This window comes from Capsicum annuum, chromosome 2, assembly GCF_002878395.1.
Source record: "Capsicum annuum cultivar UCD-10X-F1 chromosome 2, UCD10Xv1.1, whole genome shotgun sequence".
NCBI classification, from domain to species: domain Eukaryota; kingdom Viridiplantae; phylum Streptophyta; class Magnoliopsida; order Solanales; family Solanaceae; genus Capsicum; species Capsicum annuum.
In genome coordinates, this window is record NC_061112.1 from 107,640,883 (window position 1) to 107,712,971 (window position 72,089).

General features: G+C 33.8%; 2 protein-coding genes across 3 annotated transcripts; both read left to right on the forward strand.

Annotated features, from left to right (window-relative positions):
• The first annotated feature begins 39,549 nt into the window (after positions 1-39,549).
• LOC124896333 lies at positions 39,550-44,169 on the forward strand. Its single transcript, XM_047407886.1, has 3 exons — positions 39,550-39,743; positions 39,907-40,024; positions 43,794-44,169. Exons 1-3 carry the CDS (start codon positions 39,614-39,616, stop codon positions 43,984-43,986), a joined length of 441 nt encoding a protein of 146 aa, XP_047263842.1. The 5' UTR covers positions 39,550-39,613; the 3' UTR covers positions 43,987-44,169.
• A 4,823-nt stretch (positions 44,170-48,992) lies between these two features.
• LOC107857972 lies at positions 48,993-51,325 on the forward strand. Of its 2 annotated transcripts, XM_047407888.1 has the most exons (4): positions 48,993-49,610; positions 49,920-50,094; positions 50,188-50,375; positions 51,062-51,325. In XM_047407888.1, exons 1-4 carry the CDS (start codon positions 49,524-49,526, stop codon positions 51,140-51,142), a joined length of 531 nt encoding a protein of 176 aa, XP_047263844.1. In that variant the 5' UTR covers positions 48,993-49,523; the 3' UTR covers positions 51,143-51,325. The 2 variants fall into 2 exon arrangements, with proteins under 2 accessions (XP_047263844.1, XP_047263843.1); XM_047407887.1 differs by having other exon boundaries at positions 49,920-50,375.
• The last annotated feature ends 20,764 nt before the right edge of the window (positions 51,326-72,089 follow it).

Genomic DNA, 72,089 nt, shown 5'->3' on the forward strand with positions numbered 1-72,089 from the left:
GCATAACACGATTTTGGAAAATGAGTTATCTGAACTCGTGCCTTGTTTGGGTAACGATATAACTCTCTTTAATACCATTTTTAGTTCTTTAAAACCATGTTTCAGGCTTATAAACATTCAATGCTTATTTTGTTAAGGGAATATCATCATCGGGTATCGTCATACCAGAGCTTGGAAGTCATTCATATCATACCATCTTGTATCCATCCTTCTCATTCAAAAACATGCATATGACCGCCCAAGAGATTTTATCAAATAACACGAGAGTTTTTATTTTCAAAATCATATGTAAACTTATGAAACATACTCTCTTTACAAATATTTAACACATGTTGCCAATTTATTTATTCAATGCATGAATTACATTACGTTAAGACACAAAACACTTAAGCATAAAAAATACCCCTTTTGAAAGCATACAAACAATAATGCATAGTGGTTAAAGAGGCATATAAACTCAGGAGTTTTCATCATTCATAAACCAGTCCTAACATTGGTTATACATAACTCTCATGATCAAAAGGTGTCTTTTAAATCGTGCTCTCAGAATAATCCACAATTCCTGCTATGCAAAGACCATAAATTTCATCATGGGGAAGGAAATTTCATAAGTCACATTCATAAATCACTTTTTGAACTCCAATCACATATGTACCAGATTATAAATCAATCTTATGGAAAAACCCCACAACAATACATACTTTCATCGAATTGGGTCCATGATGTATGCCCTTAAAATAGTTTCACAAAACTCATTACATATATGTACATATATAACTTTAAAGCTTTTTAAAATTGGAAAAACTATACCCATGAGATTTAAGATAGCCCCATGTAACTTTAATTGATGAAAACGTAGATGAAGTTTGACCCTTTAGGCTTAATCTCTTCAACCCTAGCTACTTTTCCCCCTTTTCTGATCAGGGAAGATGAATTAGGGATTTGGTGAATGATAAAGCATGTTTAAGGACTTTAAAATCATCTATATTGATTTAGAAATGGATATAGGAGGACGAAAAGACCTTATTGCCCTCAAATAATGCAAAATAGAGCACTTTATGCCGCTATGTCTTTTCCATGCGGGGTACGAAAATGGCATAGTCCAAGTTGTGTGACACACAGCCAACTGCATAGCTCTCAAATGGGCGATGTATGCCCCATAGCCTAACCCCTTAGTGGGCTATTCATGCCAATCACCTAGCCATTCTAGTGTTTGTTGGCGATGGCCATGCAATGCACGGATATGGCATGGAGTCTACCTTTTGATACATACTAAGTTTGAAGGTCCTAAAATACCCCAAACACCTACCAAAATATATAAACATGAACTACTATCGATACAAGGGTTCTAAGGGTCATTTTATAGAGCATTTTATGAAATTTAAGACACGGGGTGTCAAAGTTTTAACTAAACTCCCAAGCTTTTGTTCCTCCCCTACACCCCACAATCCCACCCCACCCTACACCCTACTCAAGAAAAGAAAGACAATGGATACAACATTTTAAGGGACTAAATAAAACCTTCAAAAACATTGTATTCCAAGGATACAATTTACTCAATCTATAATAACACTCCAAATATCCTGATAGTCAGTCAAAGAAGAAGCCTTCACAAAATAAAATATTAATGGCATTGTTCTGTATGATGTCTAGTTTCCTTAGCAAGAGCTGTTCCTTAAAGTTGTTGTCACAACCAAAAAAGGTGTTTATGATGTCTTTTCAGAATTCATAGTAATTTTTTTTGAAATTTGGGATATATATATAGGTAATGCCCTGTATTTTTTAGCTAGAAATTGGACCGTCGTTCCTATGTGTGTAAAATCTAATAATATGACTCATAATTTAATTAATATGTCATGATCTTTATCATCGTGTTTGAAGTGCTTTAGAGATGAAAAATGTTCATGAAAATCATTTAGAGCAAAGTTGAACTAAGAGCCTTTGAATCGTCCAAAGTTTGGTATTCAATACTACAAGGGTCAACTTTGAATATGTATAACTTTTGATATATGTGGAATTTTTCAGTTCAATACCCACCAAATTGTAGATGATTGAATTAGCTTTGCAACGATATCAATTTTGACTTAATCACCTTAAGCCAATGCGATTGGGATGCAATGCAATGATCCTTGATGTGATGAGTGATTCGATGTGACGTGATGGACCATACGATACAGAGTTGTTTCACATGTTATTTTAGTTTCAAAAGGGTCTAGGGGTACTTTGGTCACTTTTCCTCACCTAAATCCGCCCATAACACTTAGTTTCATCCCCCAAAAGCATATACACACTATTCATACTTTCTCTCAAAGAAAAACCCTAGCTACCTCCCAAGAACAAGATTCAATTATTCTTCTCAAAGATCAAGAATTCAAGTCTTTCAATTCAAGATTTTGAAGATAGGTTTCTAGATTAAGGTTCTATTTTTTAAATTAAACAACCTAAGGTATGTTGTACTACTCTAAACACCATGGCCATAATTTTTACTATTTTTATCTATATTAAAGATCCCAAACATATATTTAAGGAAGAGTTTCATTATTGTTGCAAAAAGTAAGTGGCATGGAATTATTTTGATAATGCATATGGTTGTTTTGAACTATTTCTCATGAAACATAAATGTAACTATGTGCATATGTTTTTGTTAGTAATGAAGAGTTTGATTGAGAAATGCTTGATAAAAATCTCTCTCCTTTATGATATCTTTGATTTCAAGTATTGTAGATTGTTTAAATGCGTCAATTTTCTTAAAGAAAACTAGTGAGTGAATCCTTTACTAATGACCATGGAATGATATGATTTGTCACATGTTGAGAGGCAGTTTTTAAATGAAAATCATTTATCATGTCAAAATTAATGATTTCTATGGGTTTTGAACAATGTAAACATAAAATGATCACATTATGATTGTTTTATTGAAAGAAAAGTGTTTTTTATGTGAATTCAAATGAAAACCTACTGCATGACTCTCCCTCACTTTATATTTAAAAGTATGGGTGATCATTAATAAGATAATAAGTGAAAAATACTGTTGATATGATGTGATGTGATTTGATTTACTTGCAAGTCAGGGTATGACGATACCCGGTGATTATATGCCCTTAATAAGATATGTGTTGAATGTTTTGATAGTATGAAGCATGTTTGTTTTAAAGAACTAAAAAATGAGTGTAAAGGCTCATCGATGGAAACCGCAGTTGCCGATGTGGGACTTATGATATTGTATACTACATGGGAAGATAATAAAATAATTAGGACATCTCACATGGGGGGATTCCTTCGGTGTTCTCCCAAGGGGGGTATCACCATCTCCAATCCTGGCAGCTACTTAGATTGGGGACTTAGCCGCCGAGTCAAGGGCAGACTCCATATATCCTGATGAATTATAAAACTATAGTTTGTACTGATTAGCTTAGAAGAATACAAAGAGTGAGTCAAGTTTGGTAAGAATTGATTTAAAGTTTATCAAATATGCACATGTGTTGTTGTTTATATTATGTTCACTGTTATTATGAAATACTCTCACCTATTTTGTATAAAACATGCTATTTTGGGTTGTTTCATATACCAGTACAATTGTATTGACCCTCTTATATTTTAGGATCTAAGGTACAATCTCGTGGTTCCATTAAGAAGTAGAGTTATTCCGTCAAAAGTTGAAGTTAGTGAGCCTCCCTTATTTTGAAAGGCCTAGTTATGAGTTTTTGTTTTAAATTTTGATTCATGGCCTTACTGGGTGCCTTGTCCCAATTTTATTATATATGTTGGTTCTTATATTGTTAGAGATTTCACAAACTAGTGTTATGTGTTTTAAATGTTAACAAATCCATTTTGAATTGTTCAGTTGAACTAGTGATTAACTATTTTTACGTCTTATTTTATTTTTCACATTTCTTTATAGTATATGAATGGTGTGCATGATTGCCAGATAGAAAGAGGAACCCATACCTTAATGGTTTGGGACCCGTCGCATCCAGCGCCTCAACTCGAGTAGTGATAAATTTTGTATTAGAACATGGTTCATAGTCCTAGGGTGTCCATGAAATCATGTCTAGTAGAGTCTTGCTTATAGGGTGTTGTGCACCACACTTATAATCAAGAGGCTACCAGGCATGTAAGAGTTGTTTCTTATTCTTTCATTCTCTAGTTCGTGCTATAGCATTGTCCATAATAAAGTTATCCAAATTCCTTCCTTGTTCAAAGTTCATGGGCCATGCCTCATTATTGAGGCAATAAAAGTCTAAGAGTCTAGCTCCCCCAATGGTTTTCTTTAATTGAGTTATCTATAAAGTTATGATATAGCACAAGGACTTGAGAAGAGTCTATTAGTGATTAAAGGTGTATTCCGTTAGTGGTTCAAGCTATATTTATTCGAGTGCACATTTGTATCCTTATGAAATCGTGCTTTTCAGCTTGAGGTCTGAATTATATTCAGGTCCATTTCAAAAATTTGTGTTATAGTTGTCATGCATAAGGGTAATGATGTGTAGTAGAATGTTGGAGTTGTATTTCCACCCGAGTAGTAGTATATGTTAAAGTGTCATGACCCACTGATAGTGAGATGGTCAAGAAGTTGGTGACTTGAAGTCACAAGGTTAGCAGTCAAAGTAAGGGTGACTTTTACATAAATAAGTAGTTTTAGCAGTATAACTGTTTCATTGATAGGTGGTTTTTCCTTTTATGTTGGTTGGCTAATATTATAGCATGATTTATAGATTATTATGGTATTTTGAAGGAAGTGTTTGGCTAGGATTATTATCTATTCAAAATAGGGAAGGATCCTAGAGTGGATAGTGATGATGGTTATAGAAATCTCTTATAGACTACGAATGGAAATGGTTGGATTAGCCAATTAGTTATAATTATAGACTTATTGTTGTATATGGAATTTTGAAAGTAGTTGTGATGTATGCGTAGGTAAGTAACTATGATATGAGAAAGCAGAATATGTTGATAATATTGTAATAGGTTATATTATAAGATTAAGATCGACTATCTTTATTAGGTGACTTTACCTTTCCTTAATTGTCTTTTCTCTAGTAGGTGTAAGCTAGTATTTCACATAAGAAGGTGTGTGGTAAATTCTAAGGTGTGGTCGTAATATTGTGGAGAGAATAAACTTGTGGGTAGTAATTAAGTTAAATGGTGTAGTTCGGTTGATTCCCTAATTTAAGGGAATAGTATGGTATGTGACCTACTTCATAGGTGGTACATGATTGATTGTAGACTATAGTCTTGAAATAGAGATGTGGGTAGCGGTAAAAAGGATATAGCTTAAGATTAGTGATGCATGTTTTGTAGGAGTAAGTAGTTGGCTTGATGTGAGGTGTGAAATAGCTTAGCTTGGGAACTTGGGGAAAAAAGAATGGATAATTGTGATAATTATGTACATCAGGACTAGTGTTAAAATGCTGAATTGTGGTTGACTCATTAAGTGTATAAGAGCGTGAGTACATAAAATTAAGTTGAATCCGGAGTAGCATGTTGTTAGAAAAAGTGTGATGTGTACGAGTGTCACGTGTACCTATATTTTGTTCTCGAATCTCATGGTATGGAGAAGGCTAAGGAGTTGTTGCGTGATGTTCTTTAGAGATGAATGGAGGAAATATAAGTAGGTAGTATGTGCCTTTGGTATAGTCTTAAAATTTTTATTATGATGTAAGTTATGTGACTAACGGTCTAGTATTAGAATGTTAAGTAGTGGAGAGTGGATTTTGATTATATGATAAGGAGTGAGAATGGGTATGCTCATGAGACTGCAAGTTGTAGGTTGATTTCCATAGGGGATAGTGAAAATAAAGAGCAACATTTTTGGAAAGAAATGCCTTTACAGTATAGTTAAAAAGGGGAAGTTTAGCATTTATGTGTATAGTGATACCCAATTGTGTTAAGTGTTGTGCTTGTAAGAATTAACAATAATATATTCCCTAAAGTTTATGATTCTGACTTTGATCTAAGGGTTAGATGATGATACAATACAACAATAGAAGATACAAAATCAGCCTCAAACAATCCAGAAAATGGCTAAAACCAAGAGCCCTTTTGAGGCCTAGTCTCGGCCAACCACAACACACAAGAATGGCACAATAACAACACTATATTGAGATGGATTGACACCTATTTTTCAGCGAACAACAAACTAACAAGAATATTACAAGATGGAAACAACAATAAGTTGAACAACAACAACAAAAATACCCACTCAGCTTACACTAAAACAAAAGGAACAAAATAAGAATACAATAAAGTAAAGGGATAGATAGATAGACCACATAAGGGTATAATCTTAAAAACCCAAGAATGGATACTCTTGGAACCTGAACACTAAATACAATAATAAACCTATCTCTTACGTGACACAAGATCGGATTGCACCTCTCTAGCATCAACGTTTCCAAGCAAGCAACAATAAAAGAAAATTCACCCTATTGTTGTATCCTAGTTTCTTTTTTGGTGACTCAAGGAGAGAGGACTTGTGTTTTTTGGTCTTTCAAGACTCACAAATATCATTAAAAACTAATCAAAGAAACCCTACATGGTTCTATCTGTATCCTATTACAAATAAAAGACAAAAAAGACCAAAAGGCCCCTTAAAGACTTAGGTGCCCATGAAGTGTATTATGTTGGCTGATTTTAGTGCATTTAGGTCCTCTTTTGCACTTCAATTGCACACCCTAAGTCTCGGACCCAACACGAACTCCCATAAGTCCATATCGATGATTATTTCCATATCAAGTGATTCAATATTTAAAGTATTCAAGCTCTATGTTATGATGTTCAGAATCCATAAATCTGTGTCCCAAATCATGCTTGGTTATAAGGAACTTTATTCTCACATATTACTGATTCATTTTTATGACGGGATTAGCCAAAGTGATAAAGTTTATGAAAATAAAATAGGCAAAATGGTATGGTGGACCCCAGTACTATTTTGATTTTGTAAGTTGGACACTTCTACTTACATGAGAAAATTAAAGGAAAGTTTTCTTTTAAGTCTTGAATAAAGGATTGGTGACATTGACCAACTTAAAGGGTATAACTTCATTAGAAACTTGATTAAGTTAATTGTAGGCTTGATTAATATTTTTAAAACTTTCTAATCTTTTCAAAAATACAAATCAACCCACACCCCTCTTCAATACAAATCAACTAGTCTCTCTCCTCTTTCTCTCGACATCTTCTCTCAACTCTCTCCCAACCAACAGTTCTGCAAAATTCTCCCTTCAATCCCTGGGGACTTCAACCTCCGGTGAAAAATTGTCGGTCGAGTTCCCTTTCAACTTTCAACCGTCAATCGACCTGAAGACTTCTCTGGTGACAATAACTTTAAGTTCTTCGTCGTCCCATTTTCTTTTACACAGGTAAAAAATTAAGAAGAAACAGAGAAACTTAAGCCAACTACTTTTCTAGTATTAAAATAGGGAATGAATAAAATCCTAATTTCTGGCATTTGTTTTTGTTATTGTCGTAATGTCGATTCGAATTTGTTGGTGACTTTTGTTCACAGTTGATGTTCTTAGTATATATGTGTATATATGTATGATGTGTTGGTGTTGCAGGGTTGATTTGTTATTTCTCTTGGTAAAAATGGTGTTGTAACAGATGAAACATATGATGCAACAGATGAAAACATCTCATGCAGAAGAAGAAAATATCTGAGGCAACAGATTAAAATCTAATACAACTATGAAAATCTGATGCAATAGATGAACAATCTAACAGTTCATTTATCTGATGACTCTTCTATTTGAATGAAATTTAAACACTATTGATCTAATAGATAACTCAAGTTGCAACAGATAAGTGATATGTTTCAATAGTTCAGTGATCTATTTTATTGTCTTCAAAGATTTACTCATCCGTTGTAATAGGTTGGTTGTATGTTGAAATAGATAACATACCTGGTGTAAAAATTCAGTGATCTATTTTATTATCTCTAATAGATTACTCATCTGTTGCAATAGGTCGGTTATATGTTGTAACAGATAAGCTACTTGGTGCAATATATATGTGATTTATTTTTACTATTTCCAATAGATTACTCATCTGTTTCAATAGGCCAGTTATATATTGCAATAGATAAACTAACTGGTGCAACAGATATGTGATATGTTCTTACTATTTCCAATGGATTACTCATCTGTTTCAACAAGTTGGTTATATGTTGCAACAGATAAACTACCTGGTGAAATAGATTAGAGATCTGTTTTTATTGTTTCCAATGGTTTACTCATCCATTGCAACAAGTCTGTTATATATTGCAACAGACAACATACCTGGTGCAACAGATTGAAGATCTATTTTTATTATTTCCAACGGTTTACTCATCCTTTGCAACAGGTCGGTTATATGTTGCAACAAATAACATACTTGGTGCAATAGATGTGTGGTCTGTTGGAACTGTTATTTCACCATTGTGCATGTTAGATTTACTGTTATCCCTTTTTAATGATTCATTAAACAATTATAATCTATTTTATATTCCTGTTAATTTAAGATAATATGGCTCCCAAAAGAAAAGAAACTGAATCAACTCCAAGTAAAGGAACAAGTGCAATAGCTCAACTACATCCACAACTCTATGATCTTGCTTTACAAGTGTTATTTCAATCAGGAACAGAAGATAATAAACACGTGGAGGAGGAATGTCTCAAAAGAGATGATCCAAATGCTAATAGCCCTTCCGCCAAAGAGTTGATCAAAACCTTCAGCATTGATCGTTATCCTATGAGAATGTAGTGCGATGGTACCATAGATTTAATAGGTGATTTCGTGGTTATTTCAACCTTAGGAAAATCTTTTGACGCATTCAGAAAAATAATTTGAGAACAAAAATTAGATGCTTATTTTGTGGAAAGATTCTTTGGGGAATATATTGATTTGCCGAAGGACAACAATGATCATTTTCAAATGAAAATGGTATACGATCTTCTTAAGCGTAGGTTTATGTATGAAAACAAAGACAAGATGGATGAGGTGTGGATAAATTACTGTGGCATGCCTGTTTGTTTTGGTTGGAAGGAGTTTTCCATACTTACCGGACTAAAATGTTATCCTCCTTGTCCTTCTCAAGTTATGCCTACTCTGACCCAAAAAAAAGCACCCCACACGTCTAAAAAAGGCAAAGGTAAGTCGAGTGATTGTGATGAGCTAGTGTCGTTTGTTGGTCCAAGATTTAACAGAAAAAATTTGATAAAAACGTTGGAAGGTAAAGGACTCTCAAAGAAGCACAAGCAATTATTATGGTTGGTTTGGTTTGTGCATAATATTCTTTGGGCGAGAGACAACAAAAACATAAGTGTTGGTTTAATCAAGATCTCCGAGGATCTTGTGGCATTTAACAGTTATCCTTGGGGTTAGGAAAGCTTCAAAATGACTATCCAAAATTTGTTAACTCTATTAATGCCAAAGAGAGTCACCTTATATGGCTTTCTATGGGCCTTCACAGTAAATATTTGTTTTATCATGATATGATTCATCTATTTTTTAATCAGTAATGCGTTTTATTTATTGGCGTTATGTTATAGGCTTGGGCATTTGAAGCCATTCCTTATTTGAGACAACAAGTGAACTACTAGGTAGAAGTTTCTTGTCCAAGAATCCTAAGATGGTTGTCGGCCAAAACTGATAGAAATGCAAAATTTCTTGATCTTTTCAAACCCCCCAAGGAATTAGTAAGCCCAATTATAATCAATCTTTTATTTTAATTAATGATTATTTTAAATGATTTCATCATCATTCTATAAATGTACCAATTTATTTTAGATTGTCCATCCGTGGCTTGTTCTGACCAATCAAGAGTTGAAGATTCCATTTTGTCATACTTAACAGTCTGTAAAAAATTTACCGGACCCTAAGGTCGTTGATGGACTAAAAATTTAATTGTTTGGAGCAAAAACTATCACAAGAAAAATAATTTTGGAGGGTGGGCTTATTGCTGTTTATGATGTTAGTCGTAGTGGTAGTGGTAGTGGTAGTGGTGCTGCTGTTGAGGATAATAATACTCTTCTTACCATTTTTGAAACAAGTCATTATGATTATGATGATACTGGCTTTATAGATTTTTCTCCAAATTTTTCCATATCTTGCGAATGTTCTGCATGCAAATGTCATGACTGCAAGGCGAAACACGTTGTAGTGATTAACGCTACTAATGCACTAACTGCTTTTGTAAAGGAAATGGTATCTAATAGGGGTGTCAATCCATCAAAGAGGATTTCATATCCACACACTGTACTAGAGATTAAGGAGGATAAGAGAAGAGGGAAAGATACTTCCAAGGCATCATCAAGCATCAAAAAAAGCAAAATTGCAACGCCTTTGTCTTTGTCTTGTGTCGATGTTCAATGTGCATGGGCCACAGGAGAGCACAATGAGCAAAATAAGTTGAATGTACATCACCTGTTCTGACAGATGATACATCTGCTGAAAATTGTCATATATATATATACATCTGTTGCAAGTGTTGTCTAACCTTTTGCATCAGATTCGTTATCTGTTGCAATAGATGAGTCTTATGTTACAATAGATGGGTCATGTGTTCGAAATTATTGTACTGCTCTGATTTTCCTATTTGAATTCTTCCCAATAGATAATCCATTTGTTGCAACATAAAGCTCATCTATTAAAAAAGATGGACAATCTGTTGTATATTTGTAATTAGAATTGACAATTCTGGCTTTCCAGCTGGATGTCACATTAGAAACCACTGCTAAAGAGCATAGTATTATAGTTGATAATCTATCAACTGCTTCCAAAGAAGAAGAAAAAGTGAAGCTTATTAGTTCGGGAGAATGGAAGAATTTCCCATTTGAAAGGTTCAACATCTCGAACGAGGCTCCAATAACACTAACATAGTTGATCAATAACTATTCAGAATGGATTTCCAATGGGCTGTTAAAGCATCATGCCGACAGGTACATAAATCAATTTTTAAAGATATTGGTTTATAATATTCTTGTTGTAAGAATGTGAAATTAACACATATAAATCATCATGTAGAAAACAAAATGATGAATGCTACAAAGTGAACGAATCGAGCCTTAGTTCTTATATGTTCGACTTTGCTGTTGCACATCCCGAAGAATTAGTTCTATTTGATGTCACATCCCCAAACTTGGTAGAATGATGAGGTTTAAATGCCATACATATTACTATTAATTAATACTTTATTTAATTGCATCTGTGTATTATTTTTTCATCACGTAATCCAAAATATTTGATAATATGTGCAGCACATCAATGCCATTTTTTACTACCTACGAAAGAAGGCCTAGTTGTAAACACAAAAATAATACAGATACACAATAGCCAATTATTTGTACAAAGTTTACATCAATAATTCCTATGATAGGTATTGTCAACAACATCCGGAAGTTTTCCGAAAAGAGGAATTATTCTACACCACATTACACTAAAAAATACGCCACGAAAAATCCATCAGTTGGAATAGATGGGCAATCTATTTGATCTCCCAAAAGATATGCCACCTGTTTTAATAGAGCAATAAATTTCAATAAATTATTCTACGCCACATTACAAAAAACTCACTCAAATGGATAACCCATCCGTTAGAACAGATAGTAAATCTGTTTGAAGACCTATTTAATATCTCCCAACAGATCTTCCACCCATTGCAATAGATGGACCACCACCACCACAACCAATACCACCACCAATGCCACCAATACCACCACCAATGCCACCAATACCAACACCAAGACCACTGACACCGCCACCAAAAATTACAAATACCAACACCACCAACAACATCACAAACAACATTTAACAATACCACGACAGATAATAAAACACTGAGAGAAAAATTAGGATTTTCTTGGGTGTTTCCTACTTTTTTAGCGTCATAACCCAAAATTGTTAACTCATTCTCGAAGATAATACAACTGAATGTATTCTTTTTCATCACTAACTAAAAATTCCTATTTTTAAGAATAAATAAAAAAATATAGAACTCTTCTCGAACATTGTTACCTACGAAGATAGAGAAAATAATGGATACAAGTCGGAATAAAGTCGAAAAAACCAACAATATGTGGTCGTAGATAGGAAAAAAATCCACCTGTTTTGAAGGGTTGAGAAATATGTTGAGTAGTTATTGTTTGTATTGTTTAGAGAGAGAGAGAGAGAAGAGTGAGAACTTCAGATTTGAAATGAAAAGTTTTTTGGCCAAATGGATGATTTGTATGGGTTGATTTGTAATTTTGGAAAAGAATGACAAGTTTTGAAATTGTTAATTTAGTCCGAATTGATCTTAATTAGTTTTCAAAATTTTAAAAGATATAGTTTTTAAAATATTAAGTAGATGAAAACTCATTTCAACTCAGAGTGATCAATCGACGACTCAGGTTAGGATGAATGCAATACCAACACCATGCAATTGCAAAGATGTAATTGGATTTATAGTTGATCTTGTGAGCTCATTCATTCATCCCTAGTTCCACCTAAATCAATTTAGGTGCTATCACCATTATAACATAGAGTTGATGAGAGATCATTTGAACTCAGAGTGATTAATCGATAACTTGGGTCAGGATGAATATAATTCGGACACTATTCAATTGCAAACACTCTATTGGATTTGTAGTTAACCCTGTGAGCTCATTCATTCATCCCTAGTTCCACCTAAATAAATTTAGATACTATCACTATCTTAACATTGAGTTTATGAGAACTCATTTCGACTCAGAATGATTGATCGATGACTCGGGTCAGGATGAACACAATCCCGACACTATGCAATTGCAAAGACTCTATTGGATTTGTAGTTGACCCTATGAGCTCATTCATTCATCCCAAGTTTGACCTAATTAAATTTAGGTACTATCACCATTTTAACATTGAGTTAATGAGAACTCATTTTAACTCAGAGTGATCCATTGATGACTTAGGTTGGGATGAACGCAATACCAACACCATGTAAATAGAAAGACTCAGTTGGATTTGTAGTTGACCCTATGAGATTATTCATTCATCCCTAGTTCCACCTAAAGAAATTTAGGTGCTATCACCATCTTAACATTGAGTTGATGAGAACTCATTTTAACTCAGAGTGATCGATCGATGACTCAGGTCAGGATGAATGCAATACCGACACTATGTAATTGCAAAGACTTAATTGGATTTATAGTTGACCCTGTGAGATCATTCATTCATACCTAGTTCCTCTTAAATTAATTACAATAAAATCTGTTACAACAAACGACTTAGCTGTTGGAAATTTTAAAACAGATATTCATATCTATTGCAACAGATGACATATCTGATTTAATTATCAAATAGACATTTGCATCTATAGTGACAAATAACTGAACTATTGGAAATTTTCAAACAACTATTTATATCTATTGTAACAGATGACATATCTAATTTAATTAATTATCAAATGGATATTTTCATCTGTTGTCATAGATAACTGAGCTGTTAGGATTTTTAAACAGATATTTATATCTGTTATAACAAATGACTGAGCTGTTTGGATTTCTAAACATATATTTATATCTATTGCAATAGATGGAATATATGTTTGAAAATCTTTTTTTCTTTTAATTTTAAAGCAAGCTTCTGTTCGAGTAGATAAAGTAGTACTTACTACTAAATGCAGTAAAAAATGTTTCTTGGATAACTCAAAAGTGAGTTCATTGAGCAGTCTCATCTTATCTTTTCAATGTCACTAGTCTTCCTAGTTCCCCTAAAATTATTAATGAAATTAATTAATATTGAAAACCCCCACATAGTCTACGTACACAATACATCTATAGAAATTATTTCATCTCTACTCCTTTAGCTGCAGCCCACAATTTATTTTATTCAACTCTCATCCTTTTCTTTCTCTCCTCTTTAGGGTTATCACAACCTTTTTTTTTCTTTTCTCTTATCTTCTCATCAAGATCCTTTCGAATCTAAACCGATCCATATCTTTCCTCAACTAAAATTGTTGTTTTGATCCCTTTTTCGACATTTTTGATCCCTTTTTTGACATTAAGGTATGGTTCATTATTGCTCTTTCATTCTCGCCTTTTTCTTTGCAAGTTATTTACATCTATTTTTTTATTTATTTACTATTTACCCATATCATATTTATTTAAAAAAATTGAAGGAACTTTTAAGTGTTGAATAAACGAACCGAGAATTTTTATTATAGTATGTGTAAAAAGTCATCTATTGGGAGAAGTTTAAAAGACTTATTGGTAGTATCATTTTTTTGTGTGTATTTTGTTTGTTTCTTTGTTGTTGATGTTGTTGTTTATATTGTTGGTGGGGTTGGAGTTGTTGGAACTTGTGGTGTGGTGGTGTTAATGGTGTTGGAACAAAGGATGTTGCTTCTTTGTTGTTGATGATGTTGTTGGAACAAATGTTGTTGTTTCTTTGTTGTGGATATTTTTTATTTGTATCTTATTCTATTGTTGATGTTGCAACATATGGAGAAACTATTGAAAAAAATCAAACCACCAGTAAGGCTGGTCTAATGTATTCCAATAGACTCCACATCTGTTGCAATAGACTCCACATCTACTGCAACAGACTCTACATCTGTTGTAATAGATGAATAATATTCTTTCTATGACATCAATTTTTTTCCTGTTCTTTGTAGATATAAGGAACTGAAAGTTGATCAACTTTTGCCCGACCATCACAAGAGGCTGCAGTAAAGATGGGTTTGGAGGAGTAATCTTCATGCAGATAGAACTACTTTATATGTGGTAGGTATATATTACTAATAATGTTATTGTGGAAACACACATAGAGTATACTAATTTTGTGAACGTTGTTTTTATTGATTAGTCATAGATCATTCAAACAAGATATTTGTAATTTTACAGTTAAGTTTGGTAGGTCCAAACTGATAAGGCTTAGGGACCATGAATATGATTCTGATACCTTATTAAGATTTAATGTCGGTTGTTGCTCATCTTTATTTGTCAAGCATTGTGAAGGGATCTAGTTTTGGTGTCATTGTAAAGAGATTCAATAGTAGTTGCACTAACTTTTAGGGTGCATTGGACTTCTAAAAGTCCTTCAAATCCTAGCACTGCATCAAATAATAACGAAAAACCAATATAGTTATTTCCCTAGCCCAAATTTATATGGTTGGATTGCTCGGGGTGGTTGATGAAAGATTAGCATCTGAGAGATAATTGAGGAGGAGACATAGAGTAGCAAGGAACTTCTAGCAAATCTGGCCGATGAAATTATCTTAAAACATTAGAAATCTGAATCAAGTGCAAATATGAAAGTGTATCCGGTAATAAAAATCCGTCCGTTGTTTCTCTCAAAGAAAAATAGTGCAGATGGACACTTTGCTAGAGAGCTGCGACTAGGTAGCGTGGTCGGGATTATTACCTAGATAAAAAATAACAGAAGAGCAAGAAAGCTTCCTTAAGGGAATCAAGGGTTGAAATGTTGTACAGTAAGTCTAGAAAACTTGCGCAAACAACAACTCCAGTTAAAGTAAGGAAGCTAAGCGAAGGCGACAATTTTTGAATTTTCAATTGCATCCCATGCCTTCTTGTTTATGGTTCCGTTTATGTCCACAGTTGTTGACCTGATCGAAACCATAAATAAGATTGAAAAGAAAATTAACTATCATTACTTCCTTAGAAATATGGTTATAATTGTTTGTGTTTTCTTTCCTTAGCATGCTTTCTACATTCCTTGGAGAAGATCAGATTCTTGCTGTAGTATGTGAATCTAGATAATTTTTAATCTTACCTCCTGCTTGTTGATTCTGCATTCAAGCCGGTCGTTGTCGTCTTTGAAATTGGTATAGAGTTCCTAATCTTTTGTGAGCTTGATCTAGAACACTACCTTCAAAGTTATGGCATTGAATAAGGCCATTAGAACACTTTCTTCAGAAGCCTTGAAGGATACATGGAGGGTCGTTGTGTTTGTTTTAGGTCAAAATGTGCTGATACATAGTCAAGATGTGGTCCTAATAGTTGAATAACTTACTTTTATCAAGCATTTATTAATGCAGCTTGGTTAACCAGCCTTCAAGGTATTTGATAAATTAATAAGCAAGGAGCTATGTAACATTTTCTCTAAACTAACTCTACAAAGCCCTATCAAGATATTTTCTCTAATTATCTTGATTTTCTCTAATTGGTGGAAAAATCAAGCGAGCTTAATCCCTCAGCTTTTTTGCTAATCGCTCTTCTCTAATTATAGATGTCAAGATATTTTCCATGCAAAAGTCTACACCGTCGCCAAAAATGCTCGCTAGAAAGTCTAAACGGAGATTACTATTGATGCCTTCTGAACACTTACATCCTGGCAAGCATTTCTGGAGTTGGTGTAGACTTTGCATGGTGGATATCTTGACATCTATTATTGGAAATCTGCGATCAGCAGAAAGGCTAAGAAATTGAGCTCATTTGATTTTTCCACCAACTAGGGACAAGTTTTTTTATAGGTTAATGAGCCTGGAGTTACGTAACATTTGATAGGCTTTGTAGAGTTAGTTTAGAGCAAAAAGTTACATAACTCCTTGCTTATTAATTTATCAAATCTCTTGAAGGTTGGTTGACCAAGCTGCATTGAGAAATGCTCGATAAAAGTGAGTTTTTCAACTGTTGGGACCACATCTTGACTTTGCATCAACATATTTTGACCTAAAACAAATACAGTAACCCTCCATGTATCCTTCAAGGCTTCTGAAGAAAGTGTTCTGATGGCCTTATTCAATGCCACAACTTTGAAGATAGTGTTCCTGATCGAGCTCATAAGAGATCAAGAACTCTATACCAATTTCAAAGATGACAAAGACCAGCTTAAAGGTAGAATCAACAACTTAGAGGCAAGCTTTAAAATTATTGGGATTCACATACTACAGTAAGCATCTGATCTTCTCCAAGGAATGTTGAAAGCATGCTAAGGAAAGAAAACACAATCAATTATAACCATATTGCTGAGGAATTAATGATATTCAATTTTCTTTTCAATCTCATTTGTTGTTCCGATCATGTCAACAACAGTGGACATAATCGAAACCACAAACAAGAAGGCATGGGATGCAATTTAAAATTCAAAAATTTCTGCCTTCTCTTAGCTTCCTTACTTTAACTATAGTTGTTGTTGGCGCAAGTTTTCTAGACTTACTGTACAATATTTCAACCCTCAATTCCCTTAAGGCGTCTTTCTTGTTCTTGTACTATTTTCCATCTAGGTGATAATCACGACCACACTACTTCATCGTAGTTCCTTAGAAAAGTATCCATCTGCATTATTTTTCTTTGAGAGAAACAACAGAAGGATTTACGTTACCGGATACACTTTTATATTTGCACTTGATTCATATTTCTCATGTTTTAAGATATTTTCATCGGCTAAATTTGCTAGAAGTTCCTTGCTAACTTATGTCTCCTCTTCAATTAGCTCTCAGGTGATATAGTGTTTCATCAACTCCCCTTTCCCTCGCAGATATTCTCTTTCGGCTCCTTCTGGTGTATAATTATCTCTTACAACAACCCTTCCATATAAATTTGGGTCAGGGGAATTTCTATAGGTTTTCCATTCTTGTTTGAAGCAGTGCAAGGCTTCAAAGGCCTTCTCGGAGGCCAATGAACACTTAAAGTTTAAGTCCAATCGCTATTGGATCTCTGTAATAACACCAAATATTGATCCCTTCTCAAAACTTGACATGCATAAACACGAACAACAATCGTCAGTAATTCATAACAGAGTGACTGCACCATCAAACTTAACTAAACAATGCAGGATCTTGTTTGAGTGATCAGTGCCTCATTGGTTAAAAACTTCATTCACAAAAACATTGTACTTTCTGTGTGTTGTCTCGCTGACCTTATCAGTAATACATACTTTAGCTCCCACACATATGATAGTGGTTCCATCTGCACGCACTTTCTTCTGTCTATCCCATGTATGGCTTAAAATGAATAAACAAATGACTAGCTAGTTACAACAGATGCCACATCTATTTATATTGTCAAACAATTGGAGACATATTATGATAGATGATCAACTTATTGCAACAAAAGACGTGTCAGTTAGAGAAATAAAATAGATATATACATCTATTGCAACAGATTATTAATATTTTTTAAGTTATCTAACTGAAGGAATATATTTTGCAACAGATTACCCATTTGTTAGATTTATTTTAAAGCAATTTTATTTTCTTTTCTTTTTGAGATACAATAATTTATAAATAGGTCCATCCTTACAAATATGGATGATCCATATTCGTACAAGAAGATTCATATAGAGTCCTTGCGGGAACTTCAAAGGCAGTTTGATGAACTCCAGAGAGATTTGGCTGACTTAGGAGCAAGGCTGAGGAGGGCCCTGCTACTGCTAGATGAAAAATATCCGATTGACAATAATAATAATAGTAGGCGCTTGGGATGATTTTAGGCGCGGCCTATTCCCTTTGGCTATATAATCGTGCCACCTTGCTGCACTCTCCAGCCAAACCAGGTAATAATAAATAGGTAATGTTTTTTATTTTAGCGTATATATTTTCCTCCTTTTGTATATTGGATCTATCCAAGGGATTCAAAAATCTATATTTCATTTGGTGGTCGACTTTGAATTTTTAATTCTTATTAGTATTTAATTATCATTCTGTTTATTTCTTATTCTCAACATGTCGACGGTTGGTGGTAAGGATTGAGCAATTTGTGTCAACAGAGGTTAATATGATGCTACAGATCAATCATGTGTTGCACAAGCAATTATAATAAAAAAGGGTTATTGTTGTTATTGAGAGGGTGAAAAGACATACATGACTTTCTGATTATTTAATATGAAAAATGGTTCGTAAATAAATAATAAGAAAAGAAATGATAAACACAATTTATAACCATAAAAGAATGGTTGTTTAATTTTAATAATTGATTGTGACTTTTCACCATTTTTATTTTTGATTTTATTTTTTAAAATTATTTATTATATAATAAAAAAAATTCACAATATTGTATTAATTAACTTATATGATAAAAAGGTGAAAAGTCGTGACTTTTTGTCTAAAACAAAAACACATCACTTATATTCAACAGCGTTATTGATGCATCAAATTCCTCATCAGTTATGACTGATGTATCAGCTGTTAGAATAAATAAAAAAAACTACATTAAAATAGATCATCTATTTATTTCTACGTATGGTATATTTGTTGTAACTGATGGTTTATCAGATTCAACAGATATTCAATCTATCGCCAGAAAATAAAAATGGTTATTATTTTATGAAAGAAATTGAAAAAGTATTTTTTTTAATTTATAAAATAAAACAGTCAGCAAATTTGGATTAATGATATGATGATAGTTTTTTTCTAAAAGTAGATTATATGTTGCAATAGATACATTATTGATGTAACAGGTTCTCTATTGTTACAACAGGTGATATATCTGTTGTCACAGATGAGTTATGTAATGCAACCGATATAGAATCTGTTGTCACAACTCAATAACAATGGTTCTTGAAAACAACTAATTAATAATAATAAACTGAATAGTCATTACAAATTATTAAATAAATTGAAAAGGTATTTTTTAAATTTATAAAATAAAAAATTCAGCAAATTTGGATTAATGACATGATCATAGTTTTTTTTTAAAGTAGATTATATGTTGCAATAGATATATTATTGATGCAACAGGTTCTCTATTGTTGCAACAAATGATATATTTGTTGTCACAGATGAGTTATCTGATGTAACCGATATAGAATCTATTGTCACAACTCAATAAAAACAGTTCTTGGAAAGAACTAATTAATAATAATAAGTTGAATAGTCATGACTTATCACAATATTTTTTAATTTAATTAAGGTATTAGTTTTCACAGAAATAAAAAATCTAATTAATAAATGAAGGTGAAGAGTTAGATTATATGTTGCAACAGATAGGTTATCTGATGCAACAAGTTTTGTATTTGTTACAACAGATGATATATTTGTTGTTATAGATGAGTTATCTGATGCAACCGATATATAATCTATTGTCACAACTCAATAAAAATGGTTCTTGTAAAGAACTAATTAATAATAATAATCTAAAAAGTCATGAAGTATCACAATATTTATTTTCTTAATTTTATCAAAAATGTAATTAATGAATGGAGGTGAAGAGTCGTGCATTTTTGCCTTGCCTCTCATTCAAATTCAATCCTCTATAAATAGGTCCCTCCTTACTCAATCGTTCATTCAACTACACTTTATTTATTTATTGCATCTCGTCTTTAATATTACACCTGAACTTCCACCACTTTCTCTTCCCTGACTAAGGTAAGTTTTTTTCTTTCCAACTTGTAGTTTACGTTGTATTACATTCGGTGATTCTTAAGATCTTTACTTTTGATTTTAAGATTTTTGTCAATTCACATGTGTTCTAAATCATGGCTGACCCAGTGTGGGATGTCGCTTTTCTGCAAGATGCCATGAATGAACTTCGGAATCAAGTTTGAGACCTACAATGGAAACGGGGAGGATTTACAGCAAGAATGCTCCGCAAGATACGCAGGCTGAGGAGAGCCTTGATATTTTTAGTTGAAGATTGGCCGGCTGACATCGATGATAATAATAATAATAATAATAATAATGGTAATAATAGTAATAATAATAATAATTAGATTATTATTTTCCTTTTAGTCTATTATAGGTATTTTTATTTGTTTTTGTTTAATAAAAAAAAATTATGTTTGATCTTTGTCGATTTAATCCATATTGAATTTTCATTCTGTCTATTATTTTCTCAACAAACATGTTGACGATTCAACGTAAAAAGGAATAATTTAGACCTACAGTAGCAATAGCAAGATTTATCTGTTGGGTTTGTGGCAGGGGCTGATAGGTTGTTCAAAATAGATTTCTCATATGTTGCAATAGATAATAAGTCTAATGCAACTAATAATCAGTATGATGCAACAGATAAATAGTCTATTTCAACAGATGATTAGTTTGTTGCTTCAAAAGATAAATAGTACTATGTTAAATTAGGTGAAGCTTATCATGCTTTAGGGTTGATTATTTGCATGATCCTGTTTGAACCAAAATAGTATTGAAAGAGGAAAACTAAGTGGTCTAAATTCTTTGATCCAGTAGGGATTTTGCTTTACTAATACATTTAACATATATTTTGGTATATGGTTGAGTAATGCTGGTTTATTTCTTAAAGTGCGATCAAGTGGATTTGTCCGTGGTCGTTTGTAACGACATGAGCTGGGGTCTTAGCCGTAACGAGCATCCCTAACCGTGAATGCCCAGGCGCCCCTTTTTTTTTGGCAATCATGCACAACATTCATTCAATATAAAGAATTTACGGTAAGGCATAACAAAATGAAACCATGGCCAATCTCATAACACTTGAACACTTTGAAAACAAATTCTTAATAGTCAAAACATATGACACTAGTCTATGAAATATCTAAAACTACAATATCCAACATATGTCTAAAAAATTAGGACAAGGCCCCTAGTCAGACCACCAATCAAACAAATGACAATGATTATATGAGCCCAGCTTCATGAATAGAGAAGGCTCACCAATAAAGAATCTTCTAAACACCAATGTACTGCTTAGCTGAAGCCCAATATAGTGCCTCAGATCCCTAAATATAGGGGTCAATACAGATGTACTGGTATGTAGAGTAACCCAAAATAATGTACTTTGATATATAACAAAAGTCAGAGCATTTCAGAAAATATTATGCATGAAATAACTTAAAATAAATGGGCAGCTTTAATTGATCTTCAAACCAATTTCGTAGATACAATACCAATTTTATTCTAATTCTGAGCTAGGTGATACCCCCTACAATTCTGCTATCCACGGGCTATATGGAATCTGCCCTTGACTCGGTGGCCAAGCCCCCACCCTAAGTTAGCCATAAAGGTTGGAGTTTCTGTTCTGATATGCCACAGGGAACTAGGACAATGTATAATACCTCTTTAGGAACATAATAAACAGGTATCGGCAAAACATGATTTTGGGCTATGTGTTTTCTGAACTCGTGCCTTCTTTGGGTAACCGCCTAACTCTATTTAAGACCAATTTTAACCTTTTCTAAACATACATTGTTCTAAGCACAAAATCTGAAAATATGCATATAGTTTTGTTCTATGTTACTATGGCGTTATCTTTATTGGTATCGTCATATCTACACTTGCAAGTCATATTTCTTATCCATACATTATAAAGTTACAACTCTTTCAAACAAAACAATTTTTAGACCACCAAATCAATCAAACAATGCAAGAGAGTTCTTATTTTCAAATCATATTTTAAACTATGCAGAGATTCTCTCTTTTCAATATTCCATCAAACTTGTGGTGGTCATGTATTTTGTGAAAAATCAAGTAACTCTTTAAAATCATCACTTCTCCTTTATATAAAAAAGAAGCACCCTTACTTCAATCCATAATCAAAATCATGTCTTAATCAATAGTAAAGACATTTGTAAAATGCTTTTCAGTTTGAAATTGAATAATTCATAACATATATAAAAAAGGGGGATTTATAAAAAGAGAGGGACTATAATTCTGATTTCTCTCAATTCAAATTCCAAACACCAAACCACATGTATACATAGATAAATATAAACAAAATCGAGTTTAAGGGGTAAGGCCTCAAGACCAAAACATTATTGTCAAGAAGGATATACAATGCATAATTGTAATTGTAAATTCAAGAACCTTTTTGTAAATTCATGATTTCTCAACATTTAAACATAATTAAAATGATTTCACCATGCCTATGTAATTTAGGAGAATCCCACATATCTTATATTGTTTAGTTTGAAGATTGGAACTCTAATCTTGACCCTTTTCTTGAAATCTTGAACTTAGAGAAAAACCCAAGTTTGATCTTGTTTTTGAGAGAGGAGAGGTATTCAGATATTTTAAAACTGATAAAAGTTGATTAATAATGCTTAAGGGGAAACTTAATTCGTGGGAAAGGTTTTGAATTGAGTAAAAGACAAAAATGCCCCTAAGAAAACCAAAAGAGTTGCAAAATTTCATCAGTTGACGACCATGGTTGATGGCCCGTCACTCAGGTGATAGCACGTCACCTAGGTCATCACTTTTCAGATAGATTTTACCACTTACTACCCTAGGATGACTACTAGGGCTGATGGGTCATCACTTAGTTTACGGCCTGTCAACTTGATCGTCACCTAGTTGATAAGTCGTAAATTTCGTCGTCACATTTTAGCAGACAGACACTTCGAAGTAAAATGATCATAACTTTCTGCTCCCAGATAAAATTAAGGTGAAACTAGTTACATTGGAAACAGAACTCAAAGATCTTTCTTTTGGTATATGGTAGGACACATAACTCATTATATACTTGGAGTAATGGTTGTTTAAAGTTGACCCAAGATGAAAACATTCAATAAAACTTTATCAATAGAAACGTTCTCAATTCGTGTTTGAGTTATGATATATTTGTGACCTCAATTCATATCCAAAGGTATTCCAACACTATAGAATTTATCATAACACATATATTAATAAATAATCATTGAGTTTGGGTCTATACACATAGGAAAGATGGTTTTAAATCTAGCTCGAAAAAATGTGGGGTGTTACATTATCTCCCTTTGGAATCATTAGTCCTCGAATAATGGGTAGGATTTTGTTGAAGCTATAGAAGTGTGGAATAATTCATGTAATTTCACATTAGAAATTTTATTTCCCTCAATAAAACATACATAGACATTCAATAAGAGCTTTATGGTATTACCAAGCAAATTTCCTAAGCACAAATCATGAGATAACAAAACTTTACATCGATATGATTTTTGCATGTGTTTTACGGCACATGTTTAAAACATTGTCAGGCATGAACTTTTATAAGAATCCCCGGCATAATTAATATTGATATAAGACATGAGATGAGATTTAAGTGGGACATAACAATAGATTGGAAACATTCTCTACCTCAAATGATACATCTAACAACCTTTAAATTTTTGCGACGCTTCTCCACTATGATTTCAACTATGAATACCAAATTTCAACATCCCAAATCTTATAATTTTCCTACTAAATACATAAATGCAAGAGGTTGAGTCTAACTTTATCTCACTTCTATGTTGAAGCCTAACCGAGAGTAAAAGAAGCTAGCTTAAGCTATGGGACCCCATGTTCTACCTCCCTTTAAGAACACTTCTCCATCTTATCACTATAATCAAACGACCTTATCCCTTAAATCGAGGAGTACAAACCACATAGTGCATTTGTTTGTATTTCATCAAGCATAACATTCATGCCAATTTCTACTACACTCATTTTATAAATCTCCCTACTAAAACTAGAAACTTCAATCATTCTTAAAAAAAAAATTTCCACATATCTCCTTCCTAACTATTTCATATAACAAAAGTTTTTCTCATTCGTTCCCCCTTCACCTATAACCTTAGCTAAAGAAATCACCTCAAAACATTCACATTCAAGAACATCTATTCCCCTACCTAAAAAATCACTACTTTTACATAACTACTACCATACTATCATTCTGTGGGTCATTGAGGGACCCGAGCATGAGTGTAATGAAAAAGGGAGTTACACTAGTCTACTATAACTTATACATATTGTAATACTCAAGGTAGGATGTGAGATGATTGTACGACACATTAGGAACAAATTGCTTAATATATTAAATGTCTAGATCATGAGTACAGAGTCATTCTGGCATAAACATAACCTAACATGGATACTTAGGACAGACCACCATGAGAAAATATAAGTGCACATATCAAGAGTTGTATAACATAAGGCCGAAATTTATGAAGTCAACGATTGAGACAAGGATTTCTACTTGGAGTCGTTGCTCCTTATTTAAGAACTGAACATGTCCATTGTTTGCATAAAATTTATCTCATTATGCTCGACCCGACATAGCATGAATGGGTAACATATAGAAAGCACAGTTTTCTTAGAACCAAGCATGTTATAAGACATGAATTTTTTATGGATCATGAGCATCTTATCATAGGTCTTGAATACATGAAATACTGGATTTACCGAGACATAATTGATTCTAGTTTTGAGCTCCGAGCAAGACATGACTAACATAGAGAACTCAAACCTTAGACATTGGCATGACTTGAATGCATAATACAATGGTAGAGTGAACTATTAAACTAGAGTAGGAGGAATATGCTTCAATAGGAATAGGTTTATCATGACTCTTCCCTGACTTGCCAAAATGAGAAAATTCGGGAACTACCTTAACTCACCATCTACCCCTTAGATCAAAGTCACAATTCTACACTTGAGAACATAACCTCTCATCAATCTATAACCACAATTATCAATACAATAGGGTGGTATCGCTACACGCATGAACATAAACTTCCCTCAATAATTCAGCATAAAGACACTAAATTCTTTCTAGGACATCGCCCTTCAGGGATACTAATCATAACTTCCTCTAACCCCTAAAGTCATCAAAAGATGACTAACATTATCATAGGTATGGACATCCATGTTTCTAAATACATAACATCCATCTTCAACTCCTTAGGATACTTGAATTACATCTATAATCACATAGCCTACAACTTAACAAAAATTGTAAAACCATACCAAATGCGCATATTGCCTACTTATTTTTCCTTACTTCAACTCTAAAGAACATTATACAATAACTTCCCAGACTTCTCCATACTTCAAGATTCAAGAACACAACTAGGTACCCAAGAAACCTATACACATAAAATTGTATCTAAAAATAGGCTACCTAGGGGGTGGGGATTTCAAACTTATTTTCTTATACCCACGCTCTTATACGCTTAATGACTCAACTATGATTCATCATCCTAACACTAGTCTCATGTACACAAATATTGCAATTATCCATGTTTTTCCACTATTTGCCAACCTAGGATATTGCACACATCAAATCAATCCTACTACTTACTCCCACATAACATGCATCATTAACCTTAAGCTACTATTCTTACCACCACAATCCACATCTTAAGTTCAAGCCTATTGTCTAGCACCAATTATGTAACACCGATGAAGCATGCTGCATATTATAGTAGTGTTATTTATAACATTTTTGGGTACAAGAATCTATGTATACATGCGACAATAACTTCAACACAAGTTCAAGTCTAAGATAAGAACACTTATGAAGTTCCTTAACACCTTCAACATAAGTTTATTAATAATCTTTCCAAGAAGTATGTTAATTTATAGTAATAAGATGAAATAGAATTTTTAAGGCCAAGTCCCCCGACCTAACGTAGTGTCCTTAAGGAATAATTTCCCTCACTGTACCTGAGGTTATGGAATCTTCCTCCCAGAATAAAATGGCCTTCAATCCAAATAATAGCAGTACCTCTAATTGTTGGATTCTTCAAACTCACTCAACAACTTAATGATCACACAGAGTTTTTTATATAGAAGAGGAGTGTTTTTACTGTCAAAAAATTAAGTCAATACCTAAGGAATATATCATGTATTTATAGCCTTTAATGTGTCCTTTCAGAAGGGATGCATTGATTCAATAGAAAGGCACCTTTTCAGTAGCACCCACGTCCCTGCGCCCAGTCTGTATTGGACCTGCACCTGATTTAAGGCCGCAGGTGACATTTGGTAAATTCCTGGAGCTTATGCGCTACATCTACACCCACAGATCGCATACCGGCGCTACGTCTGCACTTGCAGGTCACCCTACAACGCGAAATAATGTGCCTTGGAGAAAATTAATTATATTAGATTTTGAATCAAAAATTTCACTTGTAAACAAGTTTCAAATAAAATTTGTTTTAAAAATTAGATCTCATCAATCGATCATTTGACAAATCAAAATTCAAATCCAAATCTAAAGCCAAACCGAGCGACGATGATGATGACGGCGCGAGGCACCCCTTGTTCTTGCCTCACTATCCATATGGAGTTAGTGTTTCTCATTAAAAACACTTCAAATTCCCCTTCTCCCACCAATGTGGGAGAATTAGTGAAGTTTTCATTTTTGATAGTACACTTTCTAAATTGGTGTCTCTCTTTCCCTCCATCATTTTTTCCTCTATTTTTCATTCACACATACACATTGAACTTAACAATCACCCACATGAATGAGAAATGGCTATCATTTGAGGAATTTATGGACAAGCATGTAATCATTTAGCAAGGACTACTTGCATCTGGATTAGTTAAAAATTTCGCCAGAAAATGCCATTCCAACACAATCAACATCCCTCCAACACCACTAAACCATTACAAAAAAATACAAATGATCCTTCACCTCATTTTTCAGAGAATTTTCAAAACGCCCACAATGGCCTACACAATATTATTTTTTTTTATGTTGAATTTTTGCATAAGAACTCAAATGTTGATGTTGAATGGAAAGTATATCAAAGAATCACAAATATGCTAACAATCAATTACAAGAAATTGAAAAAAAAATATATTCACAAACATGAATTCTTTCTAGGCAGCAACTACCATCTCCCTCACCACTCCAAACCTAACCAATAAAATTAAAAGAAAAAGTGTAAAAGTGGATAAACATATTAATTTGATAAGAGGAAAAAAATTCAAAGAAGAAATTACAGTAAAACATGGCTTCTCTCTCTCCTAGTAAAGAGTGTATTACACATGTCAGGCCATGTCAGCGTCATACCAGTAATTGTGCTTAATTGACACGATTAGTGAATGATTAAAGGGTTAAATAGGTATATTGCCTAATTCAAGTGCCAATATGAACAAATCCAAAAGTTCAGGGGCTATTGTTCCTATATATATATAGTCCACCTCTACTAATTTCCCTTGTAGTCCTCTTCCCCAGGTAAACTATAACATTTACTTCATTATCTTTGTGTATCTCTAGGATGCTCAATTTGCTCATTACTTTATTATCTTTGTAAATAGTATCACCTACTCTCTTTTATCGTAAACAAGTATTATCTGTCTTTCTAGAGAACCTAGTTTTGTGGTTTCTTTTCTATCTGTCTTGCATGTTATTACTAATTTGAGACAATTACTGATATATCTGAAGCATTTCTTGCAACTGTGTTATCATTTTACCAGCCAATGATGAAATAGATAGCCATTAGGGACCAAAGGCAACACATGCACGTGGAATATCATTCACTTAAATAAAATGGATACGAGAAACTTTCTAGTTGATTCAACCATGAATTGCTGCATTTTCTCTTATCTTTTCATACATATTCGTGGGAGTAAAATCACTTTGAAAATGAGGTACCACCTTCAATTCATACCTCCAATGGACAGTCTCTCTTTAAACTAGACCTTTTTATGTAGTTTATATATGTACAATACTGTAAAAGTTATGAGTATTTCATTATATCTAGTAGCCAGTAAGTTTAACGGGAACTATGTTATAAAGTACCTGTGCACACAATATACCAATTTGGAAAGGTTCCTGGAGGAAAATGGACAATCTGAAAAGGAATAACTAAGGATAAACTTGAAAGGATAGGAGATGAGCCAATTATTGCTACTGTTACCAAAAAAGGTGTAACAAATTATTCACATTCTGAGGAGTACAAGGATACTTTGAGCCTTGTCTTATTCTCTTCATTTTATGAGATATTGGTGATGCCTCATCAAATTCCTGTATAGTTGTCATTAGATTAAATTATGGAACATACTAGAAAATAATGTCAATACTTGTGTAATTACAGCGATAATATATCCCTTTTCTTGTAAGGTAATTTAGGAAAATAAAAGCCTACATATAATGAAGAAGGATCATTGGCATGGAATTAACAACATATGTCACATCTTAATTCTATGTTGTATTAAGGCCTCCCTGGGTAATAAACTCTAAGCTAGTCAGTTTGTATTAAGTTCTCCTTAAGTCATAAACTGTAAGCTAGTCGGTCATATCTCTCTACGTGGTGAAAGTAAGGGAAAATACCATCAATTCAAGTTTCTATAAGCATTTGACTGGTGCATCTTGCATATACTCGTAAGTTTGTAACTTTATCTGCTTTCTTAACTTTGATTTGAAGTAACCTAATGTGTTGAAGCCCTGAAGAACCATAAACCCCTGGCAGTGATTTCAAGCCATAAAACTGCACTCAGTCTCCACTCAGCTTGTACCCAATTTAGCTGATTGTGATAGCAATCTTGACTGACACCCATCATCCCACCTTTGCAAGTCCCTGAATAGTAACTACAGTGTCATGATTAATGATGAGTTTTGAACAAGATTTAGTCGATGTTGATTAAATTAAATGAAGCTGATGAAACTTTAGGGTTGATTATGTGCATGATACATCTTTAATGCCTCTGTATCCTCACTATTTAATTTAATATGATCGGTACAACATTGAAAGGGGTAGGACAATCATGGTACTTTCTTTGGAAACCTAATAATTAATGTTTGCAAGATTCTTTTTTTCAAATTATTAAGTATTGTCTTTTATTTTTTTGTTTAATACGACCTTGATCCGGTTTGGAGCATAACAATATTGAAAGAGAAAAAATTAAGCAGTCAAATTCTTTGTTCTAGTAGAGATTTTTCTTTACTAATCCATTTGACTTATATTTTGGTATATGGTTGAGTAATGGTGGTTTATTTCTTAAAGTGTTATCCAGTGGATTCTTTCGTGGTCGTCTGTCATGACCCAAGCTGGGGCCTTAGCCGTAATGAGCATCCCGAACAATGAAGACCCAGGCACCCCTGTAACGCCCCAATTTAATGGAACCGGCACGCCACACGGTGCTTGTGACCCCGAGGGACCACAATCTAACCCTATCTGATATCTATAACTGAGCACTGCATAATATTCTGAAATAAATGCAAAAAACTGGCGGAACTTGCCATAAGGTTCAAATACTTAAAATACAACTGAAAGAAAGTTTAACAATATCAAAACTAAACATTTGTCTGAATAACTAGTCTGAAAACTCTGTAGTCTGAAATCCTCTAAACTGTCTGAATAAGAAGTTGATGGAACATGTTCCTAACTAACTCCAACTATTGAAATACTGGAACTAGTAATAAAATGAAATAAGAACCATCCTCGAATGATGAGGATTCACTGCTAGGTCTACTGCTGCTGACTAGAACTAAGCTAATAAGGGTGCTCTGGATCTCGTGCTTCTAAATCTATGGTGTAAAGTAAAACACCATAGTGCAAATATGTCAGTATGTGGGAATGTACTGAGTATGCAAGATAAGGTAAGGCTAAATGTAAGGGCTTATGCATGAATAATCACTTAACTGAATAATCATGAGAGTACTGAATGAGGAAATATGCATGAATGTACTAACCATAACTAAAATCATCTTGACTCTGAATACTGAGACTCGAATACTTCCTTACTGACTTCTGAACTCACTAAAAATTCTGAGATACTGAATAACTTTTGATATTGATAACTGAGTACTAAAGTTTAGATTAGTCCTATCTAGTGGGTGATCTCTGAATCTAATAATAATGAGAGTACTTAATGGAATCTATGACTAGTCATATCTAGCGGATGATCTCTATATATACTGACAATGAATATGATTTGACTTAATCTGAGACCAGTACTATCTAGCAGGTAATTTTTGCATCTACTAATAATGAGAGTACTTAACTGAATCTGAGACCAGTCTTATCTAATGGATGATCTCTGTAAATACTGATGATGAATATGATTTGACTGTACCTGACAGTCCTTACTCTGTACTACTGAACTGAGTTCCTTTACTAAGACTGATTCTGAAACTGAGACTGTGGGAAGTATTCATCTAACTGATATACCCTTTCTAGCTAAGTTGGGGTCCAACCTTTAACCCCAGTTGGAAGGGTGTCAGTATCGTATGACGGGTAAAGACCTCTCTTGTGGAGTAAGTCCTAACTAATGGATGACCCCTGGGATCAATACTTTATATATATAATATACTTACGATTGATCCCTGAGTATGTCAGTCCTATCTAGCAGGTGATATCTCATACATATGCTGGCTAAGTAGTTCTAGAACTTAGAAATTGCTCTTAGGAATCTCATTCCTCTCTAACGGGTGATTCCCCATCCCTAGGTTCGCTTGGTGCTAAGTTCTACTCCCAACTGAAAGACTCTAAACTGATTCTTTTTCTTAAACTGTACTAGACTGAGCTGAATCTATTACTGGTCATACTGATTTAAGCTAGGTTCACTTGATCCCGAATACTAATGGAATACTACTGAATTTCGTTATCTGACTGAATGATATTGAGTTTTGAATTGTTTACTGGAATGTTACTGAGATCTGAATTGAATTCTAGAATACTACTAAGATCTAAGCTGAGTACTGAACTGAAGCTGGAATACTAATAATGCTTAGACTACTAAGATTTCTTAAATTTTGTAACTGTCTGAGAGTACTGAGTTTTGTAACTGACTGAGTTCTACAAATTGTAGCTTGATTTAGAGTATCTTGAAACTGACACTGGCTCTAGACTTGTAGATAATTTGTCGGGTATAAAAGTAAAATATAACCATTCTTAAATAATCATGGCCATGGACTTTCATTCACCATTACAATGATTAAAGCATCTCTACAACTACTTGGAAATCATAAACATGTGATAGTATAGAGAGACATGTTATTGACTCATACTTCATTCATCAAGATCTTGCATCAAACACTTAATATGCCTAAAAGAACACATAACTGAGGGATTTTAGGCTAACATGTCACAACTCATTCTCTTAAGGATTTTCAACAAACACTTGGCATGCATAAACTTACACATAATTGGGAATTTCTTGTCAACATGCTATAATGACTCTAATTCCTTCACATAAGCGTTTAATCAAACATATAGGGAGCATGCTTTGGTTATACAACAAATACTACATCAAATAATTTTCAGATTTAGGGATTTAACATGGACTTAATGCAATTCAGCTCATAACATGATCAAAGCTTGCAACTTGTATTCTAAAGCATGGATTATAACTCAACAATAACATAAAAATGAACTTCAATTCACATGAATCATGAAAAACTCATAAAATCACAATCTTTGAATTTAAAAAGGGATTCTTGAACTTCTTGGGAGGAAGGAACCCAAGAATCAACATCTACATACCTTACTACTTGATCCTCGGAAGATTAATGGTGAAACCTTGATGATTGGGGTCTTGATTTTGGAACCTAGCTCTTGTTCTTGGGGAAATTGAGAGAAAAAAAAATATTTGGGTTTAATGTGGATAAATCTCGTGGTAAGGAGTATATATAAGGGTAGCAAAATGACTGTTTTCCCTTGGAATTACAATCCAATACAGGAATGCCAATAAAAGCTGCACCGCGATGCAGTGAAATCGCTGTGAGCTACTGGATTTTGACAATTTTGAAATTGAACCTTGCCGCGATGTGCCATAATCACGGAGGCTTACTGGATTTTGATGATTGCCATTTTGGCTGACTCTGCGCTGTGCTACGGTACCAGGTGGCACACTGTCTTACTAAAATGACTCTAACTCTTCACCGAAGTGTCAAATTTGGGAGAATTTGGTATCGATGGAAAGCTTATTCAATTTCCCACATGATAAAAAGTCAAAATCTTAAAACTTTCACATGGAATAGAATATATTCATCTTTGAAGTAAGATCTTTGATGTTCTAGAGACGAATTTGAACTAGGAGAAATATAAGGTATTACAGCCTCTTTCTTTTGGGCAATCATGCACAACATTCATTCAATATAAAAATTTTGCGGTAAGACATAACAAAAAGAAACCATGGCCAATCTCGTAACACTGGAGCAATTTGGAAAGAAATTCTTCATATTCAAACCATATGACACCAGTCTGTGAAATCTCTAACACTACAATATCCAACATATGTCTAAAAAAACATGTACAAGGACGATAAATCAATCAAATGATAATGTTTATATAAGCCCGGCCTTCCAGAATAGAGAAGGCTCACCAATAATGAGTCTTACAAACACCAATCTACTGCTTAGCTGGACCCCAGGATAGTGCCTCAAATCCTGAAATATAGGGGTCAATACAGATGTACTGGTACGTAGAGAAATCCAAAATAATTTACTTTTATATAAAACATAAGTGAGAGAATTTTATAAAACATTATGCATGGAAAAATTTTAAAAACATAGGCAGCTTCAATTGATCTTCAAAACAATTCTATAGATGCAATACCATTCTTTATTTTACTTCAGAGCTAGGTGGTACACCATACAATTCTACAGTACATGGGATATATTGAATCTGCCCATGACTCGGCTGCCAAGCCCCCAACTCATGTTTGCCACAAAGGTTGGAGTTTCTATTGGGGTATGCCATAGGGCACTAGGCCAGCGTATAATCTCTCTTTAGGAACATAATAAACCCGTATCGATAAAACACTATTTCGGGCAATGATTTTTCTGAACATGTGCCTTCTTCGGGTAATCACCTAACTCTCTTTAACCCCAATTTTAACCTTTTCTAAACATGCATCGTTCTAAGCTCAAAATCTGAAAAATTTGAATGAAAAGTTGCATTCTCTTCTATTCTGTGTTACTATGGCATTATCTTTATTGGTTCATATTTCTCAGCCATACATTATCAAGTTCCAACTCTTTTCAAGCAAAACAATGTTTACAACACCAAATCAATCAAACAATGCAAGCGAGCTCTTATTTTCAAAACTTATTTCAAACTATGCGGAGATTCTCTCTTTTCAGCATTTCATCAAACATGTGGTGGTCAAGTATTCTGTGAAAAATCATGTAACGCTTTAAAATCATCACTTCTCCTTTATATAAACAAGAAACACCCTCTCTTCAATTCATAATCAAAATCAAGTCTTATCCAACAGTAAAGACATTTGTAACATGCTTCTCAGTATGAAATTGAATAATTCATAACATATATAAAAACAAAGGGATTTATAACAAGAGAGGGATTATAGTTCTTCTTTCTCTCAATTAAAATTCCAAACATCAAACCACATGCATATATATATATATATATATATATATAAAATCGAGTTTAAGGGGTAAGGCCTCAAGACCAAGACATTATTGTCAAGAAGGATTTACAAAGCATAATTATAACTATAAATTCAAGACCCTTTTGTAAATTCATGATTTCTCAACATTTAAAAATAATTAAAATGATTTCACCATGCCCATGTAATTTAGGAAAAACCTACGTACCTTAGGTTGTTTAGTTTGAAGATTGGAACTCTAATCTTGACCATTTTCATGAAATCTTAAACTAAGATAAAAACCCTAGTTTGATCTTGTTTTTGAGAGAGGAGAGGATTTGAGATGTTTTAAAACTAATAAAAGTTGATTAATGAAGCTTAAGGGGCAACATAATTCGTGGGAAAGGTTTTTGGATTGAGTAAAAGACAAAAATGTAGAATTTCATCAGTCGACGACCATTGTTGATGGCCCGTCACTCAGGTGATAGCTCGTCACCTAGGTCATCACTTTTGGGTTGGATTTTTCCACTTACTGCCTTAGGATGACGACTAGGTATGATAGGTCATCACTTAGTTGATGGCCCGTCAACTTGGTCGCCACCTAGTTGATAAGTTGTCAATTTCGTCGTCAAATTTTGGCAGACAGATACTTCGAAGTAAAATGAGCATAACTTTCTACTCCAATATCAGATTAAGGTGAAACCCGTTGCGTTGGAAATAGGACTCAAAGATTTTTATTTTGGTATATGTTAGGACATGTAACTAATTATATACTAGAAATATGGAATAATGTAATAATGGACGTAATCTCGAATAAGAAATTTTATTTCCCTCAATGAAACCTATGTAGACACTCAAGAAGAGCTTTATGGCATCACCAAGTAAATTGTGTAAGAAGATATCATGAGATAACAGAACTTGACATTGTTATGATTTTTGCATGTGTTTTATCGCACATGTATAAAACATCGTAAAGGCATGAACTTTTATAAGAATCCCCGGCTTGATTAAGATTTGTACAAGAAATGAGATAAGATTCCCGTGGGACATATAAATAGATTATAAATATTCTCTACCTCAAATGATACATCTAATAGCCTTTAACTTTTTCCGACGTTTCTCCACTATGATTTAAACTATGAATACCATATTTCAACATCCAAAATCTTATAATTTCCCTGCTAAATAAATAATTGCAAGAGGTTGAGTGTAATTGTATCGTACTTCTATGTTAAAGCCTAACTGGGATTAAAAGATGCTAGCTTAAGCGATGGACCCCATGTTCTAACTCCCTTTAAGAAAACTTCTCCATCTTATCATTATATTTGAACAACCTTCTACCTTACATCGAGGAGTACTAACCACATAATGCATTGGTTTGGATTTTCATCATGCCCAACATTCAAACCTATCTCTATTACATCCATTTTATAGATCTCCCTACTAAAACCAGCGACTACAATCATTCTCACAAAGTTTTTTCCACATATCTCCTTCCTAACTATTTCACATAACAAAATTTTGTCTCCTTCTTTCCCCCTTCACCTATAACCTTATCTAAAGAAATCACCTCAAAATTTTCACATTAAAGAACATCTACTCCCCTACCTAAAACACCACTTATCTTCCATAACTACTACCATACAATCATTTGGTAGGTCATCGAGTGACCCGAGCATAAGTGTCATGAAAAGGGGAGTGACACTATTCGATTTTAACTTATACATATTGAACTACTCAAGGTGGGATATGAGATAATTATACGACACATTAGGAACAAAATTCTTCATATATCAAATATCTAGATCATGAGTAGAGAGTCGTTCTGGCATAAACACAATACAACATGGATTCTTAGAACAGACCACAGTAAGAAAAGATGAGTGCACATATCAAGAGTTTTATAACATAAGGACGGAATTCATAAAGTCAACGATTGAGACAAGGATTTCTACTTAGAGACATTGCTCCTTATTTAAGAACTGAACATGGACACGAGTTTAAATAAACTTTATCTCATTCGGCTAGACCTGACATAGCATGAATTGATAACATATAGAAAGAACAGTTTTCTTAGAACCAGGCATGTTATAAGATATAGATTTCTTTATGGATCATGAGCATCATATAATACGGCTTGAATATATGAAAGGTTGGATTTACGGAGACATCATTGCTTCTAGTTTTGAACTTCGAGCATGACGTGACTTACATAGAGAACTCAAAACATAGACCGCCAAGACTTGAATACATAAGACATAGGTAGAATGAACTCTTAAACTATAGTAGGAGGAATATGCTTGAATAGGAATAGGTTTACCATGACTCTTCCCTGACTTTCCACAATGAGAAAATTTGGGAACTACCTTAACTCACTATATCCCCTTAGATCAAAGTTATAATCCTATGCTTGAGAACATAACCTTTCTTCAATCTTTAAACATAATTCTCAATACAATAGGGGGTATCGTTATACACATGAACACAAACTTCCCTCAATAATTTAACATAAAGACACTAAATTCTTTCTAGGACATCCCCTTTTAGGGATACTAATCATAACTTCCTCTAACCCTTAAAGTCATCAACAGATAACTAATGTTATCATGGGCATGGACATCCATACGTCTAAATACTTAATGCTCCATCTTCAACTCCTTAGAATACTAGCATTACACCTATAATGACATAACTTACAACTTAACAAAATTTGCAAAACCATACCAAAGGCGCACATTGCCTACCTATTTATCCTAGATTCAACTCTAAAAAACACTATCCAACAACTTCCCAGACTTCTCCATACTACAAGATTCAAGAACACAACTAGGTGTGCAAAACACATATACACATAAAATTCTATCTAATAATAGGCTACCTGGGGTAGGGGTTCAAACTTATTCTTATATACGAGCGCTCTTATCCGCTTAATGACTCAACCACGATTCATAGTCCTAACACTAGTCTCATGTACATAATTATCGCAATTATCCACTTCTTTTTCCACTAATTTCCAACCTAGGCTATTGAACACATCAAATCAAGCCTATAGTTTACTCCTACAAAACATGCATCATTAACCTTAAGCTACTATTCTTACCACCATAATCAACATCTAAAGTTCAATAGTATTGTCTAACACCAATCATGTAACCCCGATAAAGCATGTTGCATATTATACTAGACCATTAGATAGAAATATCAACCAAAGTCTCTTACTTTACTTAACTATGGCCAATAAGTTCATCCTCTTTTCAAAATTACTACTACGTCTTAAAATCTATGACATACCTTCTCACATACCGTACTAGTCTACAACTACTAGAGAAAAGAAAATCAAGGGTGTAAAGTCACATGATAAGGATAGTCGATCTTAATCTTATAATATCACCCATTACCATCTATTAACATATCCCATTTTCTCACATCGTATTCACTTACCCATGCATACATCACAACCACCTTCAAAAATTTCATATACAATAATGAGTCTATACCTATAAGTTATTGACTAATCTAACCCTTTCCCCTCACAGTCTATAAATGATTTATACAACAACCATAACTATCCATTCTGAGATCCTTCCTTATTTTAAGTAAATAATAATCGTAGCCAGCCACCTCTTTCACAGACTATCATACAATCAACTATTATTTCTGCCACATTAGTCTATCAGTATAAATTATCAAACAATTCCTCAATCAACAGTTACACAACTAAACTAACTTTTTTACGCAACATCACTCTTATTCTGACTTCTAAGCTTGTGACTTTATATCACTAACTTCTGAACCATCTTACAGCTCACAGGTTATGACACTTTATCACATATACTTTATCACTTAATCAGAAAGGACCATATCATTTACTCTTGAGCTTTTGTGCTTGAATCAACTTGTCAATGAGACATAGTTAATAAAATCAGAGTAACAAAGGAATTTTGATAGTTTCAAAATGGAGAACACAATGGCACAATCTAGAACATAAAGAAACGTGAAACATTCCAAAACGCCTAGTAGTTTTCTCCTTACAAGTGTGGTGTGCTATATAACTGTAGAAAAGGACTCTACCCGATGTAATTTCGCAGACACCCTAGGACCATGAATCGTGCTCTGATACCAAGTTTGTCATGACTCGAGCCGAGGCCCTAGCCGTAACGAGTATCTCAAACCATGAAGGACCAGGTGCCCTTTTCATTTTGGCAATCATACACAACATTCATTCAATATAAAGAGTTTGCAGAAAGACATAACAAAAAAGAACTATGGACAATCTCATAACACTTGAACAATTTGGAAAGAAATTCTTAATATTCAAAACATATACCACTAGTCTGCAAAATCTCTAACACAACAATATCTAATATATGTCTAAAACAAAACAGGGACAAGGCCCCTGGTTAGACCATAGACTAAACAAATGACAATTTTTATATAAGCTCGGCCTTTTGGAAAAGAGAAGGCTCACCAAAAATGAATCTCAAAAACACCAATCTACTGCTTAGTTTGACCCCGAGACCGTGCCTCGGATCCTAAAATATAGAGATCAGTATAGATGTACTGGTATGTAGAGCAATCCAAAATAATCTACTTTTATATATAACATAAGTGAGAGCATTTCATAAAACATTATGCATGAAATAATTTTAAAAACATAGGCAACTTCAATTGATCTTCAAAACAATTCTATAAATGCAAGACCATTCTTCATTTTACTTCTGAGGTAGGTGGTACACCCCACAATTCTACAGTCCATGAGTTATATGGAATCTGCCCTTTACTCGGTGGCCAAGCCTCCAACCCAAGTTTTCCACAAAGGTTGGAGTTTTTGTTCTGATATGCCACAAGGCACTAGGGCAACGTATAATCCCTCTTTGGGAACATAATAAACTCATATCTGCTAAACACGATTTCAGACAATGATTTTTCTGAACTAGTGCCTTCTTCGGGTAACCACCTAACTGTCTTTAAGACCAATTTTAACCTTTTCTAAACATGCATCGTTCTAAGCTCAAAATCTGAAAATCTGAATGAAAAGCTGCATTCTCTTCTATTCTGTGTTACTATGGCATTATCTATATTGGTATCATCATACCATGACTTGCAAGTCATATTTCTCAACCATACATTATAAAGTTACAATTCTTTTCAAGCAAAACAATGTTTAAACCACCAAATCAATCAAACAATGCAAGAGAGTTCTTATTTTCAAAACGTATTTCAAACTATGGAGAGATTCTCTCTTTTAAACATTTCATCAAAAATGTGGTGGTCAAGTATTTTGTTAAAAACCATGCAACTTTATAAATCATCACTTCTCCTTTATATAAACTAGAAACACCCTCCCTTCAAATCAAAATATAAATCAAGTCTTAACCAACAGTAAAGACATTTGTAACATGCTTCTTAGTATGAAATGGAATAATTCATATTATATAAAAACAAGGGAATTAAAAGAGAGGGATTATAATTCTTCTTTCTCTCAATTTAAATTCCTAACGTCAAACCACATGCATATATATATAAATATATACACTACCTTAAAAGCACCAACTTAAAAAACTTAAAGTGAAATTACCAAACTACCCCTTTTAAAAAACCCAACCCTGAAAGATCTCCTTAATAACTCTACTATGTGAATAGACGCCACTTCCAAGTATCTCAACTTAGATAGATACCAACTAGAAGAGATGCAACTACGTGCTTCACTCTGTTTAACCGACCCCAACGCAGATGACACTTCTCCAAAACTCCAACTTCTTCGGATGCCGTGATTTTATCTTTACCCAAACTATCTGTGCCTGTGAAATCTATTATCCCTCTAAATATGAACTTATAAATTATTTCCCCCAAAATATCTTAGGTGCTTTGTCCGGATCTTTTTGTTCATATTCTTATTGTCAACAATCGTATTATTTGACACGTCCCACTGGGCACATATTTGTTCTTCAATTCATACATTCTTCAATATAATGTCTTTTTTATATGATTTTTATAATTTTAGTTCATGTGCTTATTTTCAACAGCCATATTTCAAATCTACAAATGTCTCCTCCTCCTGCTGAAACGTAATGGCTGTGCATCTGGTATACTTTCAAATCTGCAAACATCTATTCCCAAATGCAAGAACAAAACCAAGATAAGGTAAATTCCCCTTCATCTACTCTACTTCCATACATTAACAAATAAGATGTTATATATATTCCAAATTCAATTATTTTAACATGTTGTTGATGTCCCATCCTTCACATTCTTTGAAAAATTGAATAGTTTTCTTCTTTATTTGATTGAACCTGGTGGTGCATGCACATTGTTCCCGATCCTCTTCTATAAATTGTGGTTGATTAGATACCTGCATCCAAATTAATTTATAACTCAGAAAATTAATTCACATTCATCTGTTCTTTTTTAATTACTTCATGCATCTTTTCTACTCAACAGGTTCTTCCCGAAAAAAAAATTGTAAGTTCAGATTTATATTACAACTCTATATTATGACTATTGAAACTTGTTGTAGCTACCATGCCCTTTACGATCCTCTGTTAAACTGATTTGACTTCTACGATCATTTTTTACTGTGCATTTTACAATTATTCTTTTGTTTTTCCATGTGTACTTTATTCGCACACATTTTATCAATGGGTGAAACACATAAGTTGCCCATTTCTTGATTGTTATTTATATAGTTTCTCTCTTTGTTCTTATCATATAACAGTGAAAAATAAGCTTTAATATTTTATTCATTTTCGTTTATTAGTATCCTACACCATGTATAGAGTTCAGTAATTTCTTTACTCTCAATGGACAGCAGTTAATGAAACAATAACAGAGGTACGTAATATTCGTAATTATGGACATGAGCCTGAAGTACCTTTTAGTATCAGTTTAGACCAAGTTGAGTTGTCCAGATGTACACTCTTAAAGTTTGGAGTGCTTACTTTCTAGCGGAGGCCAAGTTGAAGCCATGTTTGAGGGTTTGTTTATGTATTATGTAATATATGTGCGTGTGTATTGTATGTTTGTTTCTCTCTCTCTGTGACTACTTTGCTTCTGTGTGACTGTATTTTAAGACAAACCAACAACAAATAGAAAAGGGACAGTTAAAGTGGACATACAAGATCTTTGGTTAAATTGTTTTCTGTAAATTATAGTGTTCTACGAAATTGAAAGTTCAGGCCAGCATTGAGAATGAGGCCAACAGAGATAAAAAGGAATTCTTGGAGGATGGTTCCCCTCTCTATTTGGCCTATGATTTCTCCATAAATAAAATCAGCATCTCTCACCAGATGTACCACTATTGTTTCTTGTTTTTAATAATCTTAGACCAAACATCCCTCTTTGCTTATGTTTGTGTGGTTTGACTGGGTTGGTTGTTGTTGTTTGTTTGTTGAAATTTTCTTGAAATTATCCAAATGCCTACTTGAGCAGAAGTTTACATTTGTCATATGAGGTTGTATTGCTGATGCTTATGGCATAATCCTCACCATAGTTTGGCTCAGAAATGAAAAATGAAACATCAGAGAGAGAGAGAGATTTTCTATAAAGGGTCGTTTCCCTCTCTCTACCATGTCTATGATTTATTCTCCATTGATAAAAAATCCAACAGCCCTTTGAGAAAAAATAAAAGGTCAAGAATTATTTAGTAATTTGGGCATAGAATTCCAGATATTTTTTGTCACGACCCAAACTGAGGCCCTGGCCGTGACGAGTATCCCGAACCACAAAGTCCTAGACGCCCCTCTCTATCTGGTAGTCATGCACTACATTCATACAATAAAAGATGATGCAGAATGAAATATAAAATGGGTTCTGAATTAAATTTAAAGATGGAAAATAAAACCCAACAACAACTAGATAATATCTTAACCAGTTTGCGAAATCTCTAACACATAATTAAATGATAATTGTCTAAAAACTGGGAAAAGGCCCCAATAAACCCAAAACAAAATAAGTGACATAGTCTGAAGTAAGAAGGCCAATGACACAGCTCGCTTCTCTCTGAAATCTCTACTGCATAGCCGAACCGTTAGATTGAGCCTCAGACCCTGAGAGGTAGAGGGTCAATACAGTTGTACTGGTACGTAGAGTAAATCCAAAATAATAATTTCTATTCATCATATATGAGAGAAATTTAAAAGGTTCATAAATATGTCATATGTTAAGAATCACATGGGCATATTTTCAAAAAAAGGACTCTATAAAATCATCTGGACTTTGTGACACTCTTTGTTTTACTTCTGTGGTAGGTCATATACCCTACAACTCTAAAATTCTATAGGCTATATGGAACCCGCCATTAACTCGGCAACTAAGCCCCCAACCCGAGTTTACCACCAGGGTTGGAGTCTCTGTATCTGTACGCCAAAGGCCACTAGGCCAGCCTAAAATCCCTCATGGAGAAATAAAAAACTCGTATTGACAAAACACAGTTTTGGGCTAAGAGTCATTTAAACTCAAGCCTTCTTCGGGCAACCACCTAACACTCTTTATGCCCATTTTTTACTCTTGAAACAAGTATTCTTTGAAAACAAACCCTAAAAACTCTAACAAAGTTGTGACATTCAAACAAATGGTATCGTCATACCATTGACTTGCAAGTAGCATCTCTGAGCTATTAATAACATATTAAAAAACTCTGTTTTAAAAAGATAAGGTTTGGGACCACTATATTAATAAATCAAATCAACGAACTCTTTCTTATAATTCATGTAAAACCATACAAGCAACATTCTGGGTCAACATTTTCAATAATACAAGGTGCTCATGTTAAAGTTCTCAATCACATGCAATTCTTTCTCTTTAACACAAAAATATAATTATGTCAAGAAGCACTCTCTCCTCATCTCTAAATCATGCTCAAATGCTATGACATTGAGAAAACTAGTTTCAAATCATAAAACATGCATTTCAACTCTTTTCTGACAAGATCATAAACTTTAATTCAAAACAAGAGAGGGATTGAATAATTTATGCTCTCAAACATTCTTAAATCTCAATTTTCATACATACGCCTATACATATAAATCAATTTATGGGGGAAAGGCCAAAAGGCCAAAACAATGATACTAATACATTCATGAAATATAATAATAATCATGGAATTCAAAACCCCTTTTTGATTTCATGCTTGATAACATTTAAATCATGTTTAAAAATTTCAATGAGCCCATGTAGTTTTAGGATAAACCCCACGTACCTTAGGTTGTTTAGGAGGAAGAGCGGATTCCGAATCTCAACTTCATTCTGAAAATTCTTGGCTTGAAGGAAAGAGCTCTTGATCTTAGGGGATGAGGTTAGGGTTTTCAATTTGATCTTAAGGGAGCTATTTTTATGAAAACCTACCTAAAGTGTTGATATGGTGTTTTAATCTTGTGTTTGGGGCGTAGTAGAATAAGGGAAAATGACCCAATTTCCCTTAAGAACGCGGATTTTAAAAGCTGAAACAACTGGGCATCGACGCTGTAGGAGACATGGCACGTCATGGGCAGTGATGCGATACTGGACGTGCCACGCCTCTACCGCATCGAGCCTCAGTACTTCTCTTGGACAAAAGTTGACCAACGCGATGGGTAATGCGGCAAGCTAAGATCACATTGGTCCACTATTTTGGGAAACCAAACGAGGTCAAACACGGTCCAAAAAATTCAAAACTCACCCGAGATGTACCTTTGATCTCCCCCATCGCATATCAACAATAATATCAAGAGACGGAGGTCGGGAAGGTCGAAAATAAAATTATCTAAGATTAGGAGTTTAAAATGTGACTAAGTCCTTTAGACACTTATATTTTTATATTCCTCTTCTTTTTACTGCTTATACTTTTTCAAAGTAGCTGTTTTTTCAGGAGTTTGGAACCAAAATGATGTTTATTGATGTGAAAATATGAGCTGTAATAATGATTTGCTTCTTTCAGGGTTATAATCTACTTCACTGTGTTGACAAGATCCATCCATATTTTGGTAGGGCAATCCACAAGGTGCATTAGCAAACCGGTATATATGAAGACATGGCATGTGTTGGTTTCTCTTTGCGTGTTTGTAGAACATCAAAATCTAAGACCTAAAAGTTTAAGTATAATGTCCAATGGTGTTCTTTACTTTTGTTGAATAACCTATTTCTCTGATACAACACTCCACCAATTTTTAGCTCAAAAGTTGAGGTAATTAGAGAAAAATGAGGATTTTTCAGTGTGGTTTGACCATCTTCAATATGCCTATGATTTGCAAACTGGTGTATTTGAAGCCATGGTGTGTGTTGGTTTCTCATTCCATGCCTGTTGAATAGAAAAATTTGAGCCCTAAACTGATAAACCCAATTTGGGTTCTTCATTTTTTCTTGCACAGCCCATTTCAAAGGCAGTTGCTCTACAAAATTTTAGTTCAAAAATTAGGTAATCAGAGTAAAAATGTGGTTTTTAGGGTGGTGTGCCAGTGAGTTTATCTTAGCTCCAATCAAAAACTCTTTTATCATATATCAATACTAATATTAAAAGCATAGTCTCTGAGAAATATTGATTGATCTTCTTACCCCGACGTAGCTTATGTTTGTGGGATTTCACTGGGTAAGTTTTTGTTGTTTCTAAAAGATTCTTGACATTGTTCAAATGCCTAATTGTGGGGAAGTTTACATCTTTCGAATGAGGTTGTGATGATAATACTTATGGCACAAACCTCGCAAATGTTTTTGTGCAAAAAGAAATACACTTCACAGAGATGGGATTTTCTGTAAAGGGTGGTTAACCATGTCTATTATTTTTTCTTCATTGATAAAAACCAACAGCCCTTTGAGAAAAAATTAAAGATCGAGGATTATGGTGACATATGGCCATAGAATACCAAATATTTTAATTTGCTTCTTCCATTTTCCTGATTGTGCTTCTGTAAGGTAGAAATGACACAACAAGGTAGTTGTTCTCTCAAGAGTTCAGAACCTAAATGAGGTGTTTTAATGATAAGTATTGTTTCTTTTTGTGCAATAATCTACTTCACTGTATTGAGAAAATCCAACCCGTATCTTTGCGGTGCGACTCGGTAAGGCATCCATTTGCTAATGGTGTATCTGCAGCCATGGCGAGCAGCTTTCTCTCTACATGTTCTACAAACAATGTAGCCCATTTTGTGATGATGATTTTCACTATATTAAGAAGATCCAGACTTGTATTTTGGCGGGGGACCTGGCATGGCATCATCTGTAACCCAGTATCTATAGCTATGGAGATGTCGCTTTCTTTTTGCATGTTAGAACACCAAAATCTGAGCCCTAAAGTGTACGACAACCATTTCACATGTAGTGCTCTCTCAAATTTTAGTTCAAAAATGGGATAATTGGAGTAACAAAATGGATTTTTCAGGGTGGTTGACCAACTCCAGTATGCCAGTGATTTTTATCTTAGCACTAATCAATATCCATTTTAGCATATGTATGAGGTCTGTATGTATGTTTGTGTTTGTGTCTGTTTTTGCTTTTTAGTTATGACTACTGTGCTCCGGTGTGGCTTCTTTTCAGAGAAAGCATCAGCAAAAGCATAGGAAGAGCAGTTGAGAAACTTAGCGTCTCTGGTTTAAGTATCTGTTATAAATCAGGGTGTTCTATAAAAAAATGAAGGTTCAATTGAATATTGAGAATGAGGCCGACAAAGAGAAGGGGATACTTTGAGGGAGGTTTCACGTGTATGACCGAGCAACTCAAATGAATTAAAGGCACATATACCTGCAATATCGTCTATAAATAAGTCTTAGGTGAGAAGTGTTTCATTACATTATTATACAACATTAATGGTCTAAATAATTATTAATTATAACTACCCTATAAATGTTACTCATATAAGTATACACGATATGGACTTATCTTGACAGAGGAAGACATGACAAGACTTGATGAACAACATGGAAAAAGCAAAATATATTTTTCTATATTCATTCATGTAAACTTTCATATCACATTTATTAAACAAATCACAACTATACTAATTACAATGAAAGTGTTAACTATAATGTTAGGAAATATTTACATATTTATCTACATTTCACAAGACCCGCGTGCAACGCATGTTTAGTGACACTAGTATATATATATATATATATATATATAATTGAGTTTAAGGGGTAAGGCCTCAAGATCAAACATTATTGTCAAGAAGGATTCCCAATCGATGGTTACTAGGGCTTGGGATAGCTGACATTTATTGCTTTGGAATAGTTAGATTTATCTGGAATTTCCTCCACAACTATGGTTGCCATAGTAGGATTAGTGTTTTTATCAACCAGATGCCCCAGTGCCTGGTTTACCGTCATCCCCATACGATATATGGAGTGTGAGGCTTTCATAAAAAAAGGGAAGAAAACTACCATTGAGAAATAACTGTCATGTATTGTATGGAGAGCTTTTTCTATTTACTTTTTTTTATATGTGATAGGATGTGAAATAAGAACAAGGGTTAGTAGAATATTGATTAAACAGCTAAAGACAAAGCAATCCACGTGATAGTAAAGAAATTTTTTTTTTTTCAACAAATAAACAAATATTTTTATATTACACTTTTTTAAAAATGAAACTAACTTTTAGTACATCAAATCAAATATCCGATTAATTCATGCATTAAAATCCAGCCTAACGTTAATCTTACCTTATTTAAAAAAAAAGAAAACATTACATTATTAATCCCTATGTTTCTAATCCAAATAACCCCTTAGTGATAAAGATGTATGCCTAGCTTTATCCAGGATCCATAACTGGTATTAAATACTTGTGCAATAGCTCTGTAGGATACTCAGGTGAATCATACTATTCTTATATATACATTATTGTTCAGTAGAATATTTTCGATTAATACTTTCTTCATCCTAGCAAAAACAGAACGTGTGATGAGCGGATTTGGATAGACTAATGTGAAAACAAGTATTCATCTGTCTGGCTTGAGAATGGATACACATTTAAGATCTTATCTTATCCATGATCTTGGCCATAGGAACTAGGATTTAATTTTACAAAATACATAACATGAAAGATAAAATTTAACATACTTTATCTGTTGCATGATATGACAATCTCCGGACCTTTTATGCTCCAAATGGAGGAGCTATTGGAGAAACTAAATAGAAATTTTTTGACAAAAACAAAATTTAAGGTTGAGTTGTTCATTTATGAGCAATTGTATTTTAAAGATGTTATTTTCTGTTTTCCTTAACAAGTATTCTATCGAACACCGACAGAAAGAAGTGTTTCATTTTTTGTCTCAAATTATCTTTGGCTTGAGTTTCTTTTTTTAATCAGTACGGGTGAATTTTATAAATGGATAATCTAACAAGGAATTAACATCATTTACATAGGTCAAGTGGCCCAAGTAGGCTAACAAGAAAATGCGTTTAAGTTTATTATGACTAAATATTTTTCCCTTCTGCCAAAATTTGGTTTCGCTTTTTTAAAATACACAAAAAGAAGGTTCATGCCTTTTACTTTCCTTCTTTTGCAAAATTCACTAGTTGGATCAAAGAGAGGATATGATCATTTAAATTTATGTCATCAATTACTTCACATCGCCTCAAAATTCTATGTGCTTTCCTAGATTGCGATGATATATCATTAGTTCAGTCATTTTCTTTTTTTCTATTTGTTTCACATGTTACCACTAATTTGAGATGATTAGTGTTATAGATGAAACATGTCTTGTAACTGTCTTATCATTTTACCTAGGGGGATCAAAGGATACACATGTATGTGGAATATCATTTACTCCAAGGAATAATATCTAAATAGATGAAAATAAATAGATACAAATTTTCTCGTTGACTCAACCATGAATTACTACATTTTCTCTTCTCTTTCACACGTACTCTTGGAAGTAGTCTTTGAGTGTTGTCTCTTTAATCTAGCATAGTAGTTTCACCACTGTAATTTTTTTCCCTTCTATTTTGTCTCTTCATTTTTGTAAACTGAAGCCACCTAACATTTGCAGTTACATATCTTATTATTTTTATTAATCATGAAATTATATGTTCACTCATAATTAAATTAACTTGTAAGTAGTTAATAATATCATATATATAAAGAAGGTAAATGAAAAATATAACATGTTAATTAATTTTTTTTTAGCCTTAAATAAATATTATAAAATTCATGTTAATTCAAATTTTATCCCAAATAAACAGCATTTCTCTTTATTTGCCAAAGTAATTTTAGGATATTGACCACATTTACTATGTGGATATCCAAATATGAAAACTACTCAAGAGCAATCTTATTTGAATGATGCCTTAAAGTATATTTACTACCTTTTAGTCTTAGTATTTAATGCATATAAGAGAACTTCTTTAAGAATTAATTACTAATACAATGTATGCATTGTGTAAGACATGATATCTTTATTTGAATAATGCTAATGAATGATGATTTATATCTAGAGATATATAATACTTATGTATTTAAAAATAAATATTAGAGAGAGAAATTGATAGAAACATATATAGACATTAGATTGCAAGAATCATTCAACTAGAATCTATTAATACTTTTAGATCTTCTAATTTATTCTTCTCATTCAAGAATATGAAGAGAAGTGTGAAAAGTGTGAAGAGATGTGTGAATAGTGTGATGAAAGAAAGGGGAAATACATTTAGTCCTCCACATGGCATCATTTGAGTGGCATTATTCTTGGGCATGCTGCCCATAAATCTACCCCACCCCACGATTAAATCAAAGTGTGAAAAGTGTGAACGGTATGATGAGAGAGGATGGGCATACATCCTGTTCTCCACATGGCAGTCTGAGTGACATTGTTCTTTGCTTCCCATAAAGCTTAGTCTCCCACCCACTTTGCCTTCCACATGTTAGTGTTTTGTGTTTGACGTTGTTGTATGTGTTGAGTTGTGTGTTGTGTTGTGACGTGTTGTTGTATGTGTTTTATGTATTTGGATTCTCTCTAAAACCTTTTTCTTTCTTTCTCTCAATCTATACATCTGACTGTCTTCAGCCGCTTGCTTTCTCTCCCTCCCAACCTTTCTTGTATACTCTAAATTGATTTACTCCATTCCCCCCCCCCCCTCCCTTATTCTTTGTTATTCTTCATTAAGATATCTATATATATAGATTGGATTTTTATCTTTTTTTTTGTAAGGTTTGATCCATAGGTAAGATAGGTATGAGCTAATCTTATCTGAGTTACTCTCATTTTGAAGAAAAAGAATTGGAGTTGGTGGCTTTTTTGTGTTTGTTTTTAATTTTATTCTGAGTTGATTCTTGTGTGCTTTACTTTCCATTTTGATGTGTCTATGGAATGTTGTGTTTTTAAGTTAATTTTGCTGTTAAATTTTGATCTTTGGTGATTTTGAATTGAAATGGTTGAAGGGTTTTGCAAAGTTTGATCATTGACGGTTAAGCTATTTTCCTTATCTAGTTAAGTTTTAAGTTTCCTTAATTGTGATTGTGTTGTTTTATTTTTCTAATTGAATGTATACTTAGGTTTTAATGACTACTTAATTGCAAATGTCCAGTTTTCTTTATCTACCTGAATGTTAACTTGGTTTTAACGATTCTTTAATTTTCATTATGTTGTTTTCCTTATCGGGTTGACTTATAACTCAGGTTAATATAATTCTATCATTGCTTTAAGAAATGGTAAGTGGACATTTCATCATATCCTTCACTAATGCTTGTCTATGATCTGCAGAAATTTACTTCAATTATCTTCTTCTCTTCATTTAACAAGATGTCTGTGATGCCTCATCAAATTCAGGTATAGATTGTAATCAGGGAATAGAGTAAAGTTTCTGATACATCCTTTATGGGATTCTAAGTAATTTGGTTAGTTGGCTATTAACTTCCAACTTGTTGATGAGGGTTCAACTACCCTACTTGTAATCTACTTCACAATTCATCTTCTCCTACCCCATTTTTTTTTTAAAAAGTACATCCAAATATTTGAATAAAAGATGAGTTTTCTCCAAATCGAACTCCCCTTACATCTTCTATTTTTGTACTTTAAATATATATTCCTCATCCTTCTTTGTCTAAATTGTTGAATATGAATGTAACAAAAATACAGGAATACAATGGACATAAGGGTATCTGGATGTATGAATGCATCTACTGTAAAATGAACTTTTTCTCAAGCCAGGACATAGCAGGACACACTAGACGTCACTTCAAAGATGGGTGGATTAAAGGAACCCCCCAAAATAGAAAGTTTGTGAAACTTTCTGATTATCCACAACAACTAGGTTCTGCTAATACCTTATCAATTTCCAATCAACAACTTGTTTCAGCAAAAACATTTGAAAATGACTCCTCAAATGCTCATCATTTGCCAAAAGGGGTTGTGAAGATTTTTGGAAGCTTGGAAGCTCGGCCTTTACCTCAAGCTTCATCCAGCAGAAGACCACGGACCCCTGCGCATCCTTTCAGAGTTCATGATGTCATGGTACTATCTAGGATCAAGGATCGTCTTACCGGAAAGAAGGAAAAAGCTATTTCACGTATTCTTGATAGTGTTATGGATCAGGTTCTTGAACTTTCTTTAGCTTTTTACTTTATGACTAAAATGATTTATGTTTTTCTCCTTCTTTTGTTTTAATCTTTTGTTTATGTGGATATATTCTATGATCAAATTCATAAGTCGTGGAAATACAAAGGACTAAGGACTATATCAATCCCAGTTTTTATATGAGATAAGTGAAACAAAGATTTTTGAATAAAAATAACATTGATTTTAGCTAATCTTCCGATCAAATACGAGATGGGTTTAATCACAAAATGTTTACTAGGAAAGCACAATTAATTCCTTGAACCAAATGATGCCTTAAAGAATTTCTTTTTATAGCTTACTCTAGTGAATTGGATCCTTCTTTATGAATTTTTATTAATTTCCCCCATGAATCATATTTTCACGTAGCATTCAAATGGATTAATGTTTGCTTAGCTTTTTAACCTTCCATAACAACAACATTTTTTGTCCCTATTTATGGGGTCAAATAAATACGTTCTACGAAGAAAGTTTTGGAATATTAATTTTATCGAGACAAACTAGAAAATCTAATGCCTCAGGAGCAGAATCTTTCTCAAATTCTAAGGTTTCACGTCTCCACCTAATCCCTCTTTCATGACCACATATCTTTTCGGCTTAGGATGCCAGAGATCTTTGTATATGCAACAACTTCGATGATTAACAGGAGTGTTATCTTGTTACAGGTAAAAGAATCAAGGAAGAAGGGCATTGAGGTGGATGTGATCACCATTGAAGACTCGGATGATGAGTCCAAAACTATCTGATCATATTGTTGAAACATATGATGTAGTTTCGATCATATTGTTGAAACATATGATGTAGTTTCGGTGTTGTTTCTTTTTAATTAAGGTTTTGAAGAATATTATCAAAATATTACTTGAAGTGTCATATTGAATATGTGGACAATATGATAGTAGTTTCTTTTCTATATCATCTAGGAGTACTGGGTTGTCCCTTTATCCCATATGTTGTATTAATATATGTATTCAATTGTTACATATTTAGAATATGTTGATGATATAGTAATTTCTTTGTCTAGGGAATAGACGTAAATTCAAATTGATTTAGAAAATGCCTGAGCATTTGTGTAGAAAATGAACAAAAGAGCTCAAGATTGTTACATGATAAAATTTATAGCTTCTTCTTATGCAAATAATTAATATTTATCGTAGCCTACCGTTCATGACTTCTTAGTATTATAAGTATATGATGGTTGGAGACTAGAAAAATTACGTAGAGAATTGATAAGCCATAAATTATATACATTTTTTGGGATACTTTTTTATTGCAAATTCATTGGAGTTAATAATTTCCCCACAGGTACGATTATTACTCAATATATAGATATTATGCTTTGTACTGATAATAGACAATGCTCAATTTTTGAATTATCCAGTTATTCCTATCTTTCTTTGTTAATTATTGAATATAAATGTGTATGAAGCAGAAAAGGTAAAAGAATTTCAATCAAACACTATTAGAAAGAAGTGTGTCAATTTATTATCTTCTTTAATGATGTTTCGTTTGACTTTTTTTTTTTCTGAAAAATAGGGAGAAAAAAACTAAAAACATTTGGTTATAGCTCCTTTATTTTAGTAGAATAAAATGTTTTTGTAGGATAACGAAGCTTCAATGGTATGAATCTTGTTATATCTTATATAAATGTAGTGACTATCTTCTTCTACAATAAATTTTTTACTTTTAGGCAAATCTGTAAAATAAAATTGGCCAAAATCTCATTATTTCTAGTCAAATATATTTTTCCTTAAAATTGAAGCTCTTGTATTTAAAAATTAGTAATAAAAAAATCATGCGACCAAAGAATATAATCTTCTCACTCTATTAACATGAGACAATACTGGAGTAAAGACTATCAAATTACCAAATTCATTGGGGTAATTAATAGAGAGAATACTCACAAAAATACATGAAGTTTGACTGAATTACCAGTTAAGCATATTGAACTTTGTGGGGGTCCTATTACCCCCAAACTTTTTTTTCGTATTTAATGGCATATATCTGCCACTTGGCCCATTGCGTTTTAGTCATGCGCATTGAGCGTGTGAAACTGTTAAAAAACGTTAAAAACTACTATTTCTTTGCCAAATAGCCCCTAAATTTTTTAATTTTTTAAAGTTTTATATTGTTTATGTATTTATTCATTCTTCTTTCTTATCTTCTATCTTCTTTCTTTATTCTCTCCAATAGTGGAGCTTCAACAATGGTTGCTCCATTTCATCACACACATACACGCCCAAATGGGTCATATTCAATACACCCAATTTAATTACATTAATTTGATTCAATTTCAACACACACACCCCAAATGGGTCATCTTCAATTCCATCAAAATGACAAAATTTAACCCACCATTATCACCACCGACCAACTACCTTTCATCAACCACCAACTAAGGGAAAAAAAAATCCACCAAGAGAGGGGAAAAAATTATTCATCGAAACTAGAAATAAATTTGAATAATTCTTGAAGAAAGTTTTGAATTTGAAACTTTGAATAATTTCTAATTCAAATTCAATTTTCATTTTCCAATTTCCAGTTTCATTACCTTCAATGTACCACAGATTGTGTTCAATAGTTGGAAATTGAAATTTGAATTTGGATTTCCAATTTTTTGGACTTCAAATTTGTAATTGACTCAATAAAATCATTTGGAATTGGATTTGTAAAGGAATTTGAGTTGTGGAATCTTTAATATGGTTATAATGGTGAAAACATGTTGAAAAGTGATAAAATAGAGAAGACAAAGTGCGTGTACTACACTTCCAACGTCAAAACTGGGTATAACTTTGCGCGGGGGGTGGGGTGGGGGCAAAAAATTCCACTTTTAAAAATTTCATGGGGAATTAATTTCACTTAAAAAAATATAGGTGTGTAATAGGACCCCCGCAAAGTTCAATATGCTTAACTGGTAATACGGTCAAACTTCAGGTATTTTTGTGAGTATTCTCCCTAATTAATATTACTAAATAATTTAGAGTTTTTTTAAATAAAATACATTAAGGTTTAGGGTATTCTGTCAAACAAAATATGTCTTGATGGCGATTATTATTTACTCAATTTGAATCTGTGGTTTACCAATCAAATTTCTTCTTTTCAAGATAATAAATGCAGCCCTGATAAAGAAAGTAATGAAATAAAATGGTAAAGATATTTTCTAATACATCCAAATTTTAAATAAAACTTGAGTTGTCTTCGAATCCAACCCTTATTCGACACACCCGACCTCTTCTAATTTTTCCTTGTAAATATATTTGTCCTCCCCTCCCAAAATGATAATCTTGAAAGTCACAAAAATGAAAAAAAATCAACAACAAGGTGAGTCCAAGTATCAATGCAGATGTTGTGGTCAATTCTTTTCATTTAGTCAAGCCCTAGTAGGTCTTACAAAGGGCCACTTAAAAATGGTTGGAACAAAGGAACCTGCTATCGAAAGGTGCATACCCAACCTAGGAGGCTTCATGATATGAAAACTCTAGCTATATTTAGGGTTGTTCTTACGAAAAAGGAAGAAGAAGCCGGTTCGAGTCATCTTGCTCTAGCTAAAGGAATTTTTCATTGTTATAAATTTAAATGTATATGCATTTACTTCATCTTTTTAATACCTTCATCACTTAACTCTTCCCATTCTTCATACCACTGGTTGGGTACGTCCTTCAGTTAATAGGCTTCCAACTTTACCCCTTCAGTGACACTAGCATGCATGACTCTGAATATTTTCTCCATTTCATATATGAACCCATAGGGGTCTTCCTCAACCTTTGTTGCCACAAAAGTGGGTGGGTTAAACCTCAAGAATTGGCCAACCAAACTAATTTAAGACGAACAAAGCACACAGCTCACGTCTCTAGAACGACGAGATTGAGAAGCCATAAGCTGAGCAATCATATGGATAGACTGATGGAACTCAGCATTCTAAACTTCTGTTTGAGGAAACTGGGTACGGTTAACACCAAAACAAGTACCCATGGTGGACTAATTTAGACTAGAGAAATTCTAGGAGTAGTGGCAGCAAATTCTGAGGTACTGGCTCTATAACGGGTCCACATTTCATGAGTAGTGTGGATATCATCAGCATCGGTGTTCTGCTCGTTAGATCTACAGAGAGTAATAATCTAAAATATAGAAATCAGGATTTAGGAAATATTCAAAATCTATAGTACAAACTAAAACATGAACAAAAAAGAGAAAGATTCCTAAATGTCTCATAGCTTCCTCCTTATAAGTGAGGTGTGCTACACACCCATAAAAAGGACTTTACTCGATATGACTTCATAGAAACCCCTGGACCCTAAACCGTGCTCTAGTACCAAGCTTGTTACAACATATATCAAGGCCCTGGCCGCTCTGGGCATCCCAAACCATGAAGGTCCAAGATACTTCTTAGCATGTAATCATAAGAATAACTCATATGGTATAACTGCACAGAAGATAAGCTGAAAAACATGGTAGTCCCATAAAAAAACATAAAACTTCATAACATCATATCAAAGGGAAAACCAAATCCAATCTAAAACAGTCTACAAAGCCTTTAATGAACTGAAAACAATAGTCTGTCTAAACCGGGACAAGGCCTCCGACCAAACCCTTAAATAACTAAAAACTAACACAATGCATAGGACGCCTTCAGAATTATGGAAAACTCACCAACTCTAAACTCTTGGAAAAACCCATTCTAGCAGAACTGGACCGCGGGATTGAGTCTCATATCCTACATTATGAGACAATGTAGCTCCATGGAGGATGGTTAATACATATAATGTATAGGTGCGCAGTACAATTCAAAAGCAGATCAAAAGCATTATGAAAACTATTTAACATAATAGAAATCAAACACATGGCATACCTAGACTTGCAAGACATATCAAAATCAAGATCATAATTTTGTCATGAAAAAAGGGAATGTCACAACACAAGTTCAAAATCACCTTTTGGGACTCATCTCCTATATGAAAAAGATTTCAATTCATGCTCTTAAGTAGTTTCTTAAAAATGTACATATACACATAGATAATTATAATTAAAAATATATTTAGCCTATGAACATCTTGAATTTGAGAAGATGTAGCGTAAAAATCCTACCTTGAAGTTAAAGGCACTGAAACCTTAGGTTGTTTTCTCTTCTTGTGCTTAAGGGAAGATAACTTGGTGAATTTTTTAGTGTAACTTGGGAATTTTTTTAGTGTTAAGACGCGTTTATGGACCATAAATTCGTCCATATAGGATTAGAAACATTTTTGGAGGGTGAAAAGACTTTAATGCTCTTAAATTTAAGTTAAAATGAATTAATTTTAGCACTATACTTTTGTTGGGCGGCACACAGCCAAAGCCCATATAAGGGTGGCAGCGGATGCCAATAGCACACCTGAGGGTGGCCGGCGCATGCCAAAAGTACACCTTAGGGTGTGCAGCGCATACCAAAAGTACACCCTATCTAGAGGCTATTGGTGTTTACCATACGACGCATGGCCATAGTGGAGGGTCTATTTGGCGACACACGCCTAATTTCAAAATCCAAAAATGCCCCCAACACAACCCATAACATCTAAACATTTCTTACCATCTAAATAAGGGTCCTAAAGGTCATTTTGAATGTGTTACTCAAGCCTTATAACTGGGGGTCTTACATAATTTTAGCTAATACATCAAATCCTATATGAGACATTTAGATTTTAACTCAATATTTATATTAGAAAAATGATCTTTTAGGACCACTTAAAAATTGAATAGTAAAAAATAACTTTTTTAGATATTCTATGTGCAAAAATAAAAACCTCTTATAAAAAAATATAAAGCTATTGACAAGTTTGTAAAGAGCTACAATAGTAAAATCTCCTAATCAATTGTAATACCCCAGACTTTTGGGCTAAAGCTTGAATCGTCTTGTCTATGCGTATAGACTCAAAATCAATGATTCTTTGCTAATATATGTGTGATGATCAATCCTATAGTTTGTGAATACTTTCTAACAAGAATTGAGGTCACTAAAATCCCCTATCTCAAAGACGAGTTGAACACTTTCCTATCACTTAAGTTTTAGTAAATGTCTAAACTTGGGTTAATTTTCATCGATCATTACTTCTTGTATATTATGCTTTAGAGGGTGTACTATATATCAAATAAAAGGTCTTTGATTATCATTTCCAACACCTCTAGTTTTACCTTAATCTGATATCAGAGTAAGAAGTCATGCCCGTTTTACAGAGAGGTGTCAGCCTGCCAAATTGTGATGGCCAGGCTAACAAACCGTCAATCTAGTGATGGCATGTCAAGTTGCCCATCATCTTGAAAAAAGAACCTTGAAATCTTGTTTTTTGTAATGGTTTGAGTGACGATCAGTCATGGGAGTGACGATCCATCACCTAGGCCATCAGTAACGGCCAAACAACGTTAAGGAGTCATTTTAAAGGGATATTTTGGTACTTTCCCATCCCAAATTCCTTCCCCACGAATTTAAATCATAAACTAAGCATTGTAATCCATATTTTATTAGTTTTACAATATCTCAATTCTATCTACTCTCAAGAATAGGGGAAATTAGGGTTTCCTCTAAGAATAAGAAATCAAGAAGCTAATCCTTTCAATCCAAGACTCCCAATAAATGAATCAAGATTTGGATTCCATCCTTCAAACTAAGTAATATAAGGTACATGGGTTTTCCTAAACTACATGGTTATCGTGAAAACATATTTTTTACAATGTTTGAATGTTGGGAAATCTTGTATTTACAAGGGGTTTTTGAATTTACATTGACAATTATGCATTGTGAACCCTATTGATGATAATGTTTTGGTCCTGAGGCCTTTCCCTTAATTTAATTTTTGTTCATATATATATGAAAGTATGCATTTGATGTTTTAAAGTGAATTAAGAGCATGAATATTTTCACTCTGTTTCGTGTTATGATACTTTTTGATATTCACATGTTGCGAATTGATAAAACTTCACATTTAGAAGCCTGGTATAAATGTTCTTGGATATTGTTAAATGGTTTAAAAATGGTTGTGAGTTAAAGAGAGGGTGATTTTACTTGTTCATAAATGTTAAAGATGTTTACTGAAAGAATTGCATGATTTACTACAAAGTAAGTGACCACCCTATGTTTAAGGATTGAAAGAAAAAATCATTGCTTAAGTTTTCATGTATGTTGAAATATAACCCTCTTGCATTTTTTGAATGATTTGGTGGTTTAAACATTTTTTTGCTTGGGTTGAATGAGAATTATGGCATAGCGGATTCAGAACAGACTAAAATACAAATTTTACTCATCTTTTAAATTCAAAAAGATGAACGTTTAGAAAAGGTTAAACTGACTTAAAGAGAGTTAGATGGTTACCTGAAGAATGTACGAGTTGAAAGACTTAATGCGAGAAACCATGATTCGCCAACACACGATTATGGTGCCTTCTTTGTGATCTTGTATTCCTTGACTCATTTCATCCCAAATGGGGCTATGGTTAGGAGTCCTGCTTTGTGATCTTGTACACTACCATGACATGTTTATTTGATTGGGGATTTTGGCACCCTGTTATGCGATATTGGATGTCCTTCCTCCTTATAGATAGTCCAAACCTTGCAATAAACTTGGATTGGAGGATTGGCCGCCGATTCATGGGTGGATTCCATATATTCCGTGGAATTACAAATTATAGGGTGTACCATCTAGCTCAGAAGTAAAATAAAGAGTGGGTCATAGTTTCAAAGAAATGTTTTAAAGTCCTTTATGCTTGCCCATATGTTTTCATATATCATATGTAAAATATTTTATGAATTGCTCTCACTTATGTTATATATAAATACATTATTTTGGATTGCTCTGCATACTACTACATTTGTATTGACTCTCTATATTTTAGAATCTGAGGATCAGTCGAAGGGTCCGGCTAAGCTGTAGACCATTGTTAGACGATTGGAGTTGGTGAGCCTCCCTTTATTTCAGAAGGCCTTATCTTATGATTTCATAATTTTTAGTTCATGGTCTGACCGGGGGCCTTGTCCCGGTCTTCAAATAGATGTTGTTTTCTTTTAGTTAGCAGAGATTTTGCAGATAGATGTTAGATGGATTTGGTTCTTGTTTAAATTATAACCATATGGTTTTGTCGAAATTGGATGACCATGATTTCGTTTTGATTTTCCGCATTTCCGTATATTTTATGAATTGTGACTATTATTGCAAGTAGAGAAGGGCTCTCGTCCTTCATGGTTCGGAATGCTCGTCATATCCTAGGCCTTGGTTAGGGTCTTCACATCAATACATATATAAACCAGTAATCCCTTGAAACATTAATCCACCGCTTAAAAGGAATTTCCTTTTTATACCTTAATCTAATGAATATCCGTCCTTTTTATAAAATTTGACGAATTTTTACTATGATTTATATTCATTATAGTGGCATTTAATTAAGTAATGTGTGAATAGCCGTTTGACATTCTGTACCAACAATTTGTTTGGGTTCATTTGTGGGGTTATATCAATACGTTCTAAAAAGAAAGATTAAACCTCAATTTATTGAACTGACAAATCTTATGGAGGTAACAAATGATAAAATCTAGTGCTCTGGAAATAAAATCATTCTCAAATTTAGGGTTAACATGACTCTTAGTTATTTGGTTTTGTTTTACTTAATCCATCTTTTATGACCACATGTTTTTTCTTAATGATTAGTGTCCGAAAATATTATTCTACTGCATCTAATTATTTGATGATTGATAAGAGTATTATTTTTTATAGGGAAAAAATAAGAAAGAAGACCACTAAGATTGAGATAATCTCAAACAATTCAGAAGTAGTTACCAATTAGAACCACCAACCATAGATGATCATATGAGTAAAACATATTATATAACTAGTTACTAGGTATGCGCATCGCCATGTAGCCCATATTAACTAATACAAAATTTAAGAAAAAACACAAATACGCCAAAAATTTAAAGAAAGGTCAAATTTCTTATGTATAACCTGTTGAATATCTTAATATGTCAATGAAGACAACTTCTTTTACAATGATACTACCATTCCATTTCAAACAGAAAGCATAATTCTTATCTACAAGACTAAGAAAAAATAAGACAACTAAGTTTGATAGCCTCCACCCATTGGTTCTCTTATATTTTCCTCGATGTTGATAAGATTCTTTAAAAATGTAATTAACGGGGTGTTAAGTCATTCAAAAGTAGTGAATTTTTGAAGAATTCAGACAATCTCAAATTATCTACAACCAATGTTTTAGACCAACCTCCCAAGCTTTTGTTCCTCCCCACCCCACACTCCCACACCACCTCACACCCTTCCCAAGAAAAAAAAAGACAAAGGATACAACATTTTAAGGGACTAAATAAAACTTTCCAAAACATTATATTCCAAGGATGCAATTTACACAATCTATAATCACAATCCAAAAATCCCAACAGTCAGCCGAAGAAGAAGCCTCTTCACAAAAGAACATATTAATGGCATTGTTTTGTATGATGCCTAGTTTCCTTAGCAAGAGTTGTTCCTTAAAGCTGTTGTCACAACCAACAAAGGTATTTACGATGTATTTTCAGAATTTTTAGTAATTTTCTTTGTAATTTGGGATATATATATGTAACACCCAGAAAATTTTTCGGTGTAGTACCACACCTAGTAGCATGATTGAGAAGCTAGCGATTCGAAATCTTTCTAAGTGTCAAAAAAATGACTTAGCTTGATTCAGGGATGTAAGAAGGATGTCACAAAAATGTTTTGGATTTTTCGGACAAGGGATAGAGTGTGTTTGGATGTTGAAAATAGTAGCTCGATGCGATGTCGTCGTGCCGCATCGATGAAATAGTGTCTCAACACGATATCGATGTATTGCATCGGGTAACGCGTCGGGTGCCCAGTTCGCATTTTTTTTTTAAATTTTGGGCTAGGAGGGGTATTTTAGTCTATGTCCCTCGTCTTAACTCAGTCATAACACGGAATTAAATTGTGCTTAGGGATAAATATATCAGAAACTACTCATATTCTCTCAAATAAAAACCCTAATCCTTTCCCCAAAAATCAAGAGTTCACCCTTAAGATCAAGAATTCCAAGAACTTGATCAAGATTCGGGTTCCACTCTCCATACTAAGATATCTAATGTATGTGGGGTTTTCCTAAACTACATGGGCATGATGAAATTATTTCAATGACATTTACATATTGAGAAATCATGAATTTACAAAAAGTTATTAAAGTTTCAACTACAATTATGCATTGTGAATCTTTCTTGGTAATAAAGTCTTGGTCTTGAGGATTTTCCCCTCAAATTCGATTATCGTTTATATATATATGAATGAATATGGTTTGGAATTTTGTAAATTGAATTGAGAGCATCAACATTCAGAATCCCACTCTTGTTTTAAATTCACTGGTATTCATATATTATGAATTGTTTCAACTTCATAATGAGAAGTATCTACAAACGTATTTACTATTCTTTAAGACTTGGTTTTGATTATGAATTGAACAAAGAGGGTTTTACATGTTGATATGCCAAAGATGTATAACTAATTGCATAGTTTTGCACAAATACATGACTGCCACAGGTTTGTTGAAATATTGAAAAGAGAGAGTCCTTGCATATTTTTTTGCATAAGTTTGAAGTATGAATCCTCTTGAACTATTTGAATGAGATGGTGGTCCAATATTTTTGTTTTGAATTAAGAGACTATCGTATGATATTTTAAGGGTTAAAGATACGACTTGCAAGTCATTGCTATGACTATACCATTTAAATGAATGCCATAAAACAGTAAGATTTTCAGATTTTGATTTCAGAGAACACGTCTTAAAAAGCTAAAAATGGGGTTAAAGAGAGTTAGGTGGTTGCCTGAAGAAGGCTTGAGTTCAAATAACTCCTAACCCAAAATTGTGTTTGTCTGATACGGGTTTATTATGACCACAAGAGGGACCGTACGCCGGCCTAATGCCCTTTTGCATATTAGAGATAGAGACTCCAACCCTTGTGGCAAGCTTAGGTTGGGGGCTTGGCTGACGAGTTAAGGGAAGATTCCATATAGCCGGTGGGATTGTATATTTTTAGGGTATACCACCTCACTCAGTAGTAAAATAAAGAGTGTGTCATGGATTTCAAATTATTGTTCAAAGTCTTCTTAATATGCCCATGTGTTTTCCATATATCATATATGAATTGTTTACAAACTGCTCTCACGTATGTTGTATAAAAATGCTTTATTTTGGATTGTTCTGAGTACCTGTATGTTTGTATTGACACCCTATATTTTTAGGGTCTGAGGCTCAGTCTAGAGGTCCTATCAAACCATAGAATCTTCAGACTGAAGTGTGCAATTGGTGAGCTTTCTTTATTTCAGAAGGCCATTGCAAGAGTGTTTTTTCACATTTTATTTTTTGGGTCAAACTGGGGGCCTTGTCCCAGTTTTAGAAAAGTTATTGTATTCTAATGTATTAGAGATTTTGTAGACTGAGATGGATGTTGTCTAGACATATATTAATTTCATTCTGTATTGTTAAACTGAACTCAGAGCATGACTGTAACACCCCATTTTCCCTGGTGTAATCTAAATCCCATTGCATGAGTATTCATAAACAAAATTTTCAAAACACTAATTATTTTTCAATTTAGAGCCTTCCACTACGTAGGAATTTCAATTAGCTTTCAAACGATATAAAAAATTTTAAAATCTGATAACCGGGTAAGAAGTTAGGACGATTTTAAGTTTCAGTCATTAAACATCGTCATTTTAACCCTTAGCGCATCCCAGAGAAAGCCCAAATAACAATTGTCAATTTCTAGTATGACTCTGCGATGTAGGCGCATCACGGAGCAGGCCAATTTCTAGTTTGGTAATTTCTAGGGGGCCTCCACAATGGTGGAACATTGCGAAGGTGGCCAAATTGGAACTTCAAAGGATTAAAACAATAGTTCCACATCACTGTATTTGTCCAGGTCCCAATTTTCCCTTTTCCATTGGCTTGGCTTGAAAGTGGTGCGTTGCACCAAGGCCGAAAATTGGGATCTTCAGTTTTCAGCTTTCGTTTTTAAATTTGATCAGGGGTATTTGGGTATTTTTCCACGACCCTAATTAACCTAAAACACAAAATTTAACTCCTAAACACCCCAATTAGTCATCATTATTTCAATTTCTCACACAATCAAAGATCCCCTTTTCAAGAACAAGAAACTCTAACTCTCAAATCCAAGGCCAATCCTCAAGAACTCACTCAGAATTTCAAGAAATTCACTATCCTAGGTATGTTAGATGTTCATCAATGGATTTCTTTCATCCATAGAGCCTAAGTAACCCATTTTAATCACCAAGTTATAATCTTTTCAAGTTATTAAGTTTTAAATTATGATTTCATCCATAAATCTCCATGCACTATAGATTTTATACCACGTTACCATGAAATCATCATTACTATTCAATTCTCCATATTTTTCTATTATTGATTTAGATGTATTATGTTGAATTCATGCTATTTTTATAAGTTCTGTGGTGTTCCTATGATTGTCTTACACTATGAAGTACTAGTGTTCGATAAAATGCCTACAAGAGTGATTGATTTAATAAGAAGCCTTCATGTGATGTCTTTCTAGTTTTAGTGTCATTTTACCATTGTTATTTTTAGTCCTGAGGGTATTAAATACCCAAAATCCATAAATGTTTACTTTGTCTAGTCTCAGTACATTACAGAACAGTCTTCAGAACATACTATGAGCATTATTAGAATAGTTAGATAACAATCAGTTAAACTCAGAACTGTCTAGAATTTCGGTATTTTTTCAGTTGGTTGTAGGATTTAGCACCGAGTGAGTGTAGGGATGGTGAATTCCTCTTCAGATAGGTATCGTCATTACTAGTTGTCCCTATACTCCAGAATTACGTAGCCAACGTAGGGTATGTGAAGTCACCCATCAGATTTGTCTTGATTATCTTGCAGGGGTCACCCGTCAGTTTAGGCTTAACACCCTTAGTCCTTTGGCCATTATATCAGTTTAGTGGATCCACACTGCCAGCGTTAGTACCCGTGGCATGGTATTAACACCCTTCCAGCTGGGGTTACAAGTTGTACCCCAATTAACTCAAATTGGGGAGTATCGGTTAGATAATACCTCCCACAGACTTAGATATAGTCTCAGTGATAGTTCTAGATTAGTTTTGAAATCTTAACTGATATTAGTATTTTGTCAGTATTTCAGATTACAGATTTTACTCAATGGATGTTATATGCTTTGCCATGTATCCCTAGTGTCTTTATATTTTCATGTATCTTCAGTATTTACAACTGTCATGCATACTCGGTATTTACAAATTCTCTATATTTTAAGTATCTATAGATTCCATGTTCTCTGATCTGCACTCCATATTTTACATGCATATTTAGTTTATTAGTATCTCTATTCATGAAACCACGCATATTAGCCTAACTCATTTAGCACACTAGTACATTCAAAGTATTGATCGCATACCTTTTTTTACGCTATGATGTATTATATCATAGGTGCTGACGCTCAGTTCCCGAACCATACTTAGACTTCACTTCTCAGGCTATCAGCTGAACAGTAGCAGTAGTGAGTCCTCAACATTCGAGAACATATTATGTTACTTCATATCTCTATTTCAGTAGTTAGCTGAGTTAGTTAAGGGACTGTCCCATCAACTCATATTCAGTTGGTCAGTTTTTAAAGTCTTTTCAGACATTAGAGTCAATTATTCAATATTCGGATTTTCAGTTGACATGTCAGTTTATCAGTATTTTATCAAATTTAGTTAGTTTTTCTATAGATTCATATTTCTGTGTTGGTTCAATGATAAAAACTTATGGCAATGTTAGATGTTTTCCAAAATTATGATATTATTATTCAGTGCTCACCACAGGTATAAGCTCATGGGTTAGCTTGTGGTTCCTCGGGACTATAAACACTGTGTGATGACTAGAGGGTAGTCTCGGGTCATTACAAACATGGTATCAGAGCTTAAGATTTTGAAGTATCCTAGGAACTCTGAAAGCCACGTCAAGTAGAGTCTTGTGTATAGGTATGTAGCACGCCACATTTATGGACGAGATGCTACAACGTATTTAGGAAAAGTTTCTCTTCTTTTAGTATTCATGTCGTGCGAGTGAGCATGATCTCAAGTTAAACTCCCTATCTAATCTATTTCTTCCTTTCATTTATAGAACATTCCTCCTAAGAAGAATAGAAGTAAAACAGGAAACCAGCTAACCCCTAGCCCGTCCTGGCAGATTCTCTGGATGAGCATGTCTCTCCAGCAGAATTTGGAGTTGCATTCACTACTTTAACCAATTCTATAGCAGTAAAAAATGAATGGCCAGCTATTGTTCCGACCATCCCAGTGGCCAATACTGTTGACACTAGAATTCGGGATTTTACCCGGATAAATCCTCTTCTTTCCTAGGATCCAAGTCTGAAGAGGATCCACAAGAATTCTTAGATATGGTTAAGAAGGTCACAAATGCTATCGGGGTGACATCTAGTCAGAGTGATGAGTTGGCTGTATACCAATTGTAGGATATAGACTATACTTGGTTTAAGTAGTGGAAGGTTGATAAGGGTGTAAATGCAGTACCTGTGGAGTAGGAAGAGTTTGCCGCAACTTTCTTAGATAGATTCTTTCCATTAGAGGTGTGGGAGGCCAAGGTGTTAGAATTTATTAACTTGAGGTAGGGAAGCCTGAGCGTGAGGGAGTATTCCCTCAAGTTTACTCAGTTAGCTAGATATGCTCCTCATGTGGTAGATGATATAGAGGACCAAGATGAGAAAATTTATGTATGGAGTGTCTGATTATATGGTCAAGGAGTGTAGGACTGCAATGTTCATTAGTAAGATGGATTTGTTTATCCTGATATTACATGCTCAACGGATAGAGGAGTGGAAGATTAAGGAGAGGGAGAGAGGAAAGAAGAGGGCTAGGATGGGTAGTTTTAACTTTATTTTGCCAAATTCAGAGGGTGGTAACCATCCTTAATTTTATCAGAGTTCTTCAGCCCTAACACCATTTTCAGCCAATGCTCCCATACCAAATTCAGAAATAATAATAGGATAGAGTGCCAGTCTCTCATTTTGAGGTTAGTGTTAGTAATGCTTGTACAAATCCTCTATGTCAGAAATATGGAAAACACCATCAAGGTAAGTGTAGAGCGGGTAGTGGTGTGTGCTTCGGGTGTGGAAAGCCGGCCATCAAATTCTGGAGTGTTGGGTAGTTGCTCAGAAAGGTAGGGATATGTGCCAACAGGGCCAGTCCCATCAATCATCAATTCCATCTGGTTGCCCAACTCAGCAAGGTACCACTTTCAGTGCTACCAGTGGTCCGCGATCAAATAGATTATATGTTCTTTAGTTACACTAAGATTAGGAAAATTCTCCTAATGTAGTTACTAGTACGTTGCAGGTCTTTCACTTACATGTTTATGCTTTATTAGACCCTGGGGCTTCTCTTTTTTTTTTTTTAACTATATATATTTCCATTAACTTTGGAGTAAGTCCCGAAACTCTAGCAGAGCCCTTTTCCGTGTCTACCTCAGTAGGCATTCCCATTGTAGCCAGATAGGTATACAGGAATCGTCCAATCATAATATCTCAGAAATTTATCTCAGTTGATCTTATAGAGTTAGAGATGATGGATATTGACGTCATTCTCGGCATGGTTTGGCTACACTCATGCTATGCCTCAGTTGACTATAAAAATAGAATAGTTTATTTTCAGTTCCAAATGAACCAATCCTTGAATAGAGGGGAGTACTACAGCTCTTAGGGGTCAGTTGATCTTGTACCTTAGAGACAGAAAGATGATATCGAAGGGATGTATTTACCATCTTATGCGAGTCAAAGACTCTAACTCTGAAACTTCAACCCTTGAGTCAGTTTCAGTAGTCAAGGAATTTCCAGATGTGTTCCCTGAAGATCTTCCGGAGTTCCTCCCGAAAGGGAAATCAACTTCGGAATAGACCTTCTCCCAAATAATCAGCTCATATTTATTCTTCCATACAGAATGGCTCCAGCTGAACTTGAGGAGTTAAATGAACAGTTAAAGGATCTTCTAGATAAGGTATTCAGATGCACCTATTTTAATCGTGCGTAAGAAAGACGGTTCTTTCAGAATGTGCATAGACTACCGTTAGTTGAACAAAGTCACAATCAAGAACAAATATCCACTTCTTAGAATCGATAATTTGTTTGACCAACTTCAGGTGCCAGCTACTTTTGAAAGATAGACCTCAGATCAGGCTATCATCAGCTTAGAGTCAGGGAATGTGACATTCCAAAAATAGTTTTCTGAACTCGATATGGTCACTTCGAATTTCTAGTAATTTCATTTGGTCTCACGAATGCCCCAGCAACCTTCATGGACATGATGAATTGAGTTTTCAAGTAGTACTTGGACATGTTCGTCATATTTTTCATTGATGACATTATTGTTTATTCCTGTAATAAAACTTATCATGCTGTTGCAAACTCTTAAAGCTCACCGGTTGTTGCTAAATTTAGTAAGTGTGAATTTTGGCTAAGATCAGTATCTTTCCTAGGCCATATTATTTCTGGTGATGGTATTAGAGTTGATCCTCAAATTATTGAGGTGGTGAGAGACTTGCCTAGACCCATTTCTCCATCAAATATCAGGAGTTTCTTGGGTTTAGCTGGCTATTACTGTCGATTTGTTGAAAGGTTTTGTAATGCCCTGAAAATCTATCCTAAGACATCACACGGTGCTTAGAACCACAAGTGATCCCAAACTAACCCTTCTATTAGCATAAATCATAACTAAATAAATAATATATATAACATGACTAATTTTACTATGCGGAAACATAAAATGATGAAATTTGTTAAATTACAATACTGATAAAGCTTTACAATTAGATAAATCTGAAGAATGAAAAATTGAATTTACATGACTGACTCTAACTGACATCTGTCAAGCCTCTACTATACTAACTATAGATTGCTAGGATGCGACCCTAACTATCACTAATCAATACAATGATTAAGAAAGTAAAGAACATAAATAAATCTAACTGAAATCCCCAAAGTAGGAGGACTCATCATCTTGCTGGCTGGAATCTAACACTCTCTGCGTCTGAATGTGCATACTAAAACTTGTACCTACATTATGAGACAAAGTTGCACATAGAAATATATATGGATAAGTACTTTGAGGATGTACTGAGTATATGAGGGTGAATGCATAAGTAAAATGTAATATGATCACAATTTATAAAGTCATGTATGCTAAATGTAAGTGACTCATATAAGCTGGAATATCTTAATACTGAAATCTGAAATAATAAGAAGCAAATCATGCTTTATAAATATAGTGAGTCATAACATTTAGCTCTAAAAGATGTGCTAGTATTCTGTTTGTAAATCATACTATCTGAGTGTAAAAGGACTTACTCTTAAATCTAAAAACTGAAGACTATAGCTAATATCTTTCTGTAAAGCATAATTTGAGTATACTTTGTGAGCCTTTACACTTAGTTTTTAAAAAGCTTTTCTTTACTAATAGAGAAATACACTTAAACAACTTCCAGTTAGGTTATCTTTAAGGCTTTAGGGAATTATCTTTTAAAAACTGTACTGCAAGGAAAATACTTTATCTTTTATCTGAAGGGAAAATACTTTTAAAAGCTTTTTCTTTACTATTACGACTTAGAGTCTTTGGGAGCCTTGGAAATCTTTTTTTTTTTGAAACTTTGGGTCTTAGTAACTTGGACTTGGGAGTTTGTTCTAACCGATATAAACCATGTGATCTGACATGGTGTCCAACGTCTTTCCGACATTAGGGAGAGCTATTCTACCCTTGCCATCGGAATAGAACCTTAACTTAAGTGATCACTATCTTAGTCCACTATGGGTAAATTCAGAAACCTACGGTGGCACGTCGTTCTGGGGCATGAGACCTTGGAATCATACCCAACTTAGTGATAAATACTACTCTCATACTTGGGCTCAGAACTTTAGGAAATCCACCTTAAAACAGCACAAGGGTTTATAATGAAAACCAATTATGCTTATTTTTTTATTTAAATCACAAAGTGTATGAATTGTGTAGATTCCTATCTTATCTTAGGATCAAAACATATAATTTATTTAAATCTTGGGAAGTGAATTGCTAGAGGAAAACTTAAGGTCATAGCCTTATTGAAAAACTCAAATTCATTCTTGATATGGATGTAAAAATCAAACAACTTTCAAGAATATGATATTAAAATCTCAATACCTGATCTTTGGGCTCAAAAATTCATGCTTTAAACTCATTAAAATTCACAACCACACTTTATGCACAATATAAATCTTGATATATTTCAACAATATCAATCCATAAAAGGGGAAGTGCAATTTATGATATAAATTCTCAATTTAAAGCATAAATAGGTGGAATAAACATGCAAATTCAATGTTTAAATCACTTATAATCCCATAACCTTAAAACAAGATGATTTGGGGGGTAAACCCCAACATGGAAATCATGAAATCTTTAATACAATTCATGTCTTTGGGCACAAGTACGAAAGAATTGTTCTTGTTCAAACCCCACATACCTTAATTGACGATCTTAGATGACAAACTTTGAATCTTGGATTCCTATGATGCTTTTGAAGATGATTTCTGTGAGTTATTGTATTGGGAAACCTTACAATTGAGTTATCTTAGAGAATTAATGCAGGAATCTTGGATTTCTTGGAGTGAAAGTATGAGCCTTAGGGTTTTGCTATTTGACATAAAAAGATAAATAATGAGGTATCTTTGCTTGTTTGGGGGTGAGATTATGTGTTTTGGACGGATTTGGGTGAGGGAAATTGACTGAAGTGACCATAGGCCCTTTTAGAATTTAATTAGGATATAAAATAGCTTTGGATCTGTGTCAGTTTTTCGTGTCGAGGCAAAGTCGACATGACGCGTCAAGATCGCGTAATCTTACTTCCTCATATGGATATCTAAACAACCACCCATAATGGTACACTCCTTGTATTCTCTAAACCTCTATCACAACAACTCCCACGCACTACCTCAAGGACATACACACACAAATTTCAACTAACCATAACATATATCAAAGACTTGTCCTCAATATTACTTCACCCTCATGGCCTTATCTAAAACAAGTATACAATGATTTTTTTATAAACAAGAAATACTTACTCATCACCACTATCATTACATAAGGGGAAGTCACTAAATGTTTAGAACATGAGACCTTTAAGAATTGAGGGATACTATACGAAACTTGACACTTAACTGAGGCCTGGGGATAGAGAATCAAAATCATAGATTCATCAAAGTGATCTGAATTGAAGGAATACATGGCTATAAGCTGAATCTCGCCAATCATGAGTACATGAGTCTTTATCTGCATGATCTGAGTTTAGAATCCATGATGTCATGGAACATAATCTGTATTATTGAGTGAATTGGAACTGCTTATGCTAGGAACTGGAAGTATACATAATTTTTCTATAAGGTGCATAAATATAAATTATGGTAATAGAACCGACATGTAAGGCATGAGTAGATAGAGGAATTGAGATAACTAAAGATATTTAAATAGGAATGGGTTGAGCCTCACCCTTACTAGCTAATATTCTATAACATACTGGCATTACTACTAAAATCTGAGAGCCTAACTTGGTTGCTCATTCTATCATCTCCCCTTTAGCTTTAAGAAATCACTCTAAGTCTGTGAACTACTAAATAAACTCTAATCTAAAATGTAATCACTTTTCTCTAGAGTCTGGCGTATAATCAATATACATAAAACTAAACTTACCCAGAAGGACTGTATCTTCACGTGTAACACCCAATGCTAATACCTTCTCCTGAAATTCAAATCTGAGATTTCTATGGCCCCAAAAGTCATCATATAACAACTTAAACACTCACCTAACATGGATATCTCCAAACCCTTGTTGAACCATACTAACTTCCTTCATAGTCTACCAATATTACATCTCTAAACTTACACCAACATACCCAACATTATCAACTTATAACACATAAGTTAACTGGCAAGAACATCATATTCCACATAGCCTTATTCATACTTATCAATTCAAGGGTACTACTCACCACTCAACACTTAATAAATATCGAAAATAATAAAGCCCCTTATCACCTTGGGCAAATATCTACATCATACCTGTAACATCATATTAAATAGAGAATAAATGAACTTAACCTCTTACTTATGCTGTTCAAGCCTACTAGATCACTTCTATATAGCTAGTCACACCAACTAAGAAATCATTACATCCACCTTGATGACCATCTACTATTCAAATTTAGTTTTTAGTGCTAGGCATAATTACCAACCCAACCTCACATACTAATCTCACTTGGAATCTATAGAACAAAACATCAAGAAACATTAATCTACTAGGATTTCATAACAACAATAATCGATCATAATCATATGGCCTATCTTATTCAAAATCCATTAACATATCTTCATTCTACACATCATTACTATTTACCCATCTATACACCTAAAATTTTTTCATAGTCCTATAATTTTTAACTAAACTCCTCTGCAGCCTCAAGGGAAGCGTAACTTAATATTACTAAACCACCAAACATTTCCTTAATAATATATACCTTTCTAACATAATAATTACCACCAAAAACTCCTTAAGCAAATAGTAATTCACCTTAACTAATAAATCCTTCTCTACCTTGTACTAAACTAACACACCAGGACATATCACCATAACATAAAATCTATAGCATGCATAAGTTTATCTTTATACTTTCTATCAATCGTCATTCCCATTTTTCTTGTCACTACACTTCTTTACCCATGCTTCCAACTGTAAGAAGGTATTACTACTATGAATAATTACTTTCCAGGTTACAATATCCCTTAATACAAACTCTATTCAACAATCTAGGTTTATACTATCTCTTCTTATGAGCACTCTCTATATTAAAGGAATAATAAGGAATTTGAATGCATATCTTATTCTTTCACACTAAACAATTCATAAGGATGAGGACATAACTTTCAACTTAAAGGACTTAACATGCTAAGGAGATCCTCTCAAGCCTCTTTTGTAAGACTTTTGATACTTCTGCTAGCAAATTTGAGAGCATTATCCGGGGAGGAACTGGAACTTACTAGTTATGTTTTCTCAGGAATAATACATAGATAAGGAATTTTAGGGTAACATACGAATAGACAGGGGATTCTGAGAAAACAAATTTACCACACAATCTTGAGTAGGAAAGAAAGAAAACTTTTCTTAAATGCCTCGTAGACTCTTGAAGAAAAGTACAAATGACTCCGTACCATTCCACAAGATTCTACTAGTCACGAATTTACAGATACCCTAGTACACTTGAGTTCTATGCTCTGATACAAAGTTTGTAAAGCCCCAAAAATCTATCCCAAGATGTCACACGGTGCTTAGGACCATAAGTGATCCCAAGCTAACTCTTCTACTGGCATAACTCATAAGAAATTGAATAATATATATAACATGAGTAATTTTACTGTGCGGAAACATAAAACGATGAAATCTATGAAATTAGAATACTGATAAAGCTTTACAATCTGATAAATGTCAAGGATGAAAACTGAATTATCATGACTGACTCTAACTGACATCTGTGAAGCCTATACTATACTGACTATAGATATCTAGGATGCGACCCCAACTATCACTAATTAATACATATGATTAAGAAAGT

Excerpts from the sequence above, each read along its gene's own strand:
- LOC124896333 (XM_047407886.1), top strand. The coding sequence starts at position 39,614 with ATGACACTTCTCCAAAACTCCAACTTCTTCGGATGCCGTGATTTTATC. Across the intron at positions 39,744-39,906 it reads TTTCCCCCAAAATATCTTAG|CCATATTTCAAATCTACAAA; the intron begins GTGCTTTGTCCG and ends TATTTTCAACAG. Across the intron at positions 40,025-43,793 it reads AAGAACAAAACCAAGATAAG|GGTTATAATCTACTTCACTG; the intron begins GTAAATTCCCCT and ends TGCTTCTTTCAG.
- LOC107857972 (XM_047407887.1), top strand. The coding sequence starts at position 49,524 with ATGCTTGTCTATGATCTGCAGAAATTTACTTCAATTATCTTCTTCTCT. Across the intron at positions 49,611-49,919 it reads TGATGCCTCATCAAATTCAG|GAATACAATGGACATAAGGG; the intron begins GTATAGATTGTA and ends ACAAAAATACAG. Across the intron at positions 50,376-51,061 it reads TTGATAGTGTTATGGATCAG|GTAAAAGAATCAAGGAAGAA; the intron begins GTTCTTGAACTT and ends ATCTTGTTACAG.